The sequence below is a fragment of the Azolla caroliniana genome, unplaced genomic scaffold (genome assembly GCF_043228905.1).
Source record: "Azolla caroliniana isolate FFs.n. ecotype wild unplaced genomic scaffold, voAzoCaro1.0.p SCAF_7, whole genome shotgun sequence".
Classification (NCBI taxonomy): domain Eukaryota; kingdom Viridiplantae; phylum Streptophyta; class Polypodiopsida; order Salviniales; family Salviniaceae; genus Azolla; species Azolla caroliniana.
Genome location: NW_028230442.1, coordinates 22653822 through 22724713, shown reverse-complemented (window position 1 = coordinate 22724713; position 70892 = coordinate 22653822). Strand labels below are relative to the sequence as shown.

The window sequence follows — 70892 nt, the reverse complement described above, 5'->3', positions numbered from 1 at the left end:
TATCGTAGAAGGGGATAGTTAATTGTCACATTGGCATCCCATTTCATAATGTCCACATGCCCTTGTATTGGTGGCACCAATCAACAAATTATCGATATATTCATATCAATTTACCGAAATATCTATGAACATGCATGAATAAAACTCAAGGTCAAAAGAAATTAGACAAACTAGGCCAAGTTCAAGTTAGTGAAAAGCCCCTAGCTTTCGAATAAATTATAGAAAATGATCCATCCTTCTTCCAAAAAAATACGAAATCACGCCCATTCCGAGTTAATCAAAAGCCCCTCGCTTTGGAATTATAAAAAGAGATCCACCCTTTTCCAAACAAATTTCAGATATGTAGAGACTAAAGTCGGTCGGTCACTAAGGGACAATGCTGATGTGGCATCAATTTATGCCAAGTGGCAACAATAGGGCTCTACTTTTGCCACCTAGCAGCCACAACATCTTTCTTGCCACGTGGCAAAAGTGAGCTTTCTTTCCACGTGGCAATTGTGAACCTTTTTTTTTCCCGCCAAGCTGGCAGCAACTCTTTTCCACCACGTGGCAATGTCAGCTTCCACCAAGCAGGAACTGCCACCTCATTCTCCTCGTGGAAAATGTGTGCGTGGCGATGAGTGACGCCAACGTGGCATATGCCGGGGGAGCCCCTGCCACGTGGCTATGGATGATGCCGGGGAGCAAGGTCAAACTTCTTCACAGCCTTTCTCCAAACATGGGAGAGAGTAGCATCCCAATGCTTCTTCAATGGAGCCATAGCTTCCTTGACAGCATTCCCTGTTACTTCTTTCATTATCCCTTTAGATGTCCCTCCTCCTCCTTCTCTAGTTCTTATATCTTTTTCTTCTACATTTGTAAGAATGCCATGCTTCAAGTTAACTTGGTCTAATGCTTGTGACTGGCATGGCATTGATGCTTCATCCTCCTGCTTTTGTAGGATCTCAGCAGCTATCAAGTGTGGGGAGCTGCCTATCAAGTGTTGTTTCTCTTGCTGCTGAGGCTTTAATTGTCCTCCACTAGATTCCACTTGACTTTCCAAAGTCTTTGATGCTAAAGCTGATGCTGATGCCCTGCCAGATTCTAGATGAGCTTCTGGAGTCAGTGATGGTGGTGGTGATGCCAATGATGATGATGATGATGATGATGATGCTAATGATGATGGTGATGACAGATTACAGTCCAGGGGACCTTGAGAAAAAGAAGGCTCTTTGAGAAGAAGAGACCCATTATAGTGCACAGGAGATTGAGATGAAGAACAAGAAGACTCATCATCATGGAGAAGATGTCTTGCCCTCAACCTCTCCGTTGAGGAAGATTTTGATGACGGAGAGCCTTTGCAATCCATAGGACCATGCGATGAAGAAGAAGATGATGATGATGCCGATGCTGACAACGATGATGAATTCTCAAGGATATCCCTCAATGTAGGAAGAAGTTCTTCACTCTTCTGTGGCAACTTAAGGCTCAACTCTCTCTCTCTTCCACCTCTCATAGCTGGCACTACCTCCATCTCCAAGAAAGCTTTTGTAGTGTCTTCTTTGACAGCTTCTTGCTTATGGTCGCCACTGTTAACTTTCGCCCCAGAAAAGCTGAATATGAGACTTATATCCTTAATGTCAGATGAAACTTTTGATTTTTGCAGTAAGGTGAGGCCAGTTGAACCATTTACAGATGCAAATCGTTTCAATGATTGACTACTTGAAGGTTTTCGTCGCCAAGGGCTCAAATTATGCTTCTCATAGGTCCTATCATCAGGATTTCCAACATTCCCTTTCTTTACCATGAACAGATTATGATCCTCTTCTTCTTCTGCCTTGCCATGTTTAAGGTTCAATTTCTTCAGAATTCCACCAAGCATACTAGTACTTGCAATGATCTTTTCAGCTCCTGAAACATTACTCTCAGTCACATGAGTATGATGAGCTTTATTTGGGACACTGATTCCCATATTTACAGTAGTTTCATTATCTTCATCTTTATCGTCTTCAATGACATCTACCATGTATACCTTCCCTTTTACTTCCTTCCCCTGTTTCAATTTCAGCTTCTTCAGAAATCCACCAAGCATACCTGAACTTGTAGTGATATCTTCAGCTTCTGAGACATTTTTTTCAGCCACATGGTCAGGATCCGCAACAAGGGTTTCCATATTTCCCCTGGTTTTTGTAATGGATTCTACTTCTAACTCTTTGGGACAGTGTCTATCTTCTTTATATACAATGGTTTCCACATTTATGCTGATTTCTGTGGTGGGTTCTTGTAATTGTAATTCTTTGGGAGAGTCTTCATCTTTTTCATCTTCTACATCATCAACATTATCTACCGTATTAACCCTGACCTTCCCTTTCATTTCCTGTACTTCTTGATCCCATTTTAAATCATCTACTTGTTCAATATTTCCTGTTCCCCCATCTTCCACAGCATTGTCTTCCAACACTATTCGCTTCATTTCACTGCTTCGCGTGGAAGCCATTGATGAATGGAACTCATTTAGCATCTCAAAAGCTGATTCATTCTGATCCCTTCCATTATCATCAAGTGTCTGGATTACGGCTTCAACCCCTCTAAGGAGGCTAGTAGATACATGTATTTCTTGATCATGCAGAAATTCTTCTGAAGAGTTGTATTCTTCCTCAGATGATGCAGGGATTTCCATCCCTTCGTTTAAATCAGAGATACTTTGGAGGGACACTTCCAGAGTGACAGTCTCTTTCAGTGTCTCATTGTGAAGTATGTCATGCGGCTTGTACATTTTATTGCTTTTATGGTTTATCTCTTTGTTTGCAATAGTTGTCGAGCAGATTTCCATATCTATTTGAGTTTCATTGACAGTGTTTTTTATGATCTCTGGTCTCATTATGCACTCGAGACTTTCCCTTTCCTTGACCCCTTTCACAAACTCCGTCTCTGCACCATCACGGTTTGCTTTCCAAGACTCTAACTTAGCACGTAATGCATTGCAAGCAGCTTGGTTCAATCTGGCTGCTTCTTTGTATGCATCACACCTGGCATTTAAAAATTTCAGGTAAAGATCAAAACTTTGATTGATAATGTGTAGATCAACACTCATAAAATATTGATCAAAAATTTGTAGATTAAAAAATGAAAGGATTAGAAAGGATAGATTTTCACGAACAAGTGTAAATTTCTGGGAAACATACTCATGCATTGTGTCTCGAATCATCCTGTCAAGGCATAGCTTATACTCAGCTTGTGTCTCCGACCATTTCCTTTCCTTTTCAACACGTTTCTTTTCATTTGCGAGCGTCTTCTCCAGCTCCTCAAGAAGGCACCTCTCCTTCTCATTCTCAATATTCAAATGCTTGAGTTGACCTACCAATAGAGCAATCTGGTCTTCGTTTTGCTTTCTTTCTGTCTCTTTGGTTTGTTTGATCCTTTCTTCCTTTTGTATGGCCATAGTAACTGAAAGGACACTATCTGTTGCTCCCTCTTTGTTCTCCTTATCCAGCTTCCATTCTCCTTTCATTTGTCGGTACTGGAACATTCCCATCAAGATTCCATTAGGCACAAACTTCTATCAAGTGATAGGGACAAACTTCTATCAACAAACTCGCCTCATCTTTAACTTGTACAGTTGAGCTTAGCTCATCATTAATAACAATCTTACCTTATCTTTAATTTGAACAGTTGATCTATTCACGAGCATAGGCTCAGACTCTTTGATGTCTTTCCAGTTCCCAGGACCAAACATTTGCACTGACCTTCTTAAAGCCTCTTCTTCATCCAGAGTCCAACGTCTCCGTGCTGGCGTAGTACCTGAGCAAGGGCATTCAAAATAAAGTTATATAGCAACACATGTTCTCTTTTATTGTATACCTATACGACACTACTTCTTACTCATTATTTGTCTTATCTGGTGATTACTGGATACCTACAGGACGGTACTTGTACTTCTCAAGTGTCATAGTAGACATTGGAAGTATCTATGTGTGCATGACAGAGGTAAACTTAGCCTAAAGAAACCAAATACAACCTGGCACACATCTTACCTATGTTTACAATTTGGGAAGGTTGTTTTGTTGCTTTGTTGTGATTCAGGACCCTTAGAGTGTCATCTAGTGTTTTCCGGACTTTCACAATGGCAGCAACAGCAAGTCCCACCTGATTCTTCTTTTCATGGAAATCTTGGGGCCAAGAATGACCCTTGACAATGTCCTCATTTTCTCCAGCTTGGAAAAATAGGGAAAATGCTCTTTGCCTAAAGTGAAACCAAGCCATATAAATCACAAATTATTGCTTATGTATACATTGCATATATTGCAAATAGTCTAGATATGACGTAAATCAATGAATTACACATAAATTTTCAATCCCTCACATCTTACAACTCATTGTTTGTAGTTCAAGTATTTATTGCATACATTATAAAAATGTCTAGCCATGAAGTGAATCAATCATCAATTTTAAACCCCTCACAATTATAAACTCCATTGTTATAATAAAGTGAAACAAAAAATTCCACATTAGTTGTCACAATTATTCATGATACTACAGTCATTAACTCATTGTTCCCTCACCTAAAATCTGCATTTTTCGATGAGAACACAGACAGAAACTGGCTAACTGAAATGCCGATTTGAAGATCACACCGAGGCACCAGAAACTCTAGCTTTGTTCCTTTTCCCTCACGTGCTTGCCACTGCAATATACGAAGGTTGCTCACAACAGTTTTTCCTCCTCCTGTTGATTCACTATCATAATCAGTGAGGTTGCAAATTTCGTTGAAACACTAGATTATTATCCTCCAGCATGAATAACAGTTGTCTTATCATATTGATGTTACAATGACAAAATCATTGGGTTTAGACAAATCCAAATACTACATTCTGCTAGCATGAACAATGTATCTAATATTTGTTTTTTACTTTTATCTAGCATATAACGGGTCAAAAATATAAATTCTAATCATTCCTACTTTGGCTTAATGGAAAGTGGTCGTTAATCTCCCAAGAAACTAGAGAACAGAGGTCCCTAGATCATTCCACCACAATATGAAGAATATATTTTAGAATTTTTCTTTCTTTTGTCTATTATATGAAATGCCAAAACCCTAAGTCCTAGTCATTCCTATTCTATATTTTACTTGATTGACTAGGATTTAGCGTTTTAGGGGTTTAAGATGTCCAAAGCCTTGAGCGTAACACAAACCAAAGTCTTTCCAATCCTGTAACCTATTTGAAATATTTAGATTAGGACTCTCTACTGTATAACCAAGAAAAACCCTGCACACCATAAGTAAGCACTAAGACTATGCATAAGCTCAAAACAGTGAACGTGATTCATTCCAATGTTGTGATCTTAGGTGAATCCTAATTCTGAATCATACTTACTTGAATAAGGAAACCAATGATCAACCTCCCAAGCAAGTGGAGAACCAGGGTCCGCATGCCAATAAACAACATTCCCATACACATCTACTCGAAATTTAACAGGATCAAACCCAGCATTCCTACATTCAAAAACTTCTTATATCTTATTCTTGGCAACATAATGATCAGACAAAGTATGCAATATCTTTGGGAAATTTGACAAACCCTAAGTGATCTAGCTCTTGCCACAAGATTCCTGCATGTTGTCTTGCATTTGGAGGGTCTCTCTCCTTGTTATCATCATGAGGAAATAGACTATCAAACGCACTGAGTTTACTCATCTGATCCAGAAACACAAAAAAGTTTTATACTATCAATAAGATATAACCTTAACTGTGGGTTGACAAAAAAGAAGGAATTTGTGATTCATGCACATGAGTTAAAACTAATCTAATTTTAAATGAATTAAAATAATTAACGACTGTAAAACGTCCTTAGAATAAGATTTATCCTCTCAAGCAAAGTCTGAGAATCTCTAAAGATACATTGGAAACAATGTCGTCTATCACATTCCGACCATGATGGGTTGTCCTCAAATTAGTCATTAAAATTGTTTGAAAGATATCTACTAAGAAATATGTGTGTGATATTAAACCATAATTCAATAATCACATTAGAGAGATAGATGCCTTGCCCTTAATAATGGGGCTGAGTTGACCTTAACTAATGAAATGAAAAAACCTTAACTAAAGAAGCTTCCATTATATAAGCATATATATGGGATCAGACCCTTTTCTTCCTTCTTGAAATTTTATGCATGACATCAGACATAAATATACAGAATTAAATTTTAACAATTAAAACATATAGAATATGCATATACTTGTCTATATATGTATCAGATAGGTCGAACCTCTCATTTTCTTTTTCTTCTTTTTCTTCTTCTTGAAATCTAGGTTTAAGGTCAAACCTAAAAATCTATAAACTTCTAAAATAGAACTAAGGTTTTTCTTCTTCTTGAAATCTACGAATGATATCAAGGCTGAGGACCTATGAACTCAAAATTTAACAACGCAAACAAAAACATATGTATATATAAGCATGAAAGATTCAAACCTCAGCTTCGTCGTCGTCGTCATCGCCATCGTCATCTTGAAATCTACCTTCTCTGTTGTGGGCCCGGTTGCAGAGCTTTCCATATCCTCGAGGGAAACCTAACTCACAATCCACCATAGCTCTCTCCCTCACCTCTCTCTCTCTCTCTCTCTCTCTCTCTCTCTCTCTCTCTCTCTCTCTCTCTCTCTCTCTCTCCTAAACCCTAATCCCTAAACCCTAAACCCTCTCTCTGTGTGTGTGTGTGTGTGTGTGTGTGTGTGTGTGTGTGTGTGTGTGTGTGTGTGTGTGTGTGTGTGTGTCTGTCTCTCTCTCTCTCTCTCTTCGGTTCAAATTTCAAACAGCTATATTTCATGTTTCTTGTAACAGAGGAAATCATGTCACAAAAATGACCCTCCTTTTTAAGAGTATTTATGAAAATGGCCAAAACCCATTCTCTTTCTTCACTACTCAGGCCCTAAGTGTGGTGTTATTTTCTTTCTGATGTGTAAATCTACCAGATCTACCCTCTTCACTAAGCATACCAAATTTTACGGGTCCTCGTCTCTAGTTGCAGTATCACAAATCGTGTGCTTCCTACACCGGATTCTATGTGTCCCGTCCGTAGTTTGCAGTATCGCAATCATGTGCTTCCTATATACCAGATTCTATGTGTCCCGTCTGTAGTTGCAGTATCACAATCGTGCACTTCCAATATACCAGATTCTATGTGTCCCATCTATAGTTGCAATTCCGCAATCGTGTGCTTCCTATACCAGATTCTATGTGTCTCATATGTAGTTGCAATTCCGCAATTGTGCGCTTCCTATATACCAGATTCTATGTGTCCCATCTGTAGTTGCAATTCTGCAATCGTGCGCTTCCTATATACTAGATTCTATGTGTCACGTTTGTAGTTGCAATTCCGCAATCATGTGCTTCATATACCAGTTTCTACGCATCTCGTCTGTAGTTGCGGTATTGCAATCTCGTGCTTCCGATACTAGATCCTACATGCCCCCTCTGTAGTTGCAGTATCGTAATCTTGTGCTTCCGATACCAAATTCTACGTGTGTATTGTTTGTGGTTGCAGTATCGCAATTTTGTGCTTTCGAGATGTCATTCTCATGACCTTGTTCATGACTTAAGGGTATTCTTTTCAAGGGGGGTTACCTACCAAGAAATCAAGGGGCACATTCATGTTTCTAGACATATGCTTTGGGTATTTACAAGATTACCCCTATTTCATTTCCGTAAGGTGTCATCATCATTTTGATTGTTCGTTTCACGACTTCATGAATGGGTTGGGAAAATATATGGGTGACAAGTCAATTTTGTACTAGTTAAGGTGTCATCATCATTTTGATTGCTCGTTTCACGACTTCATGAATGGGTTGGGAAAATATATGGGTGAGAAGTCAATAAGTATTCTAGACTTTTTTTTTATGTTAAGTTTTGAATGTCGACCAAATTACAACTCTATAGTTTCCAAAGTTTATCTATGTATAGCTCTACAAATTTGTCTTTTCAAGGTGTAGTTCCAACAATTGTTTAGAGATTCGTGTGGCTTTGGAAGAATGCTCCTAATAAGTGACAAGGTATTGGAGAGTTTTTACATTGTGGATAGCTTCAAGATTATCCACTCCGCTATAGTTTCCAATAGGTTTACTAGATTTACCCTGTGTAGTATCGTTTAATCAATCTCGAAAATATCAAAACCAATCTACCTTTGTCAATTAAAGCGATGCATTGCCAATTAGCTATATCTGTTAATTAAAAGGATGTGCGGCAATGTACTCAACCTTTATCAAGAGATGTACCACAAATTCACTAATGTGATCGTGATTAATCGAGACATAAGTGCCAAGTTCGTTAGGAGTGACGTTGGTTAAGAACCACCAATGGTGTATTTTGTGATCACTTAAGCAAATATACTTGAAAAAAAGTGGCAATTTGAAAGTTTCCTCTCATCGTAATTTAGGAAACATTATAAAATTTTGTGCCACCTAGCTTTAATTTCTCAAATACTCACAAGAGATTAGCTAACAAATATCGAGTAATACCAAATTTGGCTTTTGTTGATTTAAAATTTTTGCATATACCCTCCTCGTAAATAATAATAATAAAAGTACAATTTCAAGATATTCCTTTTACCAGAAAGTAAGATTTTAAGGGTTAAAAATTAAAATCAATATTTGGCATGAACATCAATATATGCATCACTACAATTGTTAAAAAAACTTTGGAAATAACCCAAGTACAGATTTGGTTTAAATCTATATCAATATATGCATCATTGTAATTGTACAATCGTTTAAAATACTTTGGAAATAACTCTAGAGTAAAGATGTGGTGAAAATCTGATTTTTCATTGTGGATGAAAGATTAAATCTCTACTCATTACCATATGTTATCATACTATGAAGAAGTGTAACATTGCAACTAAGATTACAATTGTAAAGATACATTATCATGAATGTGATATCCCCCCTTCCAAGATGTTGATAGCAATGGAGAGAACAAAATGACACCCACATAGACGTTTTTAAATTTGCAAGTCTAAAAGGTATATCTTTCAACCTAAGAAAACTCGATAAAGAAATGGTCATTCAAGATTTTGGCTTGCAACAAACGATTTGAAATGTATGAAAACATCAAAAAGATGTTGGCTTGGCTCGATGAATTTCTGTCTCGAATGAGAAAGTTATAAGCATTTGAAATTGGATGACTCCTTTGGATCATAAACATGTTCAAATACCAATGAAGATCAACACAAGTATTTTGTGCTTCACTTCCAAAACATGATGGTATATAGCATGTCATGCTCTTACATGGAGTTTGTTATTGCTCTTGTTTGCATTGGTGGCAATTAACTCTCATGGTTTGTTCACACTATTATTGTGTGCCCACCTCAAATGTTTTCCATTGAACATTGGCGCACGCAATTCCTTTAAGAATTTACAAGTACAAAGACTCGTTGAGGAGGGTGAAGGCATATCATATATGTAAAGAGGCAAAATCAACGAAATCAAGATTCTTACAAAAAAAAAACAAGTGAAACAAACGTCAATATCAACATGACGGGATTTAAGGATTCATAGTATTGAATTTACATTGATACAAAACATGTCTATTATTGAGTTTCATCTCAAACATTCAATAGTATACTGGTTTTCATGACGTGAATATCATCAATTATTAAATGTCCATGTTTTGAAATGAAATTTCCAATCTATTGATATAGAAATAAAAACAATTGATTTATAGGTATGATTAGTTAGATTTTAATTGCTTCTTTATATTTTGGTTATGATGTTCAACTAGTCGGGCTTCAACTACCATAGATTACTCAATTCCATCGTTAAATTTCTACAACACCTTTCCACCTAAACACCTTCAATACTCTATCAACACATTAATTATATAAATTAACAAAACAACTTTGAAGATAGCTCACCAATGCTTTCAATATAGAATTATTTCTACAGTAAAGTCAAAAGAAACTTAGTGCAACTCATTATTGTAATTCAATCTTTATGATTTGGAATGGTCTAACCATGCTCTTTGATCATGAAAGGTCTTGCCAACGTAATTATTCTATATCGGCATGTATATCCACATACTTGTGAAATCACACATTGTCTCGAGGAGCATGCAAATACATTATTACTTATACCATGTAAATATCAAATGACAATGTGTTCCTTAGCATTACTTTGTGCCAATGTGCACATGCCTTATTCTTACTTTTGATGGCAATGTGGATCTAAAATAATACTCCATGCATGGTGGTTAAATGAGGTAACATTAATTATGTTTGCAACTATTTAAAAAAGTGTGGAACTAGACGGACATGTAATGAATTAAACATGGGCATTCAAGCTAGAAGCATACAATATAAATGTATTACATGCCAAAGTTTCATTCAACCACAAATGACAAAACATTTTGAAAACCAATATATATTATATTACCTCATTAAATACATTGTCCAGCCCGACGAGAGCCCCTTATACCCATAAATCATGAATACTTTTCGTTGGCATTTATTGTTGTCGTCACAAGCATTTAGTTTTGCAAGCATGCAATTAATTAGTGGGATTTCCAATTGAAATTAGATAGGGATGATGGGGTTGTGATTTTAGCGACAAATTATTTAGGCTTTCCTAAATGCATTGTTTGTGAACTGAAATGACTACTATAATCTTTATGCCAATGAATAATACAAGAGAACATGCAATCCCCAAAACATATATTTCAACCCCAATTCTATAGGACCAAATATCTAGTGTTGTCCTTTGTCATACACATACCGACACATACGAGCTCACTTGAATAAATTAGGAATATATTCTTGAACCCTTTGTGAACGTCCATATAATCTATTATATAGCACTAATTGTTTAGGATTTTTATCAATGTTTTGCATGAAATAGATTTGATGCTTTTCTATTAATCAAAGTATGGCATGCATGTGCAAGCACATGTCCATACACGTTCTTAAGGAATATGATTTCATGGTGTCTTGAAGTACCATAAATTGTTTCAAGTCCTAATGTTTTTTTTGAAAGTGATAGAGTAGTAATTTGTAGGCAAAGCATATTCATTGAGAGTACACCCTTTTTCCTATAAGTGATAAGAGCATCAATTTGCCAAGTATTTGATATCTTCGACTATGTTATTCTTTGAAAGTTAAGACAATTTTACAATACAACCCATAAACAAGATTTTTAGACTATGGACATACAATATGATCAAGAAGTTGCACATAAGTTAACATAGCATGCTCTTATATCAACTTCATGGATTATTGTCATGGCTAATACAATTTGCATTAACTCTCAAAAAAGTAAAAATGGTTCATTTTATTCTATAGTATCACACGCATAATTTGTTATCTCCACACAACATTGTTGAGACAAGGATTCGTACAACTTCAAAATAGTATGAATCAACGTAGTTTAACAGAAAGTAAATGAAACGAAAATGTTGGGTTAAAAGGGAGGGAACTTGTTGATTACAAATACTTGGACTTTAGTAATATGTCACCATTTACATTTTGTACGTGCAATGAACGATTTTTAATAGATCTATATGAAGGGAAAGAGATTTGATTTGAAGTCGCAATTAATGTTTCGTTATTGAATGTAGAACTACAAGAAACGAAGTGACGAATGAGCATAAAATTATAGGCATTTGAGTTTAAGTGCAAATCTCACAACCATGGGTCATACATACATGGAATTTGAATGAACAAAGTGCGCACATTGGCATCAACAAAAGTTTCACAAAATGGATTATTTGTAACTTTACTTCTAGTTGGACGAGGTTGATCATGGTGGTGAATATAGTTATAAGACAAGAATAAAGAGTCACATCAAAGGATTTGAGAAAAAGTGTTTGTGTTTCTATTGTATGTGTGGCTTGACATGTCTATAATATAGAGTTCGAGAACATATGAATGGATTCAACAAGGCAAGTATGAGGAATTCTCCTTTTACTTGAATGCAACCTCGGATGGATGGTGTCGTGATGTGCAAGGAACAAAGACATCGATAAATATGCAAAAAGAAATATTATTGACAATGGTTTCACGGGAAGTCACTTGGGTTCTTTCTTGGCATATGAGTATGTGCTTTGACCACCATTGGAGAGGTTCCAATCAGGACTTAGTAAACAATACGAGAAAATTTTATCTTTACATTAATTATGGCATGATATGCTCAATAAAAATCCAAAATGGGAAGTATTGAGGACTTTTTCTATAGAAGAGAAAGAAACTCTCTCGTTGCCTCTCTCTCTCTCTCTCTCTCTCTCTCTACCTCCCCTACCTTTATAGATCTGCCCTTTAAATCCTTTCTAAAGTTAGAAAGTCGAGTTTGCATTATATGCTTATAAGTTGGGCAAAAAGATGATGGAAGAGCAAGTAATTGGCATGATGATGAAGGGCGTGGAGACCAAAGTGGAGTTGGACACAACTAGTTCGTGTGTTGGGAATCATGACGATGGTCATGTTGTTGCTCAAGTAGGTGATGTTGGTAATGGTCATGGTCGTGATGATGATGGACAAGTTGTTGTTGGTAATGGTGGGCAAGAGTTCATGGATTACTGTGTGTATGGCAAGCCCTTCCAAGTGTTGGCCAAGTATAAACCACCTTTCAACCCCATTGGGCAAGGTGCTTATGGATTTGTCTGGTAATTATACACATGCATGTCTTTCATTCTTCTTTTAGGGGTTGTAAAAGTGTAATTAATCAAACTCTTGACAATGTTATTTACAAGGTTGCTAACATATATATGTATAAATATAGCAAGAAATGGGTTTCAATTGCTTTTCTAGTTGGTTAGGATGCTCCTCTTTCACACAAGAGGTGTATAGGGATCAAAGTGTTTGATGCCCATTAGAGCAACCAATGAATATAAGTAATTTAGAAGAGTGGAGATGATCTTGTACTAGCTCAAGATATTGTGTGAACTACATCTAGATTGGGAGGTTGAATCTCCAACAGATCTCCCTTGAATCGCTCATGCAAATTCATTATTTAGGAATTTGATTGTTTTGTTAATTACAATGAATATCTCCTTAATTAGTAATTAGGAACTCAAGACTTCTCTTGGTAACTATAGGATTAGTAAGGTTCACAATTACTAGGAAATAATTCTTGATGTTGTGCTAAGTGTACAAATTTAGTAATAATATTTCCTTTAGAATTGAGGTTAATTAGCTTTGATGATGCTTATGATATTACTTAAAAATGGGTCTTTGGCTACTTAATCACAATAAGTTTAGCTAATACTAATTAAGGTAATATATTTTTAGCCTTGGTTATCCATAACTAGAAGGATTTTAATTAGGATTAGTGAAAGGATTAATTCTACAAATGATCCTTAATGATGATTTTTTTTAAAAGCTCCGCAATGGATTCTGAAACGAATGAAATGGTTGCAATAAAGAAGATATGCAATGTTTTCGATAGCAAAGTAGATGCAAAGCGCACATTCAGAGAGCTCAGGGTTTTGCGTCACTTGGATCATGAAAATGTAGGTATTCTTAATTAATTAAAGAAATTGCATCATTAATATACCTAATCATGTTGCTTATACACTAATGACTATGGAAATCCCTTAATCTTTTACTTAATCCTTTATGTAATTGATTTAATTGATTACATTGTCGATCACGTTGCCAATTTTCCAATTTTCCTTAATTAGCTCACCAAAACAAATTATTAGAAATCTTTGATTGACTTACAATATCATTTAGTACTCCGTACAACTAGTGAATTGTCCCAATTTTTTAATATGATATCGTAAGATAAATTGATTAGAAAGTTTCAATGTATTTATGTCCTTGGTTTGATGTAACTATTCATTAACTTGATGAAAAAAGGTAACATTAATTTCATGCATTCACCTAATTTTGGAAAGATTTGCACATTAGTCATGTAGCTGAGTTGGCATCTTGAATGAGTAGATAAGTTTGACAAGTTCCAAACATAGACAATATTAGTGGTCCCCATTTTGATTTTGGATATTAGTTTAGCATTTTATTCTCGCATATATGATTATATCGTTCTCGGTGGCGAATCAAAAGAGTTAGGACTCTTAAAATCCTTTTTCTTACTAGTCAACTCATGTCTTGGAGCACGTCCCATCGACATTTGGCATCTAAACTTGGAATGGTCATAGGGTAATTTATAATTTTAAGGACGTAGTGCTCTAGTATTCAATGTCTAGGTGGGGTTGCCAAAAAGTAACATTGGTGATAGTGCTCTAGTATTCAATTAAAACTTAATTAAAAAATTACTTCAAGTTTGACATAGATGATACGGATCTGAACGATGACACACTTGTGGGCTAGTGTCATACATCATCCACACTTCTTACGCCAATGTCGTTATGAGTCAATAAAAATAAGAGGAAACAAAGAAGTAGGAGCAACACATTCCTTGTGGAAATAGGTTAGGGAAGCCTAGAAAAAGATATGTGCAAGAGGAATGTCATTGTGGGCCACGTGTATTCAACAATGTTTTTTTTATATCTAAATGATGTTTTGAAAATTCTCGTGTTAACAATTAGTTACATTGTTTTTATAGGTTATTGCCATAAAGAACATCATGCCACCACCTAGCCTCCATGATTTTCAGGACGTTTATGTGGTATTTCCAATCATGGACACAGATCTCAACCAAGTTATTCGATCTCGACAATCTTTAACAGAGGAGCATTGTCAGGTCTTTTGGTCTCTACATTCTTCCCTACTCCAGTTTTGATGGTTCTGTTATTATTATTATTATTATTATTATTATTCCGAGTGGGTTGACATTTTGATTACAGGAAAGTTTATGTGATCACATGTTACGTAGGATTAAGTAAAAGTAGTCTCAAGCTAAAAATTGTACACTAGTTTGATATTTTTCTTCAACAATGAAAAATTAGAGAGAGGAGGTAGTGATGATCAAGTTGTTGCTCTTGCTTATATTGTGATCTAATGGAAGTTTTTGTATGCAGTATTTCCTATACCAAATATTGAGGGGTTTGAAGTACATTCATTCTGCGAATGTATTGCATAGAGACTTGAAGCCTGGGAACATTCTTATCAATGCGAATTGTGACCTCAAGATTTGTGATTTCGGAATGGCGCGAACAATGACATCAACGGAGTCAAACTTCTTGACTGAATATGTGGTCACACGATGGTATCGTGCTCCAGAGTTGCTGCTTAATTCTTGTGAATATACCGGTGCTATCGATGTGTGGTCAGTTGGGTGCATTTACATGGAGCTTTTAACCCACGAGCCTCTTTTTCCCGGTAGAGACTATGTCCACCAACTTCGTTCCATTGTTGAGGTTTGATCAACACTTGCCTTAAATTCAAACGATGTCACGATTCTCATTATTTATGCAATCTAGAATACTAGTTTTGAAGGTTAAATTATTGTGCATGGCATAACTAGTTTAGAAAAAGTTAATTCTAAATTACATTGGATAGTGTTAATACAAGGACGTTTCTTTGAAGAATACGATTTAGGGTTCTCAACATTTAACATTCAGGGATGTACAATCACTAGAAAGTTAATTAAATTTAAGTATTGTACCATAATTATGCATACACATAATTTTGTCAATGCATGTGGCATGTATCATAATGTTTTACACATAAATTTATGTGAGATGATCATGGGACTTGTGCAATTGTCATTGCATGGCATGTATTGTATGTTTGATCATTGGGCATTTCTTATAAGTAATGATATAACCATATACATTGTTGCCCATAGCTTATTGGATTGCCGAATGATTCCGATCTAGAGTTTGTGAAAAGTGAAAATGCAAGACGATATCTTCGCCAATTGCCAAAATATGAGAAGAAACCTTTGCAAGAAAAATATCCCAAACTTTCTCCACTTGCAGTAGATCTCATCGATAAAATGCTTACTTTTGATGCAACAAAAAGGATCTCAGGTAACTTTCAAAATACAACCATCGACATAATTTTTGGAATGTAGTAAACAAAATCAACTCATAAAGTTCATAATCACTTTTGTGTTTCTCTTATTTAATTTAAACTTGTATGGCTCTTCTGTAGTGGATGATGCACTTGCGCATCCATATTTGTCATCACTTCATGACGTTTCTGATGAGCCAATTTGTGAATCGCCCTTTGTATTCGACTTTGATGAGCAGAACTTGTCACAGGAAGAGCTAAGAACACTTATATACAAAGAAGCTCTACACTTCAATAAGGATTACCATGAGTAGAAGCTCTATGCTTCAATTATATTAATGTTTACAAAGACTAAATAAGTATACTTGCAAATCCATTCAATCTCAAAGGTGCATGATACGTTTTTCAACATGAATCCAAATGGTGCCAACTTCAATGCCATCATTTTATAAATGTATATATGTGTTGCTTTCGAAGAATAATGACATGTGTACATGATCAATCATAACTATTTGGGGATGGTATAAACATGCTATGGTAAGATTACACATTGAGTGAGATCATTGGGATGTATCATCAAGCTATTCTTTATTCATTGATAAAATAGAAAAGCCTTGTATTGTTCAATAGCATCCATGTGTTTATAAAAGATGGGCATGTAAATTTTAAAATGATTAATGGAAATTGTTTTATGTGTTTCCACGTGGGTGTTTACCGTGAAGTAAATGGTAAAGGAGTGGTGTATATGAAGAAGGCCAAATCAAACAATAGCAAATTCATGAGAACAAAAAACAAAGTGACATAGGGGAAAGCATCTTGTGCCATATAATATGACGGATTTTCCTTATAATTCCTCTAAATTGATGCAAGATTAATCATGGTTTGATGCAAAGAGTAATTCTTCAAGTTACATTCATGACTTGATGCAAAGAGCAATTCTTCAAATTTCTTCAAGTTACGTTCATCCAAGAAACAATCACAACACAAATGGATTTAAATTCTTGACCCTAAACTGAGTTAAGAACACCAACTTATACATCTAGAAAGAGATTAAGAGAATGTAGGTGAGATTGATATAACATAGTAATAAGCCTATCAATCTTAAATGAGGGTGGATAGTGTTATGTTTTGATGTCCCTCCTTATGGGAGAAGGGTCGAAAGTCGATTGAGGGCCAGAAGCCAACTAAGTGCCTAGAGCCAAATGAGTATCGGTTGTCGGCAACAAAGAACCATTACAATCGACTCAGGTCAAAGATGTAAATTATACATCTTACACATATTGTGTATATATATATATAGTATGTGTGTGTTTGTGTTATTCAGAACAACCGAGAAGTGTGAAGTGAACAAAAAGAGAGTGCGTGAAAGTGACAACGAATTCTACAGACCTGTAGTCACGTCGGATAGAGCAACCTTTCCTACCCGACAATATTAGGTGCTTTTGTTCTGTGTCTACTAATTGTTTTTTTGTGGGTTTCAGTCTATTGTGAGAGACGAAAATATTACCAGGGTTGTGGCCTTGAGTCTTGGTGTTCCCTTAGTGATCTAGGGAGATAGTGAACTATTTGTATACACTCCTACATAGTGAATTTCTTGGAGTTAGAGGACGCTAAGGTTTTTCCTGAATAGGGTTTTCCACGTTAACCATGTGTCTCTATACTTTGCATTTTTTCTTGTTTTCTATTTCGTGTCTTTTGTTTGATGGAAAGATTCTTGAGTAGGTAGTGGTAGACTTGATAGTCGGCGGATTCTGATCCCATATCCCAACAGATAGTTGGCAACATGCAAGTTCACTATGGTATCGAATATAAAGGGCTTATATATGCATTTGTTATGTACCTCTAAGATATTCCTGTCAATTATTTAACAATCATCAATGAAAAACACTTCATTGGAGTCATTTCATGTTGTAATTCAAAGATTGGACCATCCCCAAATTATGTTGTCCCCTCTTCAACTCACCCTAGCTCCCATCTTGAGGGACATTGCCATTAAGGCTTCGCTCCAAGTCTTTACAGTCAAACTCGTCACAAGCAATCTAACTCAATGAATATAAGAACCACGAGCCATCATGATCAAATCGGCTTCATCAATAACATATTAGTCTTAGAGAGTGTCTTAACCATGGTCGCCACAAAGTTACAAACTCATCGTCAAAACCAATCTAACTCAATGAATATAAGAACCACAAGCCAATCATGATCAAATCAATTTCATTCTTATTTTCGAATAGTGTCCAGTCCGCAGTAATAGATAATAACGTGCATCAAAACAAGTGTTTCACATCATTATATAAACTAGTTTTTCATGTGATCGATTAAGAGGCTTAACCATGTCAATAAAAAATCGTCCGAGTTTTTTTTCATTATTTCTCGTCGAACCCTAAACCCTTTGTCATTCCCTCAAAATGCCGCATAAACCTAAAACCCTAAACCCCATTCCCTCAAAATGCCGCATAAATATAAAACCCTAAAACCCTAAACCTAGAACCCTAAACCCCATTCCCTCAAAATGCCGCATAAATATAAAACCCTAAAATCCTAAACTTAGAACCCTAAACCCCATTCCCTCAAAATGCCGCATAAACCTAAAACCCTAAAATCCTAAACCTAGAACCCTAAAACCCTAAACCTAGAACCCTAAACCCCATTCCCTGAAAATGCCGCATAAACCTAAAACCCTAAAACCCAAAAACCCAAAAACCTAGAACCCTAAAACCCTAAACCATCGAAGCTATTTGATACATGTTGCTCGAAAAATTTCATTATCTCCCCCACAGCTACCCCTCTCAAGCTTTCGTTATTCCTTGGAAATGCCCCTCTTGGTTGGACTCTTTCCGTCAGATCTAGCGATATATGAAGAGGGGCATTCCGGGGATTAAAATATAGTGCCTCCTCCTCCTCCTCCTCCTCTCTCCTTCTTCTCCTTCTTCTTCTTCTTCATGGCTATGGAGGCTTTGCATCGGCTCGATTACTGCTTCAATTGTGATTTGGAGCTTCGTCACATCCACACAGGTAAACCCTACAATTCTTGAAGAAAGACTTTGAACTCTGACCTTTTGTTCTAGGGTTTTATTCGGCGAAAATCTTTAGTTTTCGTGTTTTATGTTTATTGAAGAAAGAGTCTTGTCTCTGTTTTCTCTTTTCTTCTGTTTCTTCTTATATGTTTTATTCAAAGGAAATAAATTACTCAGTTTAGGCTTTATTCAAGGAAGACTTAATCTTTATATTCCAGGGTTTATTCAAGATTTCCTTTTTGTCTGTTTTTCTAGGACTTATTCAAGAAAAACGTAGTCTTAATTTTTTTAAGGTTTATTAAAAGGAAACAACTAGTCATTTAAAAAAGAATTATAGGGTTTATTGAAGATGCTCCTTTTGTGTGTTTAGTGCCCATTAAACAAAAGATTAATCTATTTTTCAAGGTTTATTCAATGAAAGGAATAGTCAATTTAGGCTTTATCGAAGAAATACTGTCTTTTTTTTAGGGTTTATTCTTCTTTGAAAAAAGTAGGTACTTCAGGGCTTATTCAAGAAAGGGCAACTTGTTTTTGAGTGAATTCAAGAATATTGGTAGTTAAACCAACAAGATCATAGTATGCTCGAACGAGAGTGATCAGATGATATAACACGTAATGGATCAAAAGGTGTAATGGAGACTTGAAAGGTAGAATAATCTATTTAGTCAAGATAGCAAAGAGTTTGTACTATGTTTCAGACAGTGTTGCTTCTTTGTATAGGCCTACCTATTGATCTACAGCTGCTGAACAGAGTATTCTTTGTTTGAGCCTCTATTCTACCGTCTGAGCCTTTTTCTCTGATATGCTGTTAAGCATTGCATTGTCTGTTTAGTATCATTCAAGCATATTTTGATTTTTTTGATTTAAGGGTTCTGTTCCGGGTTAATGTAAAAAAAACCAGCGTGCTTAATTTTTGAACTTGCTGTTTGGAATGATTGATAAAGACAATCAGCTCTGACAAAATCATTTAAGCTTTCTTCTAAAATTGTACAATTGTCTCACGATTTCCTGTTCGTTCACGCATGAAATGGAAACTCCATCAACTGGTAACTGAAAATGTCCTGAAAAAATGCAACTGCCCTTACTTGCATCCCATATTAATGTAGACATCTCTCATGTGATCCAGGAAAACCAATGCAACAAGATCATTTAAAACTTTCTACAAACCATATATATTTGTTGTATTATCTCCTGTTTTCATGCATGGAAGGAAACTGAACTGGTGAGTAAAAGAAAATTTTCGGAATGATGCAACTCATGTTTGCATTGCATTATCATCTTTGAGGTTCTTCAATGACCCATGAGAACCAAATGCAAAAAAGTCATTTTCTCATTATATCATCATGAAAAGGAAAGTGGGTCAATTTGTAGTAAATTTTCCTGAACAATGCAGCCAACCCTTGCATCCAATATTATTCCAGAGTCCCTCACAGGACCCATGGGCAAAGCCAAGGATAGAGACATATCCATGTACCAAACATGAATAGGAAGAAGATATATGCACAAGGGTTGCAAGCCCTTTATATAACTCGAAACAGCGGGAACTTGGCATGAACAGTGTACGCATCCAGATGCACTTGCATAATGAACAGAAAAAAGAAATGAAGGGTAGCTAGAACTTTATAAATCCTAAACCTGAGGAGGCACATAAAACCACCACCGAATGCTGATTGGCTTGTGGCTGGGCTTTGTGTTTGACTATGAATCACATATTTATTCCATAGCTATGCGTATGCCCGAACAAAATCCAAGGTTTCTTGAATTCATCGCTCTTTAAAATTTGTCCCAAATGTGCCATCTATATATTGAAAAAAGCTCTGAATTTTGAAACTATTATGGGGAATGATTAAGCAAGCATTCTTGCTTTGTCTTGCAGGAGAACCATTTGAGTTCGTTGATCAGGTAATTGGTTGATACGAGCGTTATTTCTATGAAATGCCTTTTAATTGGTGTGGGTTATGTGTGTGTACCACTGTTTTTTCAATGATCCTACCTTCCTCAATGCTCATGACTCATAGGCTCCCACTACACAAGTATGGGAAATTCTTCATTCATAGTCTTCAATCATTATACCGCAGAATCATTATGAGGAGCTTGCTGATGCTGTTGCAGAGTATGTACAAGAGGTCATGGTTAAGGTTTGTGGTTGAACACTTTATATTTTGTTATATACCAAGTATATTCTCTGTGTTCGTGACATTTCTACTATGTATTTCTAGGATTATGATATGATCAAAGTCAGACTCCCTTTTCCAGAGCACTTGGTTGATGTCCTGGTACTACTTTCTATTACGTCCCAGATTCTTTCATTCTGAAATAAAGAATCAGGGACATGAAAATATTATCGTAGATTTAAAAGGATTAATATCATTGGTTGAAACTTGAAGTTGTTGTCTCTTTGTCTTAAGATATAGTAAAGATACAAATCATTGGTTGAAACGTAGCATGGCTGTAAGCATGAAGTGTTGAAATGAATGATAAAGAGCGTGCATGCATAGTTTGGACTTATTCCAATGCTAGTTTCTTTGATGTATGTAAGTGGTTATTAATGGGAATTCGATTATTGATTATTTTTTTGTGGTGAGTTGCTATGGGTTCACATGCCATTGTGTGTATCATGGGCAGGGACACCTATTTTTTGTTTGCATTTAGCTCCACATACACCTTGTAAACCCCTCAATATCTTGATGGGCACTTAGAAGTCTTTTCAAATTAATTAATAAGTACATAGACCTTAGCTTCAATACCATTTTTGATCAAAGGTAGTTGTTATTTGTTGGGATTTAGGAGGATTATGATGAAAATATTGTTGAATCAATTCACTGCCCTATATTTGCATCGTCAAACTACAAGGAAGCAGATGTTGTGCTTATTCTGCTTTGCGGAACTGGCCGGGTTGCGTGAGTAGATTCGAGATGGATGGCTTGGCTAGTTATCATATGGAATATGCAACGTGCTATTTATATTGCTGCTGAATATTTTACTATTTTTTTCATCTCAATTTACAGTGCAGGACAGTGGGCAAGGAAACTATGCATAAATGTAAGGTTACTCTTTCTTTACTGTAGCTAACCAGAAGGATAGCGAGTCTTTTATTTTGTATGTTATTACACCGTATATATCTTCAATTCAGGCAAACTTAATACGTTCTTTCTGGGATAATTGGACATAAACGTAATATATTCATGCCAAAGTCACCAAGGCACCACTACAAATAATTGGTTCAATCTCCTCTTGAGAGTTCGAGATTAGAAATGAATAAAATACAGTTTATTGAGACATGATAATGATGATTTTAGGGAATCTGGAATCTAGATTATTTTTTTGTTTATGAGCTAATTTTGATTTATTACTAAATTATAAGGCCAGAAAATTGGCCTATAAAAATGAAAATAGGATTGGTATCTGAAGAGAATGGAAGTGGTAACCTGTTAAGTATTCTGCATAATCTAATGGCATTTGGTCTAAAAGTAGTCATTTTATTCTAGTAGAATTCATTTACACATTCTGACCTCCAATGCAGGTATCTGTAACATGTTTCTATCTTGAAGTTAGTCTGAGGTTTTCTAGGTAGACACTAGGCTTTTCATGTTAAGGTAGCAGACCGTTGTAACAGTCTACTCTCTCTATTTTTCCCCCATTAGGGCTGTATTCTAATGGAAAGCCAGATTTTTAATAACCTATGTGCCAGATGTGAATCTCACTATATGCACTACTTTCAGTAGATGCCGCTGTGGAATGTATTGGTCAAACACATTACAAACTGAACACAACCATCTGGGCAGCAATCCTCTCCATCACTGCCTCTGAAATGTAATATTTTTAGCCTCATAGGTTATATTTGACGTCAAAAAAGGATAACAGAATCTCTGTCTGTCTGTCTGTCTGTCTCCATCTCCCTCTATTATGTCTTGTAGGGATGGCTTTGGCTAGATTATACCGATTAGAAAATTTCCAATATTTGAAGGGATTGGAAGGTTGTTTCCACCTGAATGGGGTTGATATAATTGAACATTCCTAGGTACTTTCGCTTGTTCTTTGGGATTCCCCTGTATTTCATTTCAGAGATTTCCTAGATTGGTAGTCACTGATCTGTTGGTGTTTTGTAGGATTCTTTGAATACAGGAAGTGTCCTACCTTTCTTAGGTAATGAGACCCCCCCCAAAATAAATAAATAAATAAAGAAAGAAAGAAATAAAAACAATAAATAAATGCTATAAAAAACAAACAAATAAATAAGTAAATAAATAAAGAAACAAATTAACAAACAAACAAACAAACAAACAAACAAACAAACAAACAAACAAATAAACAAATAAATAAGTGAATAAATACATAAATAAGTAAGTAAATAAATAAGCAAATAAAAAAGTAAATAAATAAATAAATAAATAAATAAATGAATGAATGAATAAATGAATAACAATCCACTCACAACAATAAGGCAATGAACTATCACCATTACTAAACTCATATTCTTTGAATTTGTTATCTATTAGCTTGGGCAAAGGAATACTCATTTGGCGTAATTGTGCTGAATCCAAATAAGACATTTGTTGACATGAAAGAGGTTTGTGTGTTCTATTACTGTGTTTTTTTTCATTTTTTGGCAAGGTTAATCTAAATATAAGTATGACCTTTGATGGTGTTATATCACAGGGGCGTTTTGGGATTCCTTACAATGAATCGGCAGAGGCGCATGTAAAATATGTTTGGAAGGCCGTTTGCAAAGACCTTCCAGCAAAACATTTCATTTTAGTAGCCCACTCTTATGGCGGTGTCAGCACACTCAACATTTTGGAACATCATGGTTATACATTAATATCTATTTGCGAACTTGAATATAGGAAACCAGGAAGTTGTCTAAAGTGTGAATTTTGATTATAGGGGATGAGGTCCTGAAGCGATTACGGTCCGTGGCTTTTACAGATTCAGCTCATTCAGAGACTTGTGGTGAGGTAAAGATAATTTGAAATTTCCCATGTAGGGTTTAGGATTTAGATGATACTAGAAAATAGGAAGAAGGGTCGATCTCTGTTATAGATATAGACAGGTTTAGGATTTGGAATGTGAGGATATGTTTCATGGGTTAGTGACTGTGATATGGGCATTCCTAAAGTTATATGTATGTTCATTGCATTATCATCTAGGGTATGAAGAAAGAACCTGTAGTCAAGATAGCTATGGTCAAGCCTGAAAATGGTTATATGAAGGGCCAACTACACTTTAAAGAGCTCACATAAAGGTGGCCGGGCCTTCATAAAACCCTGAAACCCTAGGTCTATGTCTAACCATAGTTATGCCTGGACCTGTCCAACCACATGGTCATCCAGAAATGGACGGTTCAGTTTCCAGAATATTGCCGGTGTAAGGTTCAATGTATGCTCATGATGTCATCATATAGGGCATGGAAAGAGAAGTAGTGTATTTCTGGAGTCGTCAACAAGTTGAGGCTGGATAACTATGGTGGAGTCTAGACTGTTAACGTCACTTAGATAGAACTTCGACAATAAATCCATATGACGTACAGATAGGATGGAAGCAATGGAGAACTTATAGTAGACAAGTACGCCTAAAGGACTGTACAACAGAGATGTGAGCTCTTGTGATTGTAAGCAAGCAGATACTAGAAGTTAAATGCCAACGTTACTTTGGTCCTAAACACCTGCTCCTTTGACAACAGTCAAGAGGTCAGCCGGTGCTTGTTTAATCCAACATATACATAGACCTAGGGTTTAATGGTTATATCAAGTACCCTTTAGAGAACTCTCACGATGTCACCGATTCTTGTGTACTATGTTTTGTGCAATATATAGATGTTAATTGGAATTCTGTATGGGTCTCCTAATTTTCAATAAGAATGCCCTAAGTTTGGGGATTATTTTCTATTATGCCATGTGCAATATGTAGATGTTACCAGGAGTCTTTCCTGTGTTTTTTAAATTTAAATGACAAAAAACAACGTTGGTAAGCTCGAAGTCACTAATTCCTTTGTTGAATAGATGTTATCGGACAAAGTAAAGGAATTCTTGGCACATCATAGCATCAATTGGGCATCTGCTCGGAAGCCACTCGATACGGTCATAGAGTTACCATCCTTGTTGAAGAATCCTGGCCAAAGTGAGCATCAAATGAAGAAGTCAAGCACTGGTTTCTTCAGAGCACAAAGGACTCTTTGCAAAGTAGTTTCAGCTGGAACAGATGTTCACGAACTCACCACCATGTCAGCTTTCCCTTCGATTTGCAAGTTTTTGTTGGATAGTTTGCATTCGTTTGGTCTTGCTTTGTAATCGACTCGGGAAGGAGATGGAATATTTGATCAATTGATTAGTCTTAAACTTGCAAAACAAGTGAAATATGATTGATCCATTGAGCAGTTTCAAGCTGATAAATCAACTGAAAATATATGTCAATAAAATTTGGAGTCCTAAACAAACAAGCCATTGCATATTAAAGCAACTGTTGGCTTTATATATCATAGTTTAGATGCAGCCACTTTCCTTATAAAGATTTAAAGTTCCAAGTATATAAGAATGGGGTTGTGGTGGTAAGGCGTGTGCTTTCATTCATTAAGATTGTGGGTTTGAGCAATCGTTTTGACAAAATGATTTCTTCTTATTTTCAGTTTTGAATTTATCCCAAACATATTTTCTTAAAAGTAATGTATGACAACAATCAAATTACCACCAAAGCAATTAGTGGATGACACTAGAATTCCTTTATAGCCTTGTCACATGGCTCTTCTTTTGTCAAGGTATAGTTAAGTTGCTCTTGAAGAATATATGCGTTATATTGATATTCTTGGTTTAACCATTCCATGAGATGCCAATTTGGGGCATACATCAGACCTTGCACGTTTTCATTAAAGTGAGCAATACAAGCTTTGGAAAGGGGGTTGGTTGCACAAAACCATGATATCTTGGACCCCCACCACACAATATACTCCATCCACTAGGCCATTGTATGTAGAGGCACATAATCAATTTCCTTCCAAGCATGAATCTTCTTTAAATTTGTCCACACACTTCCATCCCAAAATTGATGGGAAGCAAGCAAAAGATACAAAAGACATATAAAAGCAAAATTTTGAGTTTCGATTGGATGCAATATATGGAAAAATGGTTTGGAATGACATGCAATATACTTGCTTTATTATGCATCACTAGATTCAATTGTGAATGAGGCTTTTTTGCAATGCCAATCCATCATGACTTTGGAAAAACATGGAGGCTCATGTGTCACGCATAGTATTACATATGTTGGATTTGAGTACAAAACCATATGCTTCATTGAACAAGGGAACTACACAAATCAATTGACGTTAGAGCCCATCTCATTGTCCGCCATTGCTTCCATGCAACTTAGCTCAAACTCACTATGATGTGAGATAAGGAGTTGGGGCACATGTGATGAGAGCAACTGACTATGATCAGTTTGCACGAACAAGTTCGAGAGTATAACTATATCACACTTTGAAGCAATGTTATATGTTATACCTTTGATCAGATTCGAGTACACCACACGTCTTCAGCCAAGTCCAATCCTTTCATGGATTTCTCGGGCAGTCACAGTGGTGAACTCTGGATTGTGATATATTTATTCATCAATAAAATTCTCGGCACATTGAGAGAGTCACGAAGCACCATTCTTACTATATGTGCCGATTTAGCAGACACTATTGCAGGGTGCGGCCCAACACCTCACATGTGCGCGATGGATGGTATGTATGGACAATCGGACATAACTAGTGCTGGTCTCTCTATGGCCCAAAATTTGGTCTTAGAAGATGTTAATACATATGTATATGGATATCCTTCTTTCTTTTCTTTTCTATATATATGTATACAGTATGTATAATGTACATACATATTGATATACATATGATATACATGTTTCCTTGTTGCCCTGTTCCTCTTCTTTGATCTCTCTGTCTTTTTCTCAGCCTCCTCAAATTCTGCAGCCATGGCTTCCCACAACTCAAGCTCTAGCTTCACCAGGAAAGGAGCTGCTCCCAGCTTGCTGCCTTCCTCCTCCTGCAAACCAGGGCCCCATGGCACTTTCCTCGTCTCCTCCGGCTTCTCGGACTTGGATAATATCCTTTTTTTTGGTAGTGATTTGTTAAAAAAAATTCATTTTATATTTCACATGCAAAACCCTAATTTCCAATTCAGGCGTGATTTTTGGGCTTGGTTTTCTTTGATGAATTTCACACAAATCGTCGGTGGTGGATTTCCTGTTGGAAGCTTGGTGATGGTAATGGAAGATATCAACGCACCGCATCACATGCTCCTCCTGAGGTACTTCATGGCGCAGGGCCTTGTGCATCGACAACCCCTCCTCTTTGGGAGCACAACCTCGTCATCACAGGCGTTCTTAGGAACCCTTCCTGGCCTCTCTAAGTCTAAAGAAAACCTACATGACAACACTAGCACCGCCGCTTCAAAGAGTTCTGAGGTAAGATCCTTATGCCTTTTCTTTCCATCTCACATAATACATTATTAATTTTGTTATACATTACGCTCCGTGGCTCGTGGGAAACCTCAATGGAAGGTGAAAACCACAGAAAATATGGAGTTTGGAAGAAGATGCTGAAATAAATGAAATGGAAAAAGAAAGAAAGTAATGAAATATTATTCTCATTTGTTTGTGAAGGGAGTCGGGACAAATGAGCCTATGAAACCAAAACCATTTGTACAATTGTATACAACGGAGATAATTGTATCTCATCATGAAACAATATGATAGCAAATTAAGCACTAAAGTTGAGGTATGTCCTCAGTATGTTCATCATTGGATATTCTAGATCAAAATGCTTACAATAGGAGAGTCTAGATCAAAATTAAGCACTAAAGTTGAGGTATGTCCTCAATATGTTCATCCTTGGATATTCTAGATCAAAATGCTTACAATAGGAGAGTCTACTACTCCCATGAAGAGTATTGATGGCTCTTGTCTTTTTAGGATTGTGAGGTTTTTATAGACGAGGTTCTAGTGCTGTAGCCTTTCCAGGATAATTTCGCTAGGGTGTTTTGAGTTCCGAGGGACAGATGTGGCTGGAGCTATGCCTATGAAGAAGTTACTGATGTTTTTGTCTGGTTGGGTTGGCTTGTTTCCTATTCCCTTGGAAGGTGTATTTCATGGCTTGAGAGTCTCTCCTAGTAGCCATGTAGTCAAGCATGAAATGTCCCAGGAATCTCTGGTCCTCAAATCTCTATGATTTGGTTTAAGGGTCCAAGGCCTTCCCTAAAGAGGCAGTCGTGTCCTCTTGTTACATAGACTACAGGGCAGGGAAATATCTGTTCCTCTGTTCCTGCCTCTGGAGAGCATATCTGGCAGAGGCAGTCATTTGGTTCCAGCTCTTCATAAATTCTTGTATCCGTCTGCAGTTGGTTGGTGTGATGACATGCAGATCTCTTCAATTATGCTACATATGCTATGTGAGAGATTGGTATCTGTATAGCTGGGACAGGGGAACTCATCTGATGATATGTGTAGCAATCAATTCTAGTAATCTTCTATTGTTGTTCCTAAAGGGAGTGATGGGTTCAGCGAGGATTGTTCTGTGTACAGTTTCACAATGTCCATTTCGATAAAATGACTCCATTTTGTGCAGTTGAGATCCAAAAGGTCTGAGGCCTACGAAAGTTCTTTATTGAATCAACGGATGGATATTTTATTCCTGAATATCCTTGCTTCACTTGAAAACATTTACGTTTCTCTCTATGTACATCGAATATGTATTGGTGCAAACCCCATCTCGACAACTAAATCATATTTGAAAGGAAAATTAAATGCAGGTCCCATCCATTCACAGACTAAGAAAAAGATTGCAAGTGGACAAATCCGAGTTAAGTTTCTTCAAAAACACACGTGAAAAAAAATCAAGATTGGGCTTCTAGAGGCTCACTATGTATTGATGATTCTACTGAAGGTTTACAGAGGTCGATAAGCTCTTGTTCAATACTATCCATAACAGATTATCAAGGTGATGGTCCTTCGTAACTATGGGTGTGTTATACCAGAGCTAAAGGGGTCCAATGCGCCCAATTCGAACAGCCCTGAGAATCAATGTAAAGTATAAACAATAAATTCATTGAGGGTATTGTTTCCAATGCACTTAAATGAATGATCACGAACGTTATTTTTGTAAAACAAACACAATAACCTTTCTCCATGTAGAATCCAAAATTTTGGCCTTGGACTAACTGACCCAAACCCTAGAGTATGCTGACTGATCCATACATTTAATTTAAGATCAAGGTACACAAAGATAGATAACAATGTAGACACAGAAAAAGTGGGGGAAGGGCCTTCTATGCCTTTAGGCAAATGTGAACTTTTAATATCTTCAACCAAACCCTAACTCTTGTCATTGTTTTACAAGTTTCTCATTTGATGCTTTGTTTTGTTTACAATCGTGTGAAACAGGTTTGAAAAACTCAGCATTATGTATGATATGTGTATATATAAATCTCATTATTGCAAACTATTTTATGGATGTTCCCTGTATTTATTATTACATTGTATGCACTTGCTAAATTTTTTTATATTGTTTGCGATTTTTTAGTCAGAAGGGTTGAGAATTGCTTGGCAGTATCGCAAATTCATTGATGAACAACAATCTTTAGAGGACCGCCGTGCTCAGCAGCAAAAGCTAATGCAGGAATCACGGGGTATTAATTCATATACTTCATCTTGATTTAATGAGATTAATCAGAATGTTATTAGAAATGGATTTAGAAAGGAAATTTTATTTCTGAAAAGGCTGGTTGCAGGAGGTGTCAAAATTGATTATTGCAGTACTTTTGATCTGAAGAAACCAGTGGAGAGGTCATTGTTAACTTCCGGCAATATAGAATGTGTCAATCTTCAAATAGACACGACATTAATACAGCTTCAGGACAAATGCAGAAGTTTCTGTTCAAAGTTATCGAGGTGATCCCATTTGTTTAAAATCTTATTTCTACTTTCTTATTTGCAAGAATAAAAGACTGTAAGGGAACTTTCCAAATGCTCACTGTGCATTGAACCATTATTATTTTTCATCACAATTAGTCACCCTACCATTTGGGATTGGTTTCTTTATCAACATTCAGAATCTGTTTCCAATGAGCAAAAGAACATCTCTGTACATTGTTGTTTTTAACCTGCAAATAGAAAAATCACAATTCTACGTTGTCAACTTGTTTATTCACATCAAAGAAACATTCAACTCATTTCTAGGCGTGACTAAACAAGACAGAAATAGAGTGATTGGGACAGATACCTTCAAGTAGACTTGCAGGGAGTCTCATATGCCCTCATCACTTACATAACACAACTTTTTGTCAAATCTATAAGCTAGATATGCATCTCTAAGTTATAAACCTATATGGCTTAAATGTATGTGATGAATCATTTTGGTTTGAACATCTATGACATGTAATGAGGTATTTTCTCTATATAGGGACATGCAGCAAATTGGTCGTGTTGCCTTACAATCGTTATGTTCTCCTCAAGGGTTATACTATGATAAGGTATGATCGATAGTGTTTGTCGGATTATTAACTTCCATTTGATTGAAGTATTTTTCAAGTCTTGTGGTGTGCATATTGCACATGTATATGATATGAATCAAAGTCGGTATTGATACTCAAGGCTACGATGGATTGGTTGCAATGAAAAATTGGTATTGGACTGAGTCAGATCTGTTCCCATAAAGTCGGATCTTGATTTAGAACTAAGTTATTAAAATATATCAATATTTGTCATAAAATCTAATAAGCTCTAATATCTATCTATATTCTTGCACACAGGACTGGGAGATGCTAAGATTTTTGCAGTCTTTGAAGGGGCTAGTTCGAGCTTCGAATACTGTAGCCATGATCACCTTTCCTGCTTCATTATTGTCTTCAAACTTCTCTGTTCGGTGGCAACACATGGCGGATATCTTATTATCTGTGGAGGCTGTGCCAGGTGGTGGATCAGATCTAATGTTATTTTTACCTATCTCATCATAAAAACATATCAAAAGTTGCTTAGTGTCATTGATCTTGAACATTTGTAGAAACCCTGAAGCTAAGCTTCAGTGCTTGGAGAAATCTAGCATAGTTAGGGTTCATGTTGATATAGATCTGAACGCTAAACTCTGAGCCCTGGCTTCAGTGCTTGGAGAAATCTTGTCCGTTGATTATCATCATCTTGGTCATGGTTTTATGGTTTCTACAAATATTCATAGAAATCAAAACTGTTAGTCCTCATATAACTGTGTCCATATTAGAATTCTTTTATATGGGAGAGAGTTGAATGCGAAGTTTTTTTGTTTATGTTTATTGCTTACGAAAGGGTTTAATTGTGGAACAGATGATGACAAAAGCATGATGTCGTTAATCACGGATTACAACGATACAATTGGATTTCTGCGGATCTTAAAACTCCCTTCAATCAACACACAGGTTACATACGTAACGCTAGTATTTTTTTACTGAACAATCATGAAGTGTATAATTTGTTTCATTATTTGTGGTATGTAGGTACCCATTGTACCCGAGTCTGCTGTGTATGCATTAAAATTTTCACGGAGGAAGATAATATCCCTCGAAAAATTGAATCAAGCACCTATCGACACTTCGGTTGTAGATTCAACCAATAAAACTCTTAGTACTCTTCTTTGCAGTGGGCCTCAAAATGCTGCATCGGTTTTAGATTTTTGAATCAATGTATTAACATGGAGTGTAATGTGTTCATAATGCATGCATGTGCATAAGAGTGATGCGGATGGAGATGAGGTCATATTGTAGGACATTGGTTTAGATTAAATATCGTTAGTATGAAGGAAGAATCATCATGTGCAAAACAAAGGCGACAAAGACATCATTGGACGATGGTAGACGAACTGTGAGCATCACCATTTTGTAAAGAAACCATTTTCTTGGACTATAGGTGGAAATGTGACTAGGGTATATACATTTCCCTTGGGCATTTAGAGTTCTCTGGCTTGCTTTCTACATTCCATACTAGTCTCAAATTGAGAATCGACATTTCCAATTATTATTGTTCACAGCACTGAAAACAGGTATGGGACACTGAGGGATAGATAAAATACCATTATACATGCAGAATATGTGACCTTTTTACGATATCCAATCTAATCTAAAAGCTTTGCAAGTCCCTAAGAGTTTCAAATGAGTGCTAGAAAGAAGACATTTGCGAGGTCACTTGTTCCTCCCCTTCTTTTATGTGTATGGGTGACGTGGATGCTTTTTATGTAGATTTAAGATGAAAGAGGGGTCGAAATCACAATTTCACATCATTTGTGTATTTCTTTACACAAAACCGGATGTTCCATATGGAAGATAGACACTTGTTTGGGCATAGCATCTATAGTCTCAGTGTATTCTGTTTTTATGCATTGTGCCTATTAGTAATGAGGGAATATGTGGGTTTTTGCTAGGACTATTGGGCAATAATACTGGCCATCTTGTATGGTTGAGAGAAAGGAGACAAGTACAAAAGTAGGAGGAAATAAAACAAAGCAAAAGGAAGAAACATTGAAGTATCTCTCGAGTGTTTATTAAGACAATGCCGAGTTTTTGCCATTTGTTTGGAGGCCCTTGCTAGGCATTGAAAAAAGAGAAAGCAAGTTGGAGTGACTAGAATTTGGTAAGATGGAAGCGGCGGAACGGATTGAGAAGGAAGAGGTGTGTGCAGAGATGCTTACGGTTGGTTGCTCGGATTGCACCATGTGTCAAAAAACTAGCAAAAGAGAGGTTGGAGTGTTTGGACCCTAGGGATATATTTAGGGGAGAATTTGGTATGATAGAAGGATTGAGAAGGAAGGGTGTGTTGCAATGATGCTTACGGTTGGTTGCTCAAATCACAACACTTAACGAAAAATTGGCAGGAGTTCACAGAGTGTTCGGACCCCAAGGGCATATTTAGGGGAGAATTATAGAAGGATTGAGAAAGAAGGGGGGTGTTGCAGTTATGCTTAGGATTGGTTGCTTGGATCGCATGTTTAACTAACAAGAGTTCTTCACAGAGTGTCTGGTTGGACTCAAGGGGCATGTTTAAAGGGGGTAAAATAATGCGAGTAAAATAGAGAATTAATGAACCAATGAGTAAGGGGCATTTGTGGGGCAATAATGCAAATAAATAGAAATGATTATGGACACATAAGCAACTGCAAGGGCATTATCGGGGAAATAAATAGAAAGTAGATGGACAAATGAGTAAATAAATGGATTCATAATTTTATGTAAAAAGCATATGGATAAATATATAAATAGGATCAAAAGAATGAACAAATAATGGATAAAACAATAAAATTAAAGTGATAAATAGATAAAATTAAAGTAATTAAACAAGATTGAAAATATAATCTATATAAAAAAAACACAAAGCGAGAAATGCAAAAGAAACCTGATAAATATCAAGAAATAAATGGACAAATCGACCCATTTGTCAAATATACATATATATATATAAATAAATGTCTAATACATGTATATATAAATATATATATAATCAATCAATACATATACATATAAATATAAATATAAATATAATAAATAAATACACATATATAAATAAATAAATTTCTAATACATATATATATATGTGTATTATATAATTAATAAATAAATAAATACATAAATAAAATATAAATAAATGTCTAATACATATAAATATAAATAAATAAATAAATAAAACTCTCATGAGAATCAAATGGACGAATAAAAGTAAATAAATGCATAATATTAAAACAAAAAAACACACAAATATTAATTAAATAAAACGGAAAGAGGTCGAGAAATATTAATTTTGAATCCTCTCTCTCTCTCTCTCTCTCTCTCTCTCTCTCTCTCTGTGTCTCTCTTTCTTTCCTGCTTTCCTGCGTGCTCTCTTCTGCGCGTTTAGGGTTTAGGTGTTTTCTCTCTTCGCTGCGTGCTCTCTTGCTCTCTCTCTCTTTGCTTTCTGCGTGATCTCTGCGCGTAGAGCTTATCCCCACAGCTTGCAACAACTTGATTTTTCAACATCAGTCGGTTCAGACCTCCACTGAGCTTCACCCACGAGGGACCAGAAAGATTTTCAATTAATGAATCGGGTATTGAACCTAAAGGAAATACCTTGATTCGTTTTCAGATTCGTTTGTGGGTGGAACAACAGGAGAAGTGCATTGGGGGAGTCGTTCTGTATACATAAACAAAGAATCGGAGGTACTAATTATTGTCCTTGAATGCAAAACAATTTGGATTTTGTTTAGTTCACAAAATGCATTCATTTCAATGGCACTAATTCTCTGTCATTTGCTTTCCCTTGAAGTGTTTAGTCGCTCTCATGTGCATTTTCATTTGCTTTCATGTGGAATAGTAAAGGATTTAATAGGCATTTTCATTGGCTTGCATGTATAGTTGTTCTAGAGAAGTTTCTTTTTCATTTTTATTTGCATTTTTATTTGCGTTCTCTGCCCAACTTTAAATTTCTAAGTTGAAGTGTGGAGGTTTTACTTAAGATTGAAGAATACCAAGAATTGTTATTTTGTGGTTTAGGGCTAAGCAAGATGTTCGATTTAAACTTGAGTCCCTCTCATTGTGATACCTCTCATGCACTTCAAAACATAAATATGAATGTTTTACATGATGCTTGGGTCTCACTTGATGACAATGATTATACTAGTAGTTATTCGACCAATTCAGATTCTAACACAAGTGATTCGGCTAGTGACAACGAGTCATTGGATAATGATGACCTCAATATGATGAATGGAAATCTCAAAAAATATCCAAATGTCAATTTATTTATGCCTAAAAGTTATTTTACTTTTAATAAGGCTTGTTATGATTTAATGGTCGATGATATATTAGGAGTTCGTAAAATTACAATTGACTTGTTGAGGCATGCCAAAAATGGTGTAGTAGTGGATCTTAGATTATGGAAATCGATGAAACAACGAATATCGTTAATGGGAGATCGAGAAATATATTTAAAGGAGTCTCCTAATTTACGGATACCTTATATCGAACAATGGGAAGATATAGTGACAAATGCTCATGTTAAAGCTAGCCATCTAGGGCTCAAAGATACATTAGATGAAATTAAGAAAGGTTGGTCAGTGGATGCCCGATATCACGGGCTATCAAAGGTTTATGTGAAAGTATACATTGATGCTTGTGGATGTCAAAAGGTACAAAAGGCGACGCCTTTAGACATGCTTGATCATACTAGTAGTGCCCCAAGTGAAAAGTTTGTAGTAGAAGAATCTATGCTGAGTGTTGTATTAGATGACATTCAAATTAAATATTCTACATGCTTAAAGAAGTGTAAAACCAAAAACAAATATCATGAAAGGTATGTTTGTCATCGTTGGGGGGAATAAAAAAGGGGTAGTAAATACATTCGTAGATGTAAGACTACCAAACGATGTGGATGTACTTTTTATGTTGATATTAAAAGGTCAATTGGAGATCGAAAACAAGTGTCCATCTCTGTATATGCCCAACATAAAGGCCATGACCCAGGTGCACCACATGAGGTATATTATTTAAAGGTGCACCCAAATGTCATCCATTGTTGTATGGAAGATCTTTTTGATGTTGGATGTGCAAGGCATGTAGCAAGGATAAGCATGAGGAAAGCGATTATCCATAAGAACAAAGTTACACATGTTGAGAGAGTTATTTTTAGGTTTTTTATACTTACAAAGGAGGTTCAAAATATAGCTAGCAAGTTAAATGTTAAAAAATCTATAGCCGTAGATGATTGGACTAGAATGATACGAGAAGCATATGCATTGAAGGATCAAGGAAAAGTAGCTTATATTCAACCGTATATTCCTACAAAGCAACCATTTGTTCTAATAATACAAGATCAATGGATGTTAAACATGTGTATGCGCTTATCAAAGAACAATGCTTGGGCAATTGATTCTACGTTTAAGACTAATGTATTTGGATTGCCCTTATATGCTGCCGTTGCACCAAACGAGCAAGGGGTTGGCATCCCATTGTGGTATATGCTTTGCACCAATGATGCAGGATATCATCATGAACAACTCGCATTGGAAATGACACTAAAGAAGATATTTGAAAGAATGAAAGGTATCCGACCGAATGCCCTGGTAATAGATAAGTGTTGGGTAGAATACATTGCTTTGAAAAATGTTATTACATCTGATCCATATTGTTGGGAGATGGTCAATGATATAAGGCAACAAACAACTTGCAAAATTTTGCTTTGTTGGTTCCATGTGAAAAAAGCATAGGTTGACCATCTATTGCCAAAAGTTCATGGCAACGAAAGAGACAAATTATATGCTCGAATGTGCCAACTCATGTATGCTAGTAAAGAAGAAGAATTTGATCATGTATATGCTGAAATATTGGAAGAATACAATGAGCAAAAATTAGTTTGCAACTACATAAAAAATTGTTGGTGTAATGACATTTGGAGAAATACTTGGCCCAAGTTTGGAAGAATGTTCCAATATGGCCATGTGGACACTACAAATATCGTTGAGAGGCATTGGCAATATATCAAGTACACCGCATTTAGAGGAAGAATTAATCGATCCATAACTGATTTGGTGCATGCATTGATACACCTCATGTGGTGCACTTGGATCATGACCTTTGTGTTGGGCATATACAGAGATGGTCGCTTGTTTTCGGTCTCCAATTGACCTTTTGACATCAACACGAAAAGTGCATCCACATCGTTTTGAAGTCTTACATCGACGAATGTATTTGCCACCCCTTTTTGACTCCCCCCAACGGTGACAAACATACCTTTCATGATATTTGGTATTGGTATAAGACTTCTTTAAGCACGTACAATATTTAATCTGAATATCATCTAATACAACCCCCAACATGGATTCTTCTACCGTGAACTCTTCATTTGGGATGGATCTAGTATGATGTTGGATGTCTAAAGGTGTCGTTTTTTGTACCTTTTGACATCCACACGCATCAATGCATGCTTTTACATACACCTTTGATAGCCCATAATATCGGGTATCCACCGACCAACCTTTCTTAATTTCATCTAATGTGTCTTTTAGCCCTAGATGGCTAGTTTTAACATGTGCATTCACCACTATATCTCCCCATTGTTCGATATATGGTATCCTACAATTAGGAGAATCCTTTAAATATATCTCTCGATCTCCCATTAACAATATTCGTTGTTTCATAGATTTCCACAATCTAAGATCCACTACTACACCGTCTTTGGCATCCCTCAACAAGTCAAGTGTAATTTTACGAACTCCTAATATATCATCAACCATTAAATCATAACAAGCCTTATTAAAAGTAAAATAACTTTTTGGCACAAATAAACTAGCGTCGGGATATTTTTTGAGATTTTCATTCATCATAATGAGGTTCTTATTCTCCAATGACTCGTTGTCACTAGTTGAATCACTTGTGTGTGAATCTGAACTTATAGAATCACTACTAGTATAATCAAAGTCATCAAGTGAGCCCCAATCATCATTCAAAGCATCCATATTTTGTATCTCAAGTGCATGAGAGGTAGAACAATGAGATGGACTCAAGTTTAAGTCAAAGTCAAACATCTTGTTTACCCCTAAAACCACAAAACAAAATTCTTGATATTCTTCATTCATTTGTAAAACCTTGCATGTTGATAGCAATTTAAGGTTGGGTGGGAAACTTACTTGGTCTTTAAAGGTGGATTTGATAGATATGATGAAGAGTCAATGTCCTAAACCCCAAATACCTTGGTTCATTTGATCCTACAATTACAAAGAGGGGGAGAAAAACATCAAAAACAATATTTTGTTATCACTTAGCTTCATTCTATGTATGTGTGCTCACATTCGAGCCCTCTGGAATTTAGAGTGTAAATGAGAAAAATATCTTATTTAAATGGGATTTATGCATGTATCGAAATGTCTGCATCTGGGGGCATACATTGTATATAATTTCATAACTTTTAGCTATATATATGTATCTTAATGTACATATCTAATAGTAGATGACTCTGCAATAAGCTATGGCAGGGCCTCAATGTATGTATCTACGGTCGTCCATACCAAATTTATGTATCCACGTATGTTAGCGTCAAATGTCTGGCACATGCCAGGGCTTGTGAATGTGTGTATCCTCTGTTGTATGAAGCAGCTTATAAGAGAGAAAAAATGTCTCACGGTATGTATACACATATGTTGGCCTGCTAGATGTACACTCCACTCAATCGTGTAAGATTCATATGGAAGACCTATAATAAGTGCCCTCTCTGAATATCATATGTTGTGAACTAATTAGCCAACATCAGATTTGGCATTTTGTTGCACACTGAAACATTTCAGCCATAATCCTAGTGATAATGATGTAATTAATCTCTTGTAGAAATAACACTCACTATACATCAACACTCAGACTTTCAACATATATAATCACCTTAATCCTAGTGATAATGATTTATCTCTTGTAGAAATAGCACTCACTAATTAAAATGGAAAGAATAAACAGAAATATACCTAATTTCTTACTGGTCGTTCGTGAACTCCGCCTGTTGTTCCACCAAGATGTTGAAATTGGAGGCTGAGGAAGCACGTAGAGGAAGCCCGCAATGGAAAGATGCAGAGAGAGAGAGAGAGAGAGAGAGAGAGAGAGAGAGAGAGAGAGAGAGCACGCAACACGCAGCACACAGAGACAGAGATGGAGCACGTAGAGAAACACAGAGACAGAGAAACACAGAGACAAAGCATACACGTTCAAAAATCCCCCCCCCCCCCCCCCCAAATGTTTTCTCTCTCCTATTATTCACTTTTTTGTTTTATTTTTATTTTCTTATTTATTTTCTTTTCCTTTTTTTAGATCTAAAATAATTGGACGGCCCCGATCATCTAGGATTCCCGAGACGAGTTTAGAGCCGTCCAAGGCCTAGATTCACGGGCTCTCACTATTTATTATTTCTGTATCAAATAGTGACCCGGGGGGGGGGGGGGGTGCGAATTATAAGAATAAATTAAAAATGCATAATCTAGAAGGAAATACATATTTATGTAAACAGAAGGCGAAAAGAAAATTATAAAAACATTTAATTAATTAAGTAAAAGCGAAATAAATGGATAAAACACAAATAATAAGTAAATATGTATGTAGAAGAAGCCACGTCATCATCGTCGTCGTTTTCTCAGAGAAAACAGACACAGAGAGAGAGAGAGAGAGAGAGAGAGAGAGAGAGAGGAGTGGCTATGGCGATGGCGAAAACTGGAGCTCTTCGTGCTTTAGAGGATCGCCTCAGACGCCTCCTCAGCCTCGGGCTCACTACCTCCACCTCCTCGTAAGCTAGATCTCTCTCTCTCTCTCTCTCTCTCTCTCTCTCTCTCTCTCTTCTCTGTTTTCTTGGTCCATGTATTTGTTCAAACCTCATACCCTTCCAAATTTCATTCCTTCCTCCCCCTCATATCTGTTTCCCCTTCTGCTTCTCCCACTTCCTTTTTTCTAATTTCTCCTCTTGCTCTCTTTCCCCTACACTCCTTTATTTGATTTTATTCTATTTTTTTGCTTCTCTGCATTTCTCCCTTTCCCTTGTTTATTATTTTTTTCCCCTTCTTTTCTGCTTTAGCCTTCATCAAGGCACGAGAAGGCAGAAAGTATGGAGGAATTCTGATGTAGAGATGCAGGGCCAGTCCGTGCGTGCGATTCAAGCCTTTGTCAAATCTCACAAATCAAAACTTCAGTCTATCGAGGTTTGTTAATGATGAGAAACATTATGTCCTTCATCTTTTCATTCTATAGTCATTTTGCTCAATATGTTGTTATGTATTCTGACCATGAAAAAGCACATTATATCTGAGATAGAGAGGAAAAAAGACAGCACATTGTATTCTTATCTTCTAGAGGCCAAAATTGGCCTATGAGACAAATCCTGATTACAAATATGGGCGAATTCATGTCATCCAGAATGAAATGAAAACAAAAGCTGTAGGTTTCCGAAAGATCTATGATCACGATCTTAATGCATGCCGTAGGTTACTGTTCTATGATGAAGTTTAGCAAGTGCATCTGGGTGTCCTTGTTTGTATCATGCATGGTGAGCAATGATCTCCATGATCTGGTGATGGAATGGCCCATATGCCGTATAGCCTGGTACTTGTGGACTCTGTTGTTGACATTCCTTTGCTCACTCTTGATGACTCCTCGTGTTAGAGATCATTCCTAATGTAAGCAGAAGACAAAGAAAAAAGAGCGAAAGAAGGGTGCCGATCCACCCGACCACCCCCAAGCGGAGGGATCGAGACAGACTCGAGGCTTGATCGGTGTCCCATACCACCACAATGGCATTCAGTCGTGCTTGGTATTGGTGTGCTCACTACAAGAGTCTGTTCACCACAAGATCATAGGCTCGACGTAGTCGAATAATGTGACTAATGAGGGTAGATAGGCCTCATATTTATAGCCATACTTAAGGTCCCCAGGCAAGTTCACACTTGGCTCTTATGGGTTGTCTCAATTCCTAGGATTAAAAGTAATCCTCCCTTCTTTACACTCTCAATTAACCCTCACACTTTATCCTTGTGTGTAGAATACTGCAGTACAACTTACCATGGAATAAATTATGGTCATGCCTGTAACACCTCCGCATGTTGTTAGTGGAGGTAAGGAGCCATGGAAGAAATTGGTGATGTGTGTTTGTCGTTGCATTCTACATGCTAATATAAGGGTTGATTCCCTATGTTTTTGAAGTTCAAGCATGATTTGGACAAACTGTTGTGGCCTAGTCTGCTCTATCATTTGTCAAATGGTCATGAAATCTTCATAGAGAATGACATACTTATCTCTGATGTAGTTGAAAGCTGAGCACTTGCACACAAAATGTTCTCCTTTACATAATTCACAAGTCTTTCAGCTCTAGGTATGCAAAGTGTTTGTCTTGCCTCGATCTCTGGTTGATGGGAGGAAACTCTGAGTTGGGCTATTTCTTTGCAAGGGCTATGGGGCATGTAATGTCCATTTACCCCCTCCCCCTGTCTTTATATGAAATCATCTGCGGAAAAGTTCAATAGATGGTCTTTGGGAGAAGTGGCTCCTTGATGTGAGCCAAGACTTTTGGTTATAGAGCTGCTATAGATCTTGCCACAATACCTTGTTCGTATCATCATTTCGGAGATGTGTACTTATTATAAAGGTGGCAAGTTCTCGATGTTTGAGGTCATTGTTGTTGAACCACTTCATACTTGCTATTAAGAAGGTAGGAAATTCCCGATGTTTGAGGCCATTGTTGTAGAACCACTTCATTACTTGCAGTTACCACGATCCTTTAATGTGACCTTATTTCACCATTTGCTTCTATGCCTCATATGTACTTCTTTGATGTGGCATGTTCAAATACGGTTGATGAGGTTCATCCCTAGAATAGAGCTTCTACAATCATGGGGGTTTTGCCAATTCAGCATGGGGTGCATGGTTCCTTGACAACATCTTGACTAATGGATGCTCTATTTGTGTTTTCATGTACATGGGAATGGCTGGAGTCCATATGGCAGCACTGTTTATCTGACTTCTACATATACATAGAAAGCCACTATTTCAACTTGCTCTTTTGATAGGGTGAAGACAACTTGTCAGCTAGTCAGCACTGACGCGTGGAAGACTATAGCCTGTCTTTCCTAGGTTTACGATGATCCCTTTTTCATGGCAAAAACCATCTAAGGCATTGGGATGATGCAGACCTACATGCTGATATGTCGATTCCCTGCTGCTTTGACTTATGATCGTGTCCTATAGTTTCGTAATTTGCAAGGGTAACCTGGCTTATGAATAGGCACGATCATGTGCATGATACATGCGTTTGAACACTCTATCGAACATGTGTGCAAGGATAGGGGCAAGTGTGGTTTCCACTTTTATGAGGTGTTCACCTTGTAATCCCATGTGGTCAGATGATCAAACGTGTATGAGGTGAAGATGGTGGAGGAATTAGGGAGAATCTCTAATGGTGGTGGTAAAGGGGTTTGCCATGGAAAATGATACAAACTTTCTGCATAAGAATGCCATAGTTGTGGATCCTATGTTGGGGTTGGGTTCTGGGCTGTCTAATACATCATGAGGCAGTGGCCGAGTCTTTGCTCATGAAGAGATGGTATAAATCCCAATCTTGTGCTTCTTTGTAGCAGTTTTTGGGGTGTAATGGTTCACATGTACTTGCGAGGTATTTGTTGTGTAATCTCTCCGAGGCTTTCATTTGTATGGTGATGCTGATACATCTCTTTATCCTCATTGTACCAATGATTTTGTGGCATATTCTCAGGAATGTGGTATTTGGATGGTGTCTTGTAAACACACTTTTTTTGAGACATGAGGGTTCACATGTACTTGCGAGCTCAGCCTTCACCAGAAGTTGACTATAAGAGGGCTTCTCTTGCATCAGGCCTTTGCGGGAGAGGCTAACAGGAAACAAATTAGCGAATCAAGGTGTATATCACACTGGCATTCATGAGAGAGAAACTTCAAGCATGTTTTCTTGTAGGGAGCCTTTAAAAGGTTCGTTCTTCTCTTGTCAAGCTTTCGTGGGAGAGGCAAATGGGGACAATTTCAAAGCACACTTGCTATATGAAAAGTGGAATCCGAGGAAAACATATAAAACTCACTGATTACAATAAGTTTTCCATAAATTGAACGAAATTATACAATATTTGAACCCATTTATGTAGGGTAAAAAGAAATTAAGATAAGAAAATTTTGGGAGAAATATCCTGAACTGGCATGGCAAGTCTATGATTAACAATGTTGCCTTGGTCGTGCAAGCCTCTTATTTATGATTTGTGGCCCTGTCAATTTTCAAAACTTACAAACTGGCATGGCAAGTCTGTCTTGGTTGTGCAAGCCTCCCACGTACCCTTATGATTTGTGGCCCCGTCAATTTTCAAAACTTATGAACTGGCATGGCAAGTCTATGATTGACAATGTTGCCTTGGTCGTGCAAGCCTCCCATGCGCCCTTATGATTGTGGCCCTATCAAATTTCAAAACTTGCGAACTTGAGAATGGCCTCTCTTGTTGGATAAATATAGAAACATCTCTTCTTTGCATGCATCACATCATTAGTTTCTATGCTAGCATGCAACTATTCCTACCCTTGCGTAGGCATCCAACTTTGACAAAATGTATGTGAGCACGCACATTTAATGCATGCGTCCTTACTGTCACTTATTCTGTAGCTCCATTTTTCCCTTCTGAAAGGGAACATCCAAAAGAAACATAAAAGCAGAAGAAAGCCTAAAAAACATGTGAATGAAACCCTAAAATGCAGCATGAAACCTTCAAATGCGAAAAGCTTAAAATGCAGCAAGAAACCCTTTATTTGTGACAAGAAACCTGAAACACAACAAGAACCCCTAAGACATAGTGAGAACCTAAAACGAGAGATATATATTATTATGAGCTGATGAGCAAGAGGAGTGATACACAATAGTCAGAGACCTAAACATCATGCAACTTTTATGCATATAGTTGGCAGTTTGTAAGGAAGTCAGGTAAATGAAATAATTTCTATTTGTCTGGGGCTGAATTAAATAGAAAGGGGCAAAATGCCTCTAGATCCTTTTCCTAAGAAGTCGGAGCAAGCAATTCTTATTTGGGTGATGCGACTAATCACAATAGAGAACATTCTCATAGATAATATCGTAATGGCTTATTTGTTTAAATATCTTATTGAACCTGACCATGTTTCCCCTGAAAAAAAGAAAAAAGGAAATGGAGAGTATTATTATTGACAACTAAGCGCAAACCTTAAGTAGTGGGCTTGTGAACTCAAGTGATGGACCAAAAGAGTATTTACAAATAGTAGGAACAAGATGGACACCAACTTTTAAGTGTCATGTCGTCTGTATAAAGGAAAAGCAGATCTAGAAAGCAAATCTACTTTCTAAATATATAAAAGAGGCTGTGCTGCTATTGGCTTATGTTAGACCTGTAGTCAGTATTTGCTAGCTTCTTTATTTGGCAAATCTATCCAAATGTTTGTCATCTAATGCTGGTATTAAAGTGTGTTTTGGTTTTTCTGCTGGAAATTTAATCTTTGATTGTTCAAGGCCAACATTGTAAACGTTTTTCCTGGTTTGGTAGAAACATGATACATGCAGAATCTGACATTTTATCAAGTATTCTTTCTATTTTCATTGGTTGTCTTTCTATAATTTATACTTCAATTACATCTGTCTGCATTGTCAATGAATATTAAAACTTGTCTGAATCTTATTGCATATTTTGTCGATATAATCTTTATTATGGTGCAGATATGGACTTGTTTCTAAGTGTGATGAATGTTTACTTTAGAATCTGTCCTGTCAGGCAAGTACCTGATGGTCTTTCATGATGGGCAGAAAAACTTATTGGACGATATTATATCAGCACTAGAAGGATTGCTGAAGGCAGAAAGTGAGCAAGTTTACCGTGTTGCAGTAGAAGTAACCACTATGTTGATAACATCTGGGGGTGTTTCATTCATTGGATCTAAGTTTCAAGGAGTATATGCACCTCTTGTACATCTGCTTTTATGCAGTAATACCAGTACTGTTACTTCATGTGCAACATCTTTGCGAGTAATCATTACTAACTTAGCCAAGTCAAGAGAAGGCATTGGGGTAGAAGATTTATGGAAAGCACTCAAAGATATGAATGTACTAAATATTTTGGGATATAGATTACAGACGCATGAAAGATTTGATGGAGAAGGAAGCTCCCTTTATATAGCAATAGCTGATCTACTTTCAGCTATTTGTCACTTCTGGAAAGTCGCGAGATTTTCCCTTGGTAGCAATTCAAACTTCCAAAAAACTGTTCTCTTTCAATGTTCAAATTTAAATGAAGCTGTCTCATCTGCGGCTCTGAGGCTTTGTGCTGCATTAGGTATGCCATTACCTCTTTTGAGTTATTATCATAGTAATGATTAATAGAGATGAATCAAATACTTGTCATCTTTTGTTTACCTAATTAATTGTGTAGCCCTGTGTGGAGGGGTTGCATCATTGCAGGTTCAAGACAGTGACGCAGTATCAACTTGTTTAGTGACTAATACGAACCCATCAAGGAGTTGCAATATCAGAACTGAAGCATTCCATTTTCTTTATACTTTGACAGTATGTTTGAACTTCCTTATCTGTTAGTGGCATGATTCTGTGTCTTTTGCAGTAGGAAGTTGCTAATAGTGTTGTGATCCTTTTGTAGAGATCTTGTGCTTTGAGCACGTTATTCAGTGAGTCCCTTGCTGATACTGTTTGCAAAAATATCACATATGCAATTTCTGAAGGACTAGAATATACTAATTCTAGATGGCCTTCAGATGTTAAAAATTTAGTGCTGAAAGCATCTCAAGCAGCTCAGGGCTTACTTCGTTTACCTGGAAATCATCATCACTCCTTTTGGAGGGCTGGATTTTCCACCGTTTCTTGCAACTTATTACTAGACATATATGATGCTGGTGTACAAAGCCATGTCCAAAAAGATATTGCTGTCATTACAAAGTCAGCAAAGTATGATGCAGTTCTTGGGCCTGTTTTGTGGGATGCATTGGGTTGGCTCTTCATTAATGCTCCTACATTAGGTGAGGAAACCCTTTTGAGAACAAAACAGCAAGTGGCATTGATATCAAGAACAGTTGATTTTGCATGGTAAGCTCCGACCTTCAAAGAATTCTTTTAGGATTACTTTCTAGTCCTATAATCTGTATGTGTTAAACGAGAACCTAGATTGCTGGTGGGACAGTGATTGTTCAGTTGCCAAGTGGATATTATTCTTTATGAATTCACCTGGCACATATACTATAATTTTCTAGTATCTATATCTTGAGTAAGTCTGGATTTATGATTGTTTCCATTACTGAAGCCTTCTTTTTAGAGGCTGCTGTAGGGTAGGAAGTCATTGGAAGATAAGAGAGTGATTGAATGTGTTAAAAATTAATTGACAGTTGCAGAACTAGATGCCTTACGTTCCATATCATTTCAGACTTTCTATAATATCTAGAACATTCTACTGGGGAGCCCTCAGCTTCAAAGCATTGATGACTGCTGGTTTTCTGGGAATAACTTGTGAATGAACCCATATGCAGAAATTGGGATAACACGTTGTGGGAGATACAGATTTCCATTTAGTAAAAACAAATCTGACCAATGTATCTTGCAGTTATAAAAATACTCTAAACACATACCTATGCATGTCAATTTAGAGAAAAAGAAATGAGTATAAAGTACAATATTAATTAAGTCACACATACATGAGCTTATGTTCCACACATACATATGGGTATGTCTGTATGTGTACATGTTTGACAATCGGTAATCTGGTGTTAGTCATGTGCTTTTCCTTGGCAGGCTTATGAATTCAGCTCCACAAGATCATTCCATGCATCAGTTCATGAACAAGGATTGGTGTTTTCTTTACCGGCATCACAGATTTTTTTTCTTGCATGCAGATTATGATGCATTCTTTATGTGCATATTTGCTCTGGAATTCCAAATTAAATTATTGAAGTGAATAAATTTGTCTTAAATTTAATATATTTATGTCCTCAGAATCATACGCAGTGTTCACTTTTCATGTTTCTTATGCTGAAGCTTTATAATTTCTCTATTTATTACTAACGATAAAATCGCTCACCCTGAAGACTATTGAGGGTCTTCTATTCCATAGGTCACTGTCGTCTATTCATGCTTGTGGTCTCATATATATGTGACAACAAGAAATATGTTCCTGCTATTTGTATTAAAACAATTACGGATATAATAGTCCACCAAACACATTTCATCCATGGCATTATGGTTCAGTCAGGTCTTCCCATGCCAGGCACATTTCTTATCCTTGTTGCGAGGATATTTCATCCATTTCTGTGTCTGGATAATTTAAATTTTACTGCCATAGGATGCAGTGAATTTCCCCTTCTGGAAGCACTGATTTTCATCCAAATGTATGATGAATGTATCAAAGGTATTATCGCATGCCTGAAGTTCATGTGTAAAACCCGGTTGCAAGTCCTACCTGTTTTACTGTTGTGAACATATTTCATCTGTTTCTGTTCTGTGATTTTTTAAATTTCACTGCCATATATAGGGGGGAATTCCCCATCTGGAAGCACGTTTTTACATAATGAATGTACGAATTATCACATGTCTCAAGTGCATGTATAAAAGCAGGCTGCCATTCTTGCCTGTTTTGTTGGAAAAAACTACATTATTCCTGGGTTGCATGCTTAAATTATTTTCCAATTTGCCTTTCTCTTTCATCTCTCCTGGCATGGGCTCTGAATAAAATGTTCTGTGTGGATTCTGCATTTCAACTTATCATTTGAGGTTATTGCTTCATGGTTTTATTGAACTACCATAACCTTCAAGAGCAATTCCATTTCAGTCCATTTGTCATTTTATATAATGCACTTTATTACATGGTTGTTGAGGAATTTCATATATAAGGGTATGCTATCTCTAACCATAACTATGCTGGATTTTTCATCAGTGCGATACTGTTGAAAGTGGTTGACAGGAGGGGTATAGACCCAGATTTAAAGCATCTACAGGATCTCTATTGCACAGGTTTAGAAGGTGTTCTAATTTGTAAAGTGGTACTTTTCCTTCTTTATTCACCATCACATCACTTGTCAGACACTACGAAATGTAGGCTTGAGCTTCGCTTGCAACAACATGGATATGATTGGTTACCTTCTTTTGTCAGTAAGCTTTCACTAACGTTCAGTTCTGGAGCAGCAACTGAGAACATGATTACTGTTATGAGCTTAATTGCCACGAGCTGTTTGTCTGTATCTGCACATTGTCATAGACAACTTCTTGAGCATGGTGTGTTGGATGTATTTGTTGAAGTTATCAAGGCACACTCTTTTATAAATGTGTCACTTCAGACACGTGTTGCTGCTACAACATGCTTATATATACCTGTTGATCTGAACATGTGTTGCTGCAATAACCTGAACATATGGGAAGGAAGTAATCCTATCTTATTTTTTACCTTATGGGGATTTGCTAATTTAGCTCGCGGATCATACACAGCCCAAAAGATAAATGCAGCTCTGAAGAAGAGATTTTCTAACCCTTTGAACTGGAGTATCATGCCAGATGAAGACATCGACAGCCATTTACTTGTCTTAGCTGGCTCCCGGAAAGTTGCTGAAGGCATTCGCTGGTGGGCATCGTGCTGTCTTGCATCTTGTGGTTTGTTTGGTTTCCCATCTGATAGAAGTCAACTGTCAAAACTATTCAACGATATTAACACGGCAGATGTTCACCTGATTTTTTCTAGTGGTAACCGTCTTTATGCCCATAAGGTGATTATTGCAATCAAATGTCCGGATCTTTTGCCCTCTTCTAAACAGGCAGCATCTCAAAGGAGGCATCCTATGGAGTTAAATCTTTCAGCACGTATACATGAAGCCTCAATGAAGACTTTATTGGAATTCATATACAAAGGACTTGCATTCATTGATGAGGAACTGGTAGCTGATGTCAAATTGTTAGCAAAACGATGCCACATGGATACTTTCTTCAGGTTACTCGAGGGGAAGATGCCTGTATGGGGCAGTGTTCCTGATATTCATGATTTCACCTCTGCAGTTGGCAGTAAAGGTTGCAACTTTGCGTGAGTAAAATAGTTTCTTAATTCTAGAGAGAAATGAAATGTTGTATTAACTCCTGCAACCAAGGCCAAATGATCAAAGCTAAAAAATAAAAATAATCTGATACATTATACAAGTGTAAGATAAAAAGCTAAAGAAAAAGCCGTGGCCTGATTTTCTGATTCATTGATGATGTTGTCTAATAGTATTTATGGGAAGTCAGTGTGTGTACTGGAGTAACGATCAGGTTAAAAACAATATCATGTTGCTATGATAAAGAATTAGTAAGAGAGAGGAGAAGGAAATTATTGAATAATAGAAGCCAGAAGAGAACAATACCATAAATGTATTTAATAAAAGGATAAAAGAAAAGAAACTCCTATCTTTGAAATGAAATATGACGTGTAGCCTTAATATCTGATTTTGATTTTTACATGCAGAGATATTTATTTCGAGGATAAGGACAATTATCAAGTTGGTTGTAATGTGAGTAAAGGAGATGTAGGCCACCAACATGCACACCGGGCTATACTTTCGGCACAGTGTAGCTATTTTGAGGGGCTTTTTCGATCAGGCATGCAAGACAGGTATCTAGAATATGAACATGAAATTTTCAGTTTTATTGTAAGAATGAAACTATTATGGAAGAATGCAATAATATCTTGTACGTGTCATATGCAGCATTGCAAAAGTTCTAAAGGTTCCCTTAGATATCCAATCTTTGAGATGGCTGCTACAGTATCTATATTCATCTACTCTTCCACAGAAACAGATCCCAGAAGCAGGGTGTATGTGGTCTTCATTATTTAGGTCAGATCAAATAAAGCATTTAAAGTTGTATGTGGAACTCTCTCAGGTTGCCCAGCAATGGCTGCTTGAGGATCTGAATGAGCAATGCGTGATGGTTGTTCTAGATCTTTTGGCAAAGAACTTACATTTAGGGACAGAAGTTATAAAATTAGCAGATATGTGTGAGCAGTGGAGGCTTGTAGAGGGTGCGATTGAATGCATTGCCTGTGACTATCCACAAATGCGTGATAATGGTGAATTGGATGCATTGGATGAATATCTCGCAGATGCTTTGCGAGCAGCACATGTAAGAATGTCAATGGACAATCAAGAAGGCATTGAAAATGGTGGCTCACTTCTACTGTAGACAGCTATCACTATCCAAAGTTATTTATGGGTATTACCTTTGCGACTCTGAGTTATAATCCATTGTGAATTCAGTTAGTGGGGGGTCATTATAAAGAGTTCTGAGATCCAAAGATTGCGAGGAACAAAGTTTGTATTCTTCATATATTGAATTTCATAATATCATGTGATGCTCAATTGGGACTGCCCAATGCTGTTTGTAGCAGTTTATTTTTGCTCTGAAGCCAGTCAACAAACATTGGAAGAAATAAGAGATTGACGTCATCCATGGAAACAGCTTCAGATATGGTGGATAGAGGCATAAATGTGATTGCTGTATCTTTGGACAAGCTTGGCCACACATTATTTTGAGATTTAGCGGTAGGAATCGGCAACGGCTCGGTTTAGGCTTAGCCGGTTTGGCCTTATCCAAGCCAAACCGGCTAAGCCTAAACCGTTTAATGGTTCTCAAACTTGAACCAAACCGAACCGAACCAGTCCCTAAACTGGTTTAGGCTAAACCGGTTTAGTCTAAACTGGTTTAGGAAACGGTTTGGAAAGCGGTTTGGGAAGCGGTTTGGATTATTGTAACTTGACAAATTGAAATATATGTTAAATCCTCCTAACCCTAAACAAGTAAAACACTGAACAATTAGTGAACAAGTAAAACACTAAAGACTTGATGAAGACCGATAAAAACAAGTAAAACACTGAACAATTAGTGAATTTAAGGACGATTGAAACAGTTTGCAAGGATCAAAATGTCTCTTTAGTACCAACAATAGCATGAAAACAAAATCAATGAAAAAGAATTTAAAGAAAAACAAGACAAATGTCTCATAGTTTAAAAAAGACTAGAAAACTTACAATGAGAAAATGTAAATGTTTACTATTCAAAAAGTGTAAGAAATCATTAGTTGTTCGAGTTGGTTATATTCCAACCATTTTCACTTGTCCAAATACAAGTATTCAATAACATCATCCTCTGCCATCATCTCTTCTAAATTGATATCTAAACTATTATAGGCATCATTAATATCTTCCGGTAGAGGAATGTTTACATTGTCAAGCAAATCTACCCAAGATCGTATACACATTTCTGCCTTGAAAGTGCATGAATGCAACCGGTACCTATCTTCAAAGTTATCACGAGCTTCGGAGTTAGCTTCCTCTGAAGGCACCGATGAAGCTGGAATTGCTAAATAATCACATGCCATTTTGTACATCCTTGGAAAAGTAGTTCTGTTTCAAATGGCCAAAAAAGATAATGTTAGATTGTGTTTCTTAATTACCAACAATAGCAACAAATGTGTTTAATAAAATATGATGCAATATTGATGAAACCTATTTGTAAACCACCAATGTAGAACGTCAGATATGGTAGTCTTGGATCGTGGAAGCTTCAAAAAATCTTCAATTTCTGACCGGATTGATGAATCATGAGATTTCTCATTGGTCATACACCAAAACTCCATATATTCAAATTGAGATCCTTCACATGCATCATTGGGTGGAGAATCTTCGACATTAGGATCATGATATTCTGATGTTAAAACAGTTTGCACCAACTCTACATCAAGGTCTCTCTCGATTGGATTTGTTGGTTTTGGAACTCTACATTCAAATATAAGACACTATTAGTACAAAAAAAATATTAAAAAAGGGAAATTTTCAATTAAAACACATACCTAGGGTCAAGAAACATTGTGATTCGAGATGGAACAGATTTCAAAGATTCTTGGTACTTGATTAGATATTGTAGGAAATTGGTACTAGCGTCATGTTGCACTTGACGAGTAATCTTCTCAGAGGGTGAGTCAACGGAGTTGATATCCATAGATATATACTTATTACAATGTGATAATAAGTGGTTGAAGGCAAGCGCTGCTAGTGAGAGGGTTGGGTACTTTGACCCACTCAAGTGATTACAAATTTTGGCAGGCACTTGTAACCATTGTTCCATACTTTGTATATGATTCCAATCTTCTATGGAAAGTGTATAGTCAACGAACTCATTAGCAATGGCCTTGTCACTTGTGGTACAAATCAAGACATCTCTTAACTTTAGGGATTGTTGATACATAATTAGAGTTGAATTCCATCTAGTAATGCAATCTAGACATGGTGGTTCATGTTCCCCATTCTCATGCATGGTTTTTGAATATTTTTTAAATATAGCTCTATTCACTTTACTTGTACGTATAGAATGTAATGTCTTCCTTAACTTCATAGTAGAAGGAGTAATAGCTTCTAATGCAGACTTTACACCAAGTTGATAGGTATGCACCATGCATCTTAACATATGTGATGGTTGTAAAATCTCTTGTCCATGATGGCTAAGTAATAATCGAGCCAATTCTTTTGATGCAACTAGAGACTCACTAGCACCATCAGAAGTTGTAGATAAAATACGTGAAGAGATATTAAATGACTTTAGACGCGAGAATAAAGCTTGCCCGACACGTTTTCCTACCCCATCTCCCGGAAAGACATCTAGAAAGTCTAAGAGCACACTAGTTGGCTTACTAGACTCCAAAGAGACCCAATGTAATGTCATGGGATAAAATCCTTTCAAACTATTATTTGTCCACCCATCATAAGTTATAGCATATCTAAAACTTTGTGAGGACAAATAACTAATAACTAAATGACGAAGAACAACATACATTCGTAACACTAATCTTTTAAGTGTACGAGCTGATTTAAGTTGATAATTGGGCAAGATATCATGCATTAATCTTTTAAAACTAGGACACTCAATATGTGCATGAGGTAGCATTGATGTAACTATATATCTAACAATAATGCTATCCAATCTCTTCTCTTGAGTACGAGATATAGCTAATGTAGATATAGATGCATCTATTTGAGTTTGGACAAGAACACTATTAGAAGCTTGTTGTTGTGATGTGCTATTAATATTATGCTTATCTAATAAATGCTTAGCAATAGAACCTGTAGATGTAGAGCTTGACCATAACAAGTGACAATAAGCACATCGACGTTTAGATACATCTCCCTCCTTGATGGTGACCATGTGTTGCTCGGTCCATGAACTTCTTTTTCTTGTCCTTGATATGCTTCGAGGGACAGATATTGATGTTGCATCTGTGGGTGGAGAGAAATGAGTTGTAGCTTGGCTATCTTCCATGTTTATGTATGTACCTATACATAAATTAAAAAAACATTGAATATTCAATAAAAATAAGACAAAAATTTTCATTCAATAAAAATAAGACAAAAAATTGATATATCGGATCATCTCAATATGATTACAGCCCATGAGTATATTGGATCATCTCAATTTCAAACCTTTGGAAAGCAATTAAGTACAAATTGTTAAGTACCATTATGTTGATCATTCTCTTCAAGTCAAATCCTCCACCACTACAACGATGTTGTCTCATAGTTCTAGCAATTTACAAGCTAGACCACTGCCAAAGCTTTATTGTGAGTAATGAATGTCCCATAATTCCCTTTCCCACGAGGACCCGAGCATAGGATTTGATATGGTACCAGACTCCAGTCATTGAATGACTGTCATACACCATGCGCATGTCATATTGGCACACTATTGGAGAACAATGTTGGCAATGTTGAGAACAAGAAGTAGTACATTTTGTGGTTTCTTCCCAGGATGGATATTAAACAAAATTAGTGGGCTTCACAGTATTTTATCCATTTTTAAGACAATTACAGATATCATTGCCTATCAGCATAGCACTTTTGTATGCCAAATAGGGTAGTTTGTTTCACACAGTTTGGCAGAATCTGATAACAAGGTGCTAAAGGTATTGTGGCATCCAGAAAAAGTGGATATGGATGGATCGCAGAAAGGAACCAAGAAGGAAACGAATATTAATTTGAAGTTTTGGTACATCAGAAACATGGGCTCTGATAAATGAAAAGATCATTTGATAAAGTAAGATAATCACAGAAAACTTAATAAATAGAGATGACTAGCTATAATAGGACAGGAATTCCCTAGCAACAGAATAAGTGATGAAGAGGGCAAGGCTGGTTAACAGAAGAGAATGTTCTCAACTAAAGATGGCTGATAAGAAAGAACAGGAAACTGAGAATGAATAATGCCCACGGAAAAGAGAAATCAGAGATGTCCAACTGATTTGTGAGAGAATAATGTGCCTCTGTGTATAGAACCACATGTAACATATTTGCAAAATTCTCTTAAAGCGTTTTAGAAACAATTAATTTTGTTATTTTGTCGACCCTCGTGGAAATAATTACCATTATGTGCAGCAAATCAAATTCATTACCTTTACCACTATGGAGTAAGAGATACCTGTAGGCTGTAATTAAGCTCGGTAGACTGTAGAAGGGTAAAGGGTGAAGGTTGCAGCCTGCAGGAGATCCTCTCTCACTCAGTCGCTCTCCCTCAGTCTCCCTCTCGAGCCCCTCTCCGAGCTCTCTCTCTCTGATCTCTGTAGACTGTAGATTGTGAGTCGTAGTGTAAGACTTAAGTCTTAAGACTGTAGACTTTAACCTTTTTAAGTGTTTTAACTTTTTAAGTGTTTTAACTTTTACTGTGACCTAATTTTAATAATCGGCTTAGCCGGTTTGAGCCGGTTTAGCACAACTTGAGCCGAGCCGAGCCGAGCTCAAACCGTTTAACCCGACTCGAACCTAAGCCGAGTCGAGCCGAGCCGCCAAACCGCCAAACCGGTCTAAACCGGTTTATCTAAACGGTTTAGGCTTGAGCCGAGCCGTTGCCGATTCCTATTTAGCGGCGTATCGCAATTTATGGAAGGTTGGACTCAGTAGGCAGCTCTGTAGATATGGATGAGGAAGAGTATTGTCTGTTTCATCTCTATTTGTTTTTTACAGATGCGTTTTCATTTTTGGAAAGGTGATGGAGGGATTTGCATAAGTTTGTTGATGATTGTAGATATGGGGATGAGTAACACTAAAGAAAGACACTATTTCAGGATTTAGAGTTTTATTGATATAGGTGGATAATTTGAGGCGGTTGTATATATGCACAATGAGGAATTAGAAGCTTGCTTGTATCCTAGTTTCTTTTACAAACGTCGTGAAAACTTTATACAAGAATTGATTTTCATTTATGGGTGTAATGGTAGAGAATTGTTGATCTTGGTTGGAGATTGCTCCCAGATTTTTCTAAATGCCAAGGAGACTTATCCATTACCTCTATGATTGGGTAATTAACAGCAGAAAATGATGAACGGATACCAAGAACCCGTGTATTTGATCATATGGGAAAGCAATGTACAATACAGTTGAAAGGTTGATGATCATCTGATCAGATGAAAGAACTACTTGTTGTCACCTCTTTGTGCAGTTGAAGTAAATATCATCCATGGGCCTCTTTGCTTCATATCTGTTTATTGATGAAGAAAATTTTAGTGACTGTTGCGTTCATTTATACGATAAACTATGTTAATCTTGTAACCATTTATGGCATTGTTTTCCCTCATCCGATCAGATGAAAGAACTACTTGTCGTCACCTCTTTGTGCAGCTAAAGTAAAGATCATCCATGGGCTTCTTTGCTTCATATCTGTTTATTGATGAAGAAAATTTTGGTGACAGTTGCATTCATTTATACGATAAATTATGTTCATCGTAATCATTTTATGGCATTGTTTCCCCCAAAGGTGATGTTTTCAACATTTCTTAACTAAAGAATTTTTCTACATGGTCTTTGTTTTCTCCATTGGGATTTATGTCTGTTTTCATTGAGGGGTCTTCAATTTTTTTGTTTATACATCCATTGCTATTGTCTTGGTCACAATCAATAAATCAATAAACAAGCTTTTCAAGAAAGTAGTCATGATTGGCTTGAAAGAGGACCAATTTTCTGAAGAAATGGTTTTGATGTGTCTACTCTAGCAACTCTTACTACCTTCAGTTAAGAAAATAATTTTTTTTCTAATTCCCCATGACAATAAACTCTACTAATTCAAAGTTGGTTTCAAGGAATTCTTTCAAACTTAATGTTGCATTTTGACATTTTCCAAGAGTACCGGCTCTAAGACGGACTTATCACAGCTTCATAATCAACAATATGTTTCAAAGTGTCGAGTTGGGGAAGAAAGTGTTGAGTTAGAAGGTGAGCGTTGGCCAAAGGGAATTTATGGGAAGTAGCAAAACCTAGGGGCAATTAGCAATTAGCAACGGTTCAGTGTGGTTGTGTTTGACATTGTCTCAAACTCAACTGTTTAAACTTAGACAAAATCAAACCAAACCACAAAATTGTTCAAACCCAAAGAGTTAAAAATCGAATGGTTTTAGAGATTTTTTAAAACCGTTAAAATTGTGGTTTCGCGGTTCGGTTTCTATTTTTTCAAGTTAGGTCAAAATTCAATGTTTTAAAGATTTTTCCTAAAATGTCATAATTAAGCCTCAAAATGAAAATGTAAGCGTCGATCCTAAATCATATAAACTATTTAAACTACAGTTTCAATTTGTTTAAACCAGAAGTTGTTAAGTCAATAAAGGTTGAAACCTAACCAAACTAAATCATTGATCCCCAAACCAAACCGTTTAAACCGTTACGCTTCGGTTTCGTAGTTCAATTCAATTCAAACCGAACCATTGCTGGTTGCTAAGCGCAATAGGGGAAGATAGAAAGGAAGGTGAGAAAATGAGATGGCTTGTCACACATAATACTAGATTGGCCAAGTAATAGAAAAGGGGAATGATTCACGAACTAGACTCATATAAGGGCATTATTGGAAATAACAAGAACATAGGGGCATTAAGGGGAGGAAACTGAGAAAAAAAAGTCCTCTGTTTTCATTCATCTGAATTGCATATCAGAGCAGGGGAAATTTTTCCCCTGTTCTTTTTGTATGTATATATATATATATATATATGTATGTATTTGTTTGGCAAAATTTTGTAGATGAATGAGTGAGAGAAGCAAGCTTCTGGAGAAGCTAGAGACAGTGAAAAGATCATTAGTAAAAGAAGACAGGCACACACGGAGTGTGATCAAGCTTCTCACCTCTCTTCTACAGGATTGTATCAACACCAGAAACATTGATGTGGGCAGAGAAGCGCATTGCTTCATAGTTCAACACGATGATATTGATGATGATGGTGGCTCAGTAGAAAGAAACACTATAGTAGGGAGCTACCTGATCCGCCTCTTCTCGCTCTTATCTCCTTCTATTGGTGGTAGTTATTGTGGTTATAAGCTTCTAGAAGCAAGCATAGTCTTTGCAAAACTACAGTCTCCCAATGTGTTTGCATGGAGTGGTATCGTCTCAGCACTTTGTGAAAATGGAGAACCCAAGCAAGCGATTCATCTCTACGAGGAGATGCATCGAGAAAGTGAGAATAACCCGAATCACAAGGTTCGGCCTGATGGGCATCTTTATGTTGCTCTCCTCAAAGCTTGCTCGAGCCTTGAAGATTTGCACAACGGCAAACGATTTCATCACGATATTGTTGGATCCTCACAAGAATCTGATATTTTCATTTGTAATACTCTCATTAGCATGTATGGACGATGTGGAGCTCTAGATGATGCTCTCTCTGTATTCGGGGGACTTTGTGTTAAGTGGCGGGATGTTGTCTCTTGGAGTGCAATGATTGCAGCTCTTGCCCAACATTCTCTTTGCGACGAAGCCATGGCTCTCTTCAATGAGATGCGAAATGAAGGCATTGAACCAAACAATGTGTCTTGGAATGCCATTGTCTATGGATATGTACAGATTGAGGATTACTTCTCGGCTCTTGCCCTCTTCCGCGATATGCTTGAAAGTCGCAAAAAACCCGATAATTTCACCTATGTGAGTGTTCTAAAAGCATGCTCTGCTCTAGCAGCGTTAGATCAAGGAAAGTTGATTCATGCGGATATCACGGAGTCTGATCTATGTTCAGATGCATACATAAGAAGCATCCTCATTGATATGTATGCCAAATGTGGAGATCTTGACGATGTACACTCTGTATTTTATGGGGAAAGTAGAAACCGAAATGCGGTCATATGGACTGCTATGATGGCAGCACATGCGCTTCATAGTGAATATGGCATGGTTTTGCACTACTTCAAAGGCATGGTAAGTGAAGGATTAATTCCCAATGATGTCACTTTTGTGTGTCTTCTTTCTGCATGTAGCCATATTGGCCTTGTGCAAGAAGGTATCCATCATTTTGAAGCAATGATAAATGTATACGGGGTCTTGCCGATGAGTGAGCATTATAACTCCTTATTAGATCTTTTCGGGCGAGCTGGGTGCTTAGAGGAGGTTGATGCACTGCTCGAAAAGATGCCACATGACCTGAATATGACTGGATGGACATCTTTGCTCAATAGTTCAAGAGTCTATGGAAATTCAGACCTTGGAAAGAGATGCTTACATCAGGTTTCTCATTTAGAGTTAAGGGATGCATCCTGCTATGTCTTACTTTCAAAACTTTTTAGCGGTATGGCCATGTGGGATGCCATGGCTGAACTCTTGGAGCAAAGAAAATCTTTGAATGCATGGAAAAAGCCAGGGAATTCATGTATTGAAGTTGAGCAGAGAGTGTATAAATTCACCTTGGGGGACGAAAAACATCCTCAAGTGGATGCTATATATGCAAAGCTGCTAAGGTTGAATGTGAAGGCTAGAAATGAAGGATATTTGCCAGAAGTAAATATGGTTATGTGAAACTTACAATTTGTACATGTAATGGGCAAGAAGAATGCAGTGCTGGATATATATAAAAAATTACAGTGATGGACATATACATTATTATTATTTACCCAGCTTGATTTGGTTTATAGTTCACTATTCGAAGATCGTCCTTTCAATACGATCTTTGATAGTCAATGTGGAAGAAAGTGTCGAGACACATGCAGTAGTCAACGACAAATATTATCAAAGGAATTCAATGAGGATGGAAAGCATTTGTCGGAGTGCAAACATTCTCATACTAATTGCGATGCAGCATGTACATTGACGTCCTTGGAGCCATGTCTAGTGAGACGCAACTAATTGTAACCATTAATCAAATTAGAGCCAGTCAAAATTGCATTTTCCATCTGAGAAAGGCAAATGTGCTGTTAAGATGCAATGAAGATGTAAATGGAAAGGGAGCTTGACATGCTAGATGAAGAGTTTGAAAATGCATCATGGCTGAAGGTTTTTCCTGGGTTACATGCTTAAATTACTTTCCAATTTTCCTTTCTCTTTCATCTCTCTTGGCATGGGCTCTGCATAAATGCTCTGCGTGGATTTTGCATTTCAACTTATCATTTGAGGTTATTGCTTCATGGTTTTATCGAACTACCATAACCTTCAAGAGCAATTCCAGTTTAGTCCAGTTTGTCATTTTATATAATGCACTTTATTACATGGTTGTTGAGAAATTTCATATATAAGGGTATGTTATCTCTAACAATAACTATGCTGGATTTTTCATCAGTGCGATACTGGTGAAAGTGGTTGACAGGAGGGGTATAGACCCAGATTTAAAACATCTACAGGATCTCGATTGCACAGGTTTAGAAGGTGTTCTAATTTGTAAAGTGGTACTTCTCCTTCATTATTCCCCATCACATCACTTGTCAGACACTACGAAATGTAGGCTTGAGCTTCGCTTACAACAACATGGATATGATTGGTTACCTTCTTTTGTCAGTAAGCTTTCACTAACGTTCAGTTATGGAGCAGCAACTGAGAACATGGTTACTGTTATGAGCTTAATTGCCACGAGCTGTTTGTCTGTATCTGCATATTGTCATAGACAACTTCTTGAGCACGGTGTGTTGGATGTATTTGTTAAAGTTATCAAGGCACACTCTTTTACAAATGTGTCACTTCAGACACGTGTTGCTGCTACAACATGCTTATATATACCTATTGATCTGAACATGTGTTGCTGCAATAATCTGAACAAATGGGAAGGAAGTAATCCTATCTTATTTTTTACCTTATGGGGATTTGCTAATTTAGCTCGCGGATCAAACACAGCCCAAAAGATAAATGCAGCTCTGAAGAAGAGATTTTCTAACTCTTTGAACTGGAGTATCATGCCAGATGAAGACATCGACAGCCATTTTGAGGGGCTTTTTCGATCAGGCATGCAAGACAGGTATCTAGAATATGAATATGAATTTTTCAGTTTTTTTGTAAGAATGAAACTATTATGTAAGAATGCAATAATATCTTGTACGTGTCATATGCAGCATTGCAAAAGTTCTAAAGGTTCCCTTAGATATCCAATCTTTGAGATGGCTGCTACAGTATCTATATTCTTCTACTCTTCCACAGAAACAGATCCCAGAAGCAGGGTGCCCAAATTTATGGCATTGTTTTCCCTCATCCGATCAGATGAAAGAACTAATTGTCGTCACCTCTTTGTGCAGTTAAAGTAAAGATCATCCATGGGCCTCTTTGCTTCATATTTGTTTATTGATGAAGAAAATTTTGGTGACAGTTGCATTCATTTATACGATAAATTATGTTCATCTTGTAATCATTTTATGGCATTGTTTTCCCCAAAGTTGATGTTTTCAACAGTTCTTAACTCAAGAATTTTTCTACATGGTCTTTGTTTTCTCCATTGGGATTTATGTCTGTTTTCATTGAGGGGTCTTCAATTTTTTTGTTTATACATCCCTGCTATTGTCTTGGTCACAATCATTAAATCAATAAACAAGCTTTTTAAGAAAATAGTCATGATTGGCTTGAAAGAGGACCAATTTTCTGAAGAAATGGTTTTGATGTGTCTACTGTAGCAACTCTTACTAACTTCAGGGAAGAGAATAATTTTTTTTGAAATCCCCATGACAATAAAATCTACTAATTCAATGTTGGTTTCAAGGAATTCTTTCAAACCTAATGTTGCATTTTGACATTTTCCATGAGTACTGGCTCTAAGGCAGAGTTATGACAGCTTCATGATCAACAATTATCAAAGTCACTTAAAATCTAGGTACTGAAACCCTAAACCCTAAATTTAGGTATCAAACATATGATATTTTCTTCTCAACTTTTTATAATCAGAGTTGTGATAATACAAATGGTAGGCATAACATATAGTAGCCACGATACATCCGACACATTAGCTTATTATCTTGTATAGAGAGGTTATGCTTTAATTACCTCAAAGGTTTTCTAAAAGCTTTTAATGTGGATGATAAATGCTCAACTTGCCATAGGATTTTCATCTTGTGACAACATAGAATTCATGTGTGTAGCTTGATAACCTTGTTAGAACATATGAATAAGATTATGCATAATTGAATAGCATACAAGGGATTTTGGAAATGATCTCAAGTGTGGGAGAGTACGTTGCATGAAAAGCTTTAGGCAAGTTGTAATTGAAGAGCATACAAGGGATTTTGGAAATGATCTCATATGAATAAGATTATGCATAATTGAATAGCATGCAAGGGATTTTGGAAATGATCTCAAGTGTGGGAGAGTACGTTGCATGAAAAGCTTTAGGCAAGTTGTAATGTTGGGATGAACTTCACATATTTTATTGTCAATAAAATTATCAACAAAATGATTGTATCTTGAAATTTTGTGCTAGAATTCAAACTTCACATATTTTATTGTCAATAAAATTATCAACAAAAATCAAATATTGGATGCTCTCAATGAGTCAGCAATGTACATGTGATCCTAGATACTTCATTATTTTATATCTTCAAATGGTGTGTACTTCAAATGCTTCAAATAGGCTGAATTAAATAGAAGTTCTGAGTATTTATAGGGTCATGAAGTCTTAATGCTTGCACCATGTTTTTTCTTAATGTGTGGTAACTTACGCCTCAGTGTAATAGTTAACAAGCATCCAACTCCCTCTTAAAAACACGATGGATTTTCCATAGATAACCTAAGAAAGATTCACCAATGAACCATAAGCATATGATAAACAAAGAGAGAATGTAGGTCCAACTCTTGCAACTTTTAGTTCACCCTATTATTTTCCCATTGATAGATAATTGGGTGCGATATTATAATGTACTCACATATATGTTGTTAGTTGGGAATAATAAGCTTTGCGGTGTTTATAATATTGTGATTAACAAGAGGAAAAAACCTACTTCTAGCTTGGAAAGCAAGCAAATATGTAAAATCATATAGATCTCTCTCTCCCATAAGTAGCCTATGTGTTTATGATTAAAATTGCAATGGGGACGCCCATGGAATGTTGGAATTGACATAGATGAGCTAACCAATGATTCAACCATTATATTTCTTATTGAAATTTGGTATATGAGGCATGAAGGCTTGAAGGTTTGGGAAAAAACATCCAAGGGGACATCCAAGGAAAATAAAAGGATCACAAGAGGTAGCATGTTTGATTAACATGGGATGAAAGATTATTTTTCTATAATCAAATATAATAAGCATGACGTGCAAATGACCAGAAAGTATGTCATTTTCTTTTTCAATGAGTGTTAGGATTAGATCATGGAACTTTATGTATGGAACTCAAATGTGTGGAAAGCACTCAAGATTAACCATGATGGAAGATAACACCATATTTGTTGGATCATAAATTTTTAAAACAAACCTGTGAATGCCTACATAGTTGAGTAAATTTTAACAAAGTTGAGCCTCAAAACCATGCAACATTAGATGGCAAGTTCAGAAGCTTTCATGCAAGCCATTTGCTCATGCACAAAGAAATGCATTGTCATGAAGCATGTGATCTTGCAAAGGCGCAAGTTGCAACAAAATGGTCTCACAAGGAATTCAAAGAAGGTTGAAGTTTCTTAGTGAGTTTAAGCGTAACCAAAGATAAGACTAAGTTCAAATGTCTACATAGGGTTCCTATGATAGGGATACAAAAAAGTTGTTCAAATGCAAGAGAATGTGAGAACTTGATTGGCCATCCATTTCAAAACATGTTCATGTGGCAAATAGATGTAGGAGAAAAGTAAAAGTGAAGTGTGTTTAAAGTAAACTAGCTTGTGTATGCATTATAAGAACGTATACATGTAGACATTAGCATCATGCTAAAAAATTTGGGTTTTATGGTTCTCTTATAGATATTCCTAATTTCTTTATTAGTGAACGAGAATGTAGAAGGCCTAAGAAATTGCTCACACACAAGACATGAAATTTTCAAGATATCATGCCCAAAGTGCAATATGATGTGCTCATGATTTAATAATAAATTGAATCAAATCTTTACATGAAGGGCCAAATACATAATAACAACTATGTGACAATCATGGGTGTTGTCTTGTGAAAAAGTTTGTGGCAACTTCACTAACGACATAATACAACATTCACACAACCTTTAACGAAATTTCTCTCTACCTCTCTCTCTCTCATGCAACCAATGTTTATGCTTCTGGATTTTAAAGATTTTAGTGCTCCCACTACCTTTAATGCTCAAGCAACCATTTCTCTTTCTAGATGTTGGCTTGGTGGTTTACACCATAGCATCAAGGTTATAAAATTTAGAGAAACCAAGTTGGACACTCGCCTTGGGCTAGGCTTTGTCCCATAGATCACAATCAATCTCCCATGGACGTTAAAAGGATCTATCTCTCGCTATGCACAACTAGACATCTCTCATTTTTTTAGTTAGCCATTAGTGTCCAATGTCAATATCTAACATGATATACATGTTGGCCATAGTCTTGTAGAAAATATTCTTGTGTAGGATATAAAAGTCAGTGCCATGAGATATGATTGTTGGTGTAGAGGAAACAATAAAAGAATGGGTGGTCGACAAGATTGATTCGTAAGACGTTATGATTACATAGAGCAAATGTTAGACCCTAAACTTTGAGAAGAAGATAGTTAATTCATAAACAACCTCAAAGTTGAGTTAATGGAGGTTATGAGTGTGATAATATTCTTTTCCTTTCATGAGGTTTTGTATGAAATAACATCATGTTGTCTTTATAAATTTCCAAATTTTCTATGTTTTTTTGCATTGCTTATATAACATTTCTAATGAAAAGATGATATGGACCATATGAAGATTGAAGTTTGTTTTCGTGCATGACTAAATATGTTGAATATTTCTGAAACTACCACTTATCTTCAATTTCAGTACAAGGCAATGAGTTGTCTTGATATATCTTGGTTGGAGGTGAAAACCCTAAGGTTTGAAACAAACTTCAATGAAGAATAAATTTTGTCATGTTACATGCTAAAGTTGATGCAAAAAAACACAAACTTTTATCAAGTCTACATCAATAATTTATAAATAGTGGGTGAAGAATATATCATAGTGGAACTTATGGAGAATATGCTATCAAATTGATCCTGAGTTTGAGATGTATTTAATGAAGAGTGTTGAGAGAACATCTACTCTATTGTTCACACAATTTTTTTTCCTTTGCAAAATGATGAAGAGTCAAGATTGAAGCATCTGAACAAGTTTCTTCATGTAAATCTAAGATCATGTTAGATCCAGAGGGGGTTGTATCGCATCTACCACTCTCAAGCGTGACCTTGCTAGAAAATTTTAAGAGTGGCCACAATACTCAAGATATGGTGTGCACACTGGATCGTAAAAAACATCATTTGTTAACCTTCTGTACTGAGAACAAGTGTCATTCTTTATGTAAACCTACAAACCGTAAGTCGCAAAATCTATATAGCTCTCATGAAGAACACATGAAAGAATTGCTCTTTGTTTTCCTATCTAAGTGACATGCATATATACATGTATATATGTTAATTAAGTTTCAAATATTTCATGATTCTTGTACATGATTATATTTTGAAATTATGGTAATGTTTGATTATACGAGTTCTTGTACATTATTATATTTTGAAACTATGGTAATGTTTGATTTATATGAATTCTATTACATCATTATATTTTGAAACTATGGTAACGTTTGGTTTATATGAGTTTGAACTCTACTACATCTAAACATGAATAAACTTCCCCCTTGAAAAGTTAAAATTCAACTTATATTCCTCTTTTCACTCAATGCCTAATTCCATGGAAAAGGTTGTCGAAACATATGTTTAAGGTTTAAAAAGTCCCTCACATGGGAAGCAACAAAGTTTGGTTTACTAGTTGGATGCAAGATATTGAAAATGGTCGGATGCAACACACTAAAAAAAATGTTGGATGCAACACAAACCCTAAACCCTAATCCTCTTTAAATAAGGCATTTTTGCAATGTCAACCTATCATGCATGTGAAAACTGTGGAGGCTCATGATTCACACATTATACTACATATGTTACACCCAGTGGCAAAACCATATTCTTAGCTTAATGGGAAAACCATAGACATCAGTACATGGTAGAGCCCATCCCATTTTCTACCATCTGAACTATTACTTCCATGTGATTTACATCATAGTCACTATGATATGAGACGGTGAGTTGGAGCACAAGAGATGACAATAGCCGAATATACACACTTTGCCCTAAAAACGTTCAAGAGCCTGAGTAGTACACTTTGATACAATGGTTTGCCTTTGATCACATTCGACTATGCTTTCCACATATCTTTGACCAGACCCAATCCTTTCACAAATTTCTCTAACAGTCACAGTGTGCATTCTTCATTATGATATTCATTAGAAAGTTCTTGAACATCGAGACTTGCTACTCACTTTCGCATGTATTGCGTGAAAATGTTATATTTTTGTCTCATAGGTCATATTTGACCTCCTAAGACAATAATAAAATTTATCTATATGTATCTTAAAATGTTGATGTATTTAATATTATGCATACTAAAATAGAAACAAGGCGAACACCATGAGATAGATAAGACTTGTTTTCCATATGAGAGAGAGAGAGAGAGAGAGATTTAGTGTCCATAGAGAGGCCAATATTGACCCATGGGACCTTAGTATAAAGGTTTTCTTTATGTATGTCTCCTTCTTAAGAAGGGATATTCATACTTCGAAGCACCAAGTCTCAATGTGTGAATAAGGCATACACATATGACCTCAACACTCAATGCTTCCAATCTATCAATGCTTGTAGTCTAACAACTTATGATTAGGCTAAGCTAATTGCAATAAAAAAAGCACACTACACACACCTTGTCCTTAGATGTGTTGCCTTTATGTAAGCAAGACCTCCAATACCTTGTAGGGTTTACCTTGCCATAACATCCCCACTATCAGAGGGATATCAAAAGTGTAGGGCATCTATAGTACATATATACTCATTACAACCTCTTAAAATATAACTTAGTCTAGTGAAACTCAATTTGGGGTCACCAACTTCAAATCTAATATTGTCTGTCTAGCCACATATGAGGTGTTTTTTATACAATCTTATATGTTATTCAGCGTTTGCATATTGTCTAGAATATGATAGGACTTCATATCTTATCCAGAAGTGAATATTGTGAATCCATTATCAACATCTATACTCTTTGAAGAGTCAATCTATAATTGCAACTTCATCATTTAATCAAAAGTGATACGACTTTCGACTTAGAAGAAGAATATGCCACACTTACAATAATCATTGACAAACCAACAATTAGCATATAGATTTATGATATGATGATATCAACCATACTTGCAATGGCCCTCGACTAGATTTATACCGGCCTTTAATGGTCCCTCATCCCTTACGAGATTCATTTGTTTGCAAGGACTCCTTTGGTCTTTGAGATGCTTCAATTTGTTTTGGTAGAGAAGTGTGCCTGATAAGGAGTCCATGGAGAAAGTTAGGGGTTTTCCCTAGAACAGTATGAGCAGCTCGCATTGCAAGATGTAAAAGCATGAAACTCCACATGTAATGCTCAATAACAATGCCAAACTAGAGGCTTTTTGTTAATCATAGCTGACCTACGGAGAAAGTCCTAATGAAAGAAGGGTTCTACAGATGAAAAACATTTATGAAGACTAGAAGGAACTTGGGCAAAAATAAATAAATTAATGGATTAATAACTAGTAAAAGTGAGTTGACATGGAACCAAGAGTAGGAAAATGCATCCATTTTCTCATACATTGCATTCACCTGAAACTTAAATTTTACTTCAATGTTCTTTTGTCTTGCAGCTCAATACATACTCGCATGCTACTTCTAAACTGACACTAATGTCATAAAATATAGCAATTAACCACTTCATTTGCATTGGATTTTAATCTTTCACATGACAATATATCTCACTTCTAGAATTGTTACCCAATCTTGTTGAAGTGATGGGCAATTGATTCTCAACAGTGCTGTGCCACTCAAATGAGCATGTATCCAAGGTGGTTGTGCAAATATCTTAATTAACAAAGCCCATGACCAAATCAAAGACGTTTCATAGTTCAACCAAACTTACGTAAGTAGAATGTAAAGGTACCCACAGGACAGAAGGTAACCATACCGCAGACAATGCAGCTACTTTACCTTACAATATAGACTTACATAATCACACACAAAAAGAAAAGTGAGATGGTGACTAGAAAGAAATCCCCAACTCTGAGCCCGTGTGTGTGTTTCCAGACCCCCCTAGTACATATTTTTGAATGTTTTGACGCTTTTATTGCATCTTCCCTGGGGTCTTTTGACTATCTCGAGGTTTATAACCTCATGGAGTAAATAAGAAATCTCCGTCACTTCCCTTTTTACCTAAGACATTCAATTGTATACCCAAATCAGAACCAATCCTGCAGATCTCAAGTACTCCACATTTGTCTTTGGAAAGCTGCTATCAAACACTATAATGACAAGCCTACTCTGCATAATTTCCGAATTCAGATCATATACATATCTGATGTTCATGCAAAGTAGATCCTACAATTAGAAAAAACAAAGGTCTTTTACAATGAACAAAAATCCTAAACAAACTACACAAAACTCTGCCCTTTTCCTGCTTTGCTTATCCCAGGGAAGTGCCCTGTGGCTAGGATGATATGAAAGATGATCTGATTTACATGTAGAAGGCTGAGGACCCACTATTCGGCAGGGGCATAGACCCAGATTCTGCCCTGTAAGAAGATTGATATGGATGACCTAATGATCCATTATTAGCTGGTGATGGCTGTCCAAATGGTAAACTAGAATAGGGAGAGCTTTGACCTGGAATAGCCTGCGTTTGATATAAAGGAGGTCCACCCTGCTGAGGTAAATTCTCTCCTCCCACTGATGTCAATGGAATAAAAGGATATGGTGAAGACCCTGCTGCTTCAAAGCTTTGTTGTGTTTGTGGAAAGCCAGGAGTCGTTGGAATAAGTGGTGATCCCGAACCAAGAATAGGTGGAAGAAGACCTGGATTAGGGTTTGTGTAGTCTCTGCTTCTATCATTGTTTGCCTGTTGCAACAAACAACACAATTAAAACAAGGAAAAGCATCTTAAGACAAGCTTGTTTTCCCATAGCCTTTTTGTATGGCCTAAACCCACTTATATAATACCTTTACACTGAGATCAGTATGGCGAGAGTATGAAAGATGGAGCTTACAGAAACCGCCTTCATATATGCAATGACCTTCCAATGCTTCTCTTGCTGCTACTGCAGTTTGGACATCTGGTAGAGATCGTTTGAACATTGAGGTTAGTACTGGAATATGAGTGGGAAGATCGATGCAAAACAAGAGAAGGGGAAAACACCATCATACCCTTCACATTTTCGATGTATAAGAGAATATACCCCTATGTTTTTCAGAGTTTCAGGATTACCCCACTACTGTAGTAGAAACAATTTTACAACAGGGCATTCTGGTACATATCCAAGAAGTTAAGGGTGTTTGGTGTTTAGTCCTACAACACAAAAAGCACAAGCTTACTGGGGTATTGGATCAAGGCTTGCAGTCCTGCATTTTTCTCAAACATTGCTATCTTCTGGATGGTACCAAATGCTGAGAATATCTGAAATGACAAAGCCAAAAACAATTGACTTAGGCAGAGTAAACCATGATTAGCCAATATCCACTCAATATATAGCCTTATGATTGATCTGATGATTATTCTCAGTGCTTGTGCCACTTCATCCATATTTACACTATGATTCTCAATCTGACAATCATCTTCTACCACAGTTCCCACAAACAGAACAAATTGCAACCATATATATACCTCTACCATGTATGATTCATATATAGTTCATATAGATGTCAGTCAAATGGATCCAGTGACTTAGCAAGTTGTTCCAAGATCGATTCATACATTTGTAAATCTTAACGCCATGATATTTTTATTAGCTCTTCAAAAGAATATGATGAACTCTACTGGCCTCAATCCAGCATCCATGTCTTTTCCCAATCACACAGACTTGATGGACTCCTAACACCCATTGATACTATCATACTCATAATACCTATAGACATTGCCACTTGTCTTGGTGTTAATCCACATTATCGGCTTTCCAATACATTAATATCATCTTTCTAGAATCATTGCTTCAACAAACATGGATACTGGTCAGAAATATGAAGATAAATAGAAGTATCATGAGGAAGAAGAGAAGGGAAGAGGATGCTATTAATAATTTTGTTTAGTATGAGGATAGTGGCTACCTTAGCCACCCAGCAGGGCCTAGAAAAACATGCCTTCTTCCTTATATTTGTTGGCGAATGTCTTAACGCTTAAGATAAAGGAATGATAATTTTTATTCTTTCAGCTCTGGCCATCGTTCATGTGTTCTATGCAGATCCAACGAGGATGACTACCCGAATTCTTTTTGACTTTGCCGAAGTACGAACTGTCTTGGTCCTATTTATGGAAATTCCAAGTTCAATTTCCATATCTTGTTTGATCCCAATGTGAATTAACACCACATAGATGCAAGTGTATCAGAGCTCACAATAAAAAGATGCTGATAGCATACCGTGTGGAGGACATCGATAGTAACATCATACTGCATGTTCTCTATTGATGCCAGTAAGACATTGCTTTCCGGCTCCTTTTTCCCATCTACTCCTATGCCAAGCTACATACATACACAAATCAAGGACTTATAGTCTGAAAAAATAAAGGATAATCAAGAAGTAAAAAACAATAATTCTCACTTTACCTGCCCTGCGCCCTCAATCGCAGAAGGAGCCACAGGTAGGTAGGGGTTAGTGTAGTCCCTGAGTATCAAAGAGACGTATATGTCAAGGAAAAAATAAGCCACAGTTCAAGAGACTTTGCAAAGACTTATATCATATTGAAAACAGTGCAGCCTAAGACCTCTTTCGCACAAAGTAAAGATGCCATCTTTTTATCAGTAAATGATGTAAACAAGCATGGGAAATAGCGAAATCCAATTTCTACCGAACCAGAACTAGAGAATCCCAATAATAAAAAGCATACATGAGCCTTCCTTTGCAGAAAATAGAATTTACCATTTTTCATCAGTAAATATAATGTGTGGGCATGATAAATAGTGAAATCCAATTTCTTCACAAAGTTGCATAACTACTTGAAACAACTACATATCAAGGTTCAGGAGCTACAAATTATGTATGCAAACACTCATACATATGCAGGGTAGGTATATACCTGCTTCTATGGCTCTGGAATTTGACGGTTAGATCGGTGTGAGCAGAAAATGAAATATGCAAGTGGCATGTTCCGACATGGTCTGGAAGCAAATATCTGAAAGAAAATGTATAGTTCATATATTAGACATCTCAAACCTCATGATAGCCAAATTAAGATTATTGATGACATGCATACATATAGAATACAACATATGTTGAAAGAACACAAATCATGGCCTCAAGGCGTGTCATTTCATAGATTGAGATCGCCAGTGCCAAAATGTGTAACATAGCCCACAATTAAGATATCCTTATTGAGATCACCAGTGCTCAAAAGTAGGTGGTCACAATGAGAACCATGCAAGAGCAAAACTATGATATCCTTATCTAAGGGGTCAAACAAAACCCCTGATGGATATAGTTTGAAGGTCCGTCATGCAAACAAACACCTCTATATTAATGATGAGATTCTTCAAAAATAAAATAAAAATTTTACATTACCTGGGGATACTTCTGCCATCCAAAGCTGATCTTGCTGATGATGCAGTTTCAGCATCACTAAACTGGATAAGAGCCTATTTACATAGGCAGAACTAAAATTTAGCAGGTGGGCAATTAGTAAAGCAAAAAAACTTAAAGAGAAATATACAAACCTGAAATCCTGCTGTCTTCTCAAATGTTGCAATTTTATGAACAAAACCAAAAGCAGAAAATACCTGCAGATTTGCAGTTGAAAGCAGAAAAATTTAGTCAAGAGTAGATCTGTTACGATTAAAACGACACATTTATGCATGTGTACTTTAATTCCAGATATTTGAAGCTTACCAAGTGTAAAACATCAATGCTAACATCACCAGCTTCTACTCCCTCGAAGGTCACCAATAGTACATTGCTGGCAACATCCCCAGTGCCTTTATTGTTCACAATTTCTTGCCTATTTGAGTATTGTAGATAAACAGACTT

The 70892-nt window shown here is 36.6% G+C and overlaps 7 protein-coding genes and 1 pseudogene across 12 annotated transcripts in view; 6 read left to right on the top strand and 2 right to left on the bottom strand.

Annotated features, from left to right (window-relative positions):
- Positions 1-615: 615 nt before the first annotated feature.
- On the bottom strand, positions 616-6634 carry LOC147862385 (uncharacterized). The gene is made up of 8 exons (XM_087322390.1): positions 6450-6634; positions 5559-5674; positions 5355-5473; positions 4542-4704; positions 4014-4222; positions 3632-3780; positions 3165-3499; positions 616-3008 (listed from the first exon to the last, which is right to left on the bottom strand). The coding sequence occupies exons 1-8, from the start codon at positions 6564-6566 to the stop codon at positions 665-667; spliced, it is 3552 nt and encodes a 1183-aa protein (XP_087178516.1). The 5' UTR covers positions 6567-6634; the 3' UTR covers positions 616-664.
- Positions 6635-12218: 5584 nt separating this feature from the next.
- Positions 12219-16573, top strand: LOC147862384 (mitogen-activated protein kinase 1-like). Its single transcript, XM_087322190.1, has 6 exons — positions 12219-12620; positions 13337-13466; positions 14522-14659; positions 14937-15275; positions 15707-15890; positions 16015-16573. The coding sequence occupies exons 1-6, from the start codon at positions 12337-12339 to the stop codon at positions 16185-16187; spliced, it is 1248 nt and encodes a 415-aa protein (XP_087178316.1). The 5' UTR covers positions 12219-12336; the 3' UTR covers positions 16188-16573.
- Positions 16574-18738: 2165 nt separating this feature from the next.
- LOC147862383 (uncharacterized) lies at positions 18739-25441 on the top strand. Of its 3 annotated transcripts, none has more exons than XM_087322608.1 (11): positions 18739-18888; positions 20767-20792; positions 20969-21028; positions 21110-21166; positions 21678-21790; positions 21899-21932; positions 23000-23036; positions 23390-23460; positions 23550-23700; positions 23778-23848; positions 24893-25441. In XM_087322608.1, exons 1-11 carry the CDS (start codon positions 18816-18818, stop codon positions 25178-25180), a joined length of 981 nt encoding a protein of 326 aa, XP_087178734.1. In that variant the 5' UTR covers positions 18739-18815; the 3' UTR covers positions 25181-25441. The 3 variants fall into 3 exon arrangements, with proteins under 3 accessions (XP_087178734.1, XP_087178735.1, XP_087178736.1); XM_087322609.1 differs by having other exon boundaries at positions 20909-21028; XM_087322610.1 differs by lacking the exon at positions 24893-25441 and adding an exon at positions 24041-24579.
- Positions 25442-27024: 1583 nt separating this feature from the next.
- On the top strand, positions 27025-31607 carry ELO1 (Paxneb protein-like protein). Its single transcript, XM_087323025.1, has 7 exons — positions 27025-27344; positions 29458-29563; positions 29666-29825; positions 30337-30406; positions 30686-30845; positions 31233-31324; positions 31403-31607. Exons 1-7 carry the CDS (start codon positions 27036-27038, stop codon positions 31580-31582), a joined length of 1077 nt encoding a protein of 358 aa, XP_087179151.1. The 5' UTR covers positions 27025-27035; the 3' UTR covers positions 31583-31607.
- A 3888-nt stretch (positions 31608-35495) lies between these two features.
- LOC147862381 (uncharacterized) lies at positions 35496-36549 on the top strand (annotated as a pseudogene).
- A 2500-nt stretch (positions 36550-39049) lies between these two features.
- Positions 39050-49973, top strand: LOC147862380 (BTB/POZ domain-containing protein). Of its 3 annotated transcripts, XM_087322111.1 has the most exons (8): positions 39050-39185; positions 39471-39594; positions 44229-44754; positions 44851-44984; positions 45073-45515; positions 47353-48486; positions 48904-49050; positions 49145-49973. In XM_087322111.1, the coding sequence occupies exons 1-8, from the start codon at positions 39097-39099 to the stop codon at positions 49617-49619; spliced, it is 3072 nt and encodes a 1023-aa protein (XP_087178237.1). In that variant the 5' UTR covers positions 39050-39096; the 3' UTR covers positions 49620-49973. The 3 variants fall into 3 exon arrangements, with proteins under 3 accessions (XP_087178237.1, XP_087178238.1, XP_087178239.1); XM_087322112.1 differs by lacking the exon at positions 39050-39185 and having other exon boundaries at positions 44197-44754; XM_087322113.1 differs by lacking the exon at positions 39050-39185 and having other exon boundaries at positions 44182-44754.
- A 6489-nt stretch (positions 49974-56462) lies between these two features.
- On the top strand, positions 56463-60117 carry LOC147862379 (pentatricopeptide repeat-containing protein At5g56310-like). Its single transcript, XM_087322894.1, has 2 exons — positions 56463-59664; positions 59759-60117. The coding sequence occupies exon 1, from the start codon at positions 56487-56489 to the stop codon at positions 58236-58238; it is 1752 nt and encodes a 583-aa protein (XP_087179020.1). The 5' UTR covers positions 56463-56486; the 3' UTR covers positions 58239-59664; positions 59759-60117.
- Positions 60118-67125: 7008 nt separating this feature from the next.
- The window catches only part of LOC147862378 (polypyrimidine tract-binding protein homolog 2-like), a 5801-nt gene continuing 2034 nt past the window's right edge, over positions 67126-70892 (bottom strand). Inside the window, exons 2-10 of one of the 2 annotated variants that reach the window (XM_087322436.1) lie at positions 70755-70892; positions 70583-70645; positions 70431-70504; positions 69949-70044; positions 69479-69536; positions 69293-69394; positions 68253-68334; positions 67881-67993; positions 67126-67779 (exon numbers count right to left, since the gene is read on the bottom strand). The exon at positions 70755-70892 is cut by the window's right edge and continues 72 nt beyond it. In XM_087322436.1, coding sequence (XP_087178562.1) covers positions 67399-67779; positions 67881-67993; positions 68253-68334; positions 69293-69394; positions 69479-69536; positions 69949-70044; positions 70431-70504; positions 70583-70645; positions 70755-70892 — 1107 coding nt within the window. In that variant the 3' untranslated portion in view covers positions 67126-67398. The remainder of the gene's footprint in view (positions 67780-67880; positions 67994-68252; positions 68335-69292; positions 69395-69478; positions 69537-69948; positions 70045-70430; positions 70505-70582; positions 70646-70754) is intronic. The other variant, XM_087322437.1, reaches the window with a different exon arrangement.

Coding starts and splice junctions, on each gene's coding strand:
- LOC147862379 (XM_087322894.1), top strand. CDS start 56,487: ATGAGTGAGAGAAGCAAGCTTCTGGAGAAGCTAGAGACAGTGAAAAGA.
- LOC147862385 (XM_087322390.1), bottom strand. CDS start 6,566: ATGGTGGATTGTGAGTTAGGTTTCCCTCGAGGATATGGAAAGCTCTGC. Junction 5,474..5,558: donor CAAGAGCTAGATCACTTAGG/GTTTGTCAAATT, acceptor TTTTGAATGTAG/GAATGCTGGGTTTGATCCTG. Junction 3,009..3,164: donor ATTCGAGACACAATGCATGA/GTATGTTTCCCA, acceptor TTTAAATGCCAG/GTGTGATGCATACAAAGAAG.
- LOC147862383 (XM_087322608.1), top strand. CDS start 18,816: ATGGCTATGGAGGCTTTGCATCGGCTCGATTACTGCTTCAATTGTGAT. Junction 21,791..21,898: donor TGCGGAACTGGCCGGGTTGC/GTGAGTAGATTC, acceptor CTCAATTTACAG/TGCAGGACAGTGGGCAAGGA. Junction 23,701..23,777: donor CAACATTTTGGAACATCATG/GTTATACATTAA, acceptor TTTTGATTATAG/GGGATGAGGTCCTGAAGCGA.
- LOC147862384 (XM_087322190.1), top strand. CDS start 12,337: ATGATGGAAGAGCAAGTAATTGGCATGATGATGAAGGGCGTGGAGACC. Junction 14,660..14,936: donor TAACAGAGGAGCATTGTCAG/GTCTTTTGGTCT, acceptor TTTTGTATGCAG/TATTTCCTATACCAAATATT. Junction 15,891..16,014: donor TGCAACAAAAAGGATCTCAG/GTAACTTTCAAA, acceptor GCTCTTCTGTAG/TGGATGATGCACTTGCGCAT.
- ELO1 (XM_087323025.1), top strand. CDS start 27,036: ATGCAAAACCCTAATTTCCAATTCAGGCGTGATTTTTGGGCTTGGTTT. Junction 30,407..30,685: donor AAGGGTTATACTATGATAAG/GTATGATCGATA, acceptor TCTTGCACACAG/GACTGGGAGATGCTAAGATT. Junction 31,325..31,402: donor TCCCTTCAATCAACACACAG/GTTACATACGTA, acceptor TGTGGTATGTAG/GTACCCATTGTACCCGAGTC.
- LOC147862380 (XM_087322111.1), top strand. CDS start 39,097: ATGGCGATGGCGAAAACTGGAGCTCTTCGTGCTTTAGAGGATCGCCTC. Junction 39,186..39,470: donor CTCACTACCTCCACCTCCTC/GTAAGCTAGATC, acceptor TTTCTGCTTTAG/CCTTCATCAAGGCACGAGAA. Junction 44,755..44,850: donor GAGGCTTTGTGCTGCATTAG/GTATGCCATTAC, acceptor TTAATTGTGTAG/CCCTGTGTGGAGGGGTTGCA.